This window comes from Citrus clementina, unplaced genomic scaffold, assembly GCF_000493195.1.
Source record: "Citrus clementina cultivar Clemenules unplaced genomic scaffold, Citrus_clementina_v1.0 scaffold_2, whole genome shotgun sequence".
NCBI classification, from domain to species: Eukaryota; Viridiplantae; Streptophyta; class Magnoliopsida; order Sapindales; family Rutaceae; genus Citrus; species Citrus x clementina.
The window spans coordinates 15,320,501-15,381,448 of NW_006262688.1; the positions used below are offsets into that span (position 1 = coordinate 15,320,501).

The 60,948-nt window shown below is 33.9% G+C and overlaps 2 protein-coding genes and 2 long non-coding RNA genes across 4 annotated transcripts; 3 read left to right on the top strand and 1 right to left on the bottom strand.

Annotated features, from left to right (window-relative positions):
- The first annotated feature begins 36,307 nt into the window (after positions 1-36,307).
- On the top strand, positions 36,308-37,981 carry LOC112101122. Its single transcript, XR_002907207.1, has 3 exons — positions 36,308-36,517; positions 36,928-36,996; positions 37,878-37,981. It is a non-coding gene; the product is annotated as an uncharacterized LOC112101122 (long non-coding RNA).
- Positions 37,982-38,360: 379 nt separating this feature from the next.
- On the top strand, positions 38,361-39,736 carry LOC112100915. Its single transcript, XM_024190787.1, has 3 exons — positions 38,361-38,495; positions 38,580-39,570; positions 39,654-39,736. Exons 1-3 carry the CDS (start codon positions 38,361-38,363, stop codon positions 39,734-39,736), a joined length of 1,209 nt encoding a protein of 402 aa, XP_024046555.1.
- A 3,647-nt stretch (positions 39,737-43,383) lies between these two features.
- Positions 43,384-45,537, top strand: LOC112101109. The gene is made up of 3 exons (XR_002907174.1): positions 43,384-43,915; positions 44,326-44,394; positions 45,280-45,537. It is a non-coding gene; the product is annotated as an uncharacterized LOC112101109 (long non-coding RNA).
- Positions 45,538-47,162: 1,625 nt separating this feature from the next.
- Positions 47,163-47,924, bottom strand: LOC112101162 (skin secretory protein xP2-like). Its single transcript, XM_024191668.1, has one exon. It carries the CDS (start codon positions 47,716-47,718, stop codon positions 47,221-47,223), a length of 498 nt encoding a protein of 165 aa, XP_024047436.1. The 5' UTR covers positions 47,719-47,924; the 3' UTR covers positions 47,163-47,220.
- Positions 47,925-60,948: the final 13,024 nt, after the last annotated feature.

Here is a 60,948-nt window from a genome sequence, read left to right on the forward strand (position 1 = left end):
TTAATGGATGCTGTAACTAATGCTCCAATGGTGACGGCCGCTAAAGCTTTGCTTTACATATAAAAAGTTGAACCATTTGGTGGATTTTATCTTCTTCTTTTTTTTTAAGTGGTGCCCTGATCGAGTCTTCGACATATTGGATATTATGAACCTTGCTAAATATCTCACAAAGCCTCCACCAGATTCTGATTCTGAAAATTGTGAGGTGTTACTTAAAAGTTAGATTAAAATGAATAAGATATGTTAGAGTACCATAATAAGATATGTTAGAGTACCATTCTCATCACTCTTTTAAAGGAATTGTATGATGTTTATTCACAGCACTATTTTGCATTTGAAATTTGGGCTCAATTAAAGAAAAAAATACATCATTGAGCTAATTTTCTGGATTTTAAGATGATGGATGACAAGGAAGTAACATCTCATATTCAAGCTTTCCATATGCTTATTAATGATTTGAAAAATGAAAACATTAATCTTCCCTAGTCTTTAATGGTTGTTTACCTAATTGGGAAATTGCTTGACTCGTGGAAAGATTCTATAAGAAAAATAATAAGCATGAAAGGAAATATAAGAATTTAGAGGATGCTATTATCATATCCAAATTAAAGAAAAACATAGACCAATGGATCAAATGAAGAAAGCCAAGAAAATGACTTCTAACGCTAATTTGATCGAGAATGAGGCTCATCCAAACAAGAATCAAAAGCCCAAAAACAAAAGGTATTTTCAATAATAAAAAGACCACATTCAAGAAAAATGGCAATTTTTACGTCTGTGGCAAACTTGGATTGCTAACAATTCTGGTACCATAAAAGAGATCACAACCCTCCTAACGTCAATCTGGTCGACGGAGAAGAAATTATTGCTACTGTAGTAGTCAGTTAAGTGAACATGGTTCCTGCTAATTAAGGAAAAGAAAGAATGGGTGATAGACTCTAGCACTACTAAATATATTTGTCGTGATAGAAATTCTTTCTATGATTACATTCAAGTGAGTGATGAAGAAAAATAAATGTATCTTAGTGATTCCTACTTATGGGAAAAGGGAAAGTTCTTCTCAAATTTACTTCTAGAAAAATCCTCTAACCTAACAATGTACTCCATATTCTTAATAGTAGATATAATTTAATTTCTATTTTTGTACTTAGAAAAGTTGGTGTAAAAGTCTACTTTGAAAGAGATAAAATTGTAATAATTAAAAATAGTGTCTTTTTTAGGAAACGGTATTGCTCTGACCATTTATTCAAGATTAATATACTTGACATAATTATTAATAATAAAGTCTCTTCTTCTACTAATACTATTTACTCTATTCATTTATTGCATGATAGATTTAGCCAGGTGAATTTTTCTTACTTCAAGAAAATGAAAGATATTTGCTTACCATCTAATATTATTGTATTAAACATTGAAAAATGCAATCTATGTGGAGAGACTAAGTCTAAAAGAAGACAAGTAAATAAATTCTTACGAGAGAAACTGAATTACTCAGTTTAATTCATAGTGACCTTGGAAGCTTAAAAGAAGTCATGACTAAAATGGGTAAAGGATTCTATGAAACCTTTATTGATGAAAATAAAATCATTATCCCTTTAAAAAAAACTTGGGAAGAAAATAAAAATATTAGGAACTGACAAAAGAGGTGAGTATGAGTCTAACATTTTAAATTCTTTTTGTGAGTATAATGGCATTATTCATGAGGTGCCACCTCCTTATTTTCCTAAATTAAATGGGGTTGCTAAAAGGAAAAATAGAACTCTAAACAAACTTATGAATGCAATGCTTGTAAGTTTTGGGGCTCCAATGAATTTTTTTGGAAAGCTATTCTTACAACTTGTAGCCTACAAAATACAATTCTATACAAGAAAACTAAGACATTATGGTCATGTTTGGATGTTTGATAAAAGGTGGGATTAGACTAATTTAAAGGATAAAAAATTAGTTCAATCCAGAGTTATGTTTGGCTGTTAGGACTAATAAATTAGTCCAAATTTTAGTCCAACATTCATAGGACTATTAATCCTCATTTTCATATGGGTTTAGATAGGACTAGATATTTGATAGTTTAAATTTGTTACTAATGTCAAAAGTTTATTCAATAATTCATTTTTAACTTTTTTTAAAATTTAATATTAAATCAAAATTTTAATTTAATAGTTTATTTTAACTAGTATGTAATATATTAAACATAAAAAATTATTCAATTTATTTAATTCCAATAATATTAAAATCTGAATATTAAATTTAACAAATAGTAATATGATTTAAAAAATAATATATTATTTAAATAATTTTTTTAGTTTCATTAAATTAAATTTAACATAGTCATGTCCAACATTATACCAAACAAAAGACTATTATATAATCTAGTATAATCCAATCTAATCTAATCTCATGTCATCCTAAGAGTTAATCCAGTCCAATCCAATCTTCCAAACATAGCCTATAAGACTTATAGAGAGGTTTTCAGCCTAATTTATCATAACTCAAAGTGTTGGGCGCTTTGTGAAGGTCTTAATATTGATCCTAAAAGGAGCAAGACGGGACCCAAAACTGTTGATTTCATAGAATATGGTAAAAACAACTTTTCATACAGATTCTTGGTACTTAAAGACAAAAATAAAGTATTTAAAGTAAATACTATTATTCAATCGAAGAATGCTGAGTTCTTGAAATTCATTTTTCCTAGGAAAATCTATATGGAGAAGACATTATCTCAAGTTGAATTACAAAGTAATTTTCTTCAAAGTTTAGACATTGAATTAAGGAGAAGTAAGCAAATGAGAAAATCTACTAATTTTGGTAGTGATATTTTTGTCTTTTTAACTGAAAATGACCTCAAACATTTGAGGAGACTATGATTTCTCATGATGATCCTTTCTTAAGAAGGCTGTCAATAATGAAGTAGATTCAATTATGAGTAATCATGTGTGGGAAATTGTTGACCTACCTCCTAGCACCATATTAATTGGGTGCAAATGGATATTAAAAAAGAAGTTAAAAGCTAATGAGTCAATTGAGAAATGTAATGTAAAATTAGTTATTAAAGGATTTACTCAAAAGAAAAACACATTATTTTGATACAGACGCTTGTATAATGCGGATTGCATCTATTAGAGTTTTAATCGCATTAGCTACAATGCACAATTTGTATGTTTATTAAATGGATGTAAAATCACATTTTTAAATAAGGATTTCAATTAAGTATAAATGATACAACCTAAACATTGTACAACCTATAGAGAGCATAAGGTTTGCAAGCTTTTTAATTCATTATATGGTTTAAAACAGGCACAAAAAAATGGCATAAGAAATTTGATCATATGTTAGTTCAAATGGATATCGAATTAATGATTTAGATAAATGTTTATATTATACTAACTCATTTGTGACTATTGTTAACATGTATATGTTCATAATATTGATTTTGATGATAACAAACTTTAAATATTTTTGATTAAAATGTTGGACCTATTCATTAATAAACGAAAACCTTATAATCATTCCAATTTTATTCATAAAAGTTGGATAACTGTTAAACTTGAAATTGGAAAATGATTCTCTGCAATATTTGGCTAACATTGTGATTCTGGAAATAAACGGTGAACCGTTTGCCTTTTAACGGTTAAACGATTAAATCCAATGAGTAACGAATTGCTTAAGCTCTAACCGATTAACAAAAACGAAAAACACAAAATGCTGGGAAGGCTACTGGAATTAAACCGTGAAGCGTTTATTAAAACGGTTAACCGATAAAATCCAAAATGGAAAATTGTGCTCATCTTGTTACTGGAAACAAACGGCAAAAGTTTAACTGAAACAGATAAAGCTAACTTGTTATATAGGTTACTGGAAACAAACGGCGAACTGTTAATTACAAACGGCTAACTGATAAATTCTAGAAAGGTCATTTCGTGCAAATCTTTAACCGTTTACTGTAAATAGATAATTGAAGTTTATCTTGCAGGTCTCTGGAATTTAACAGCAAAAGGGTAAGCCTAAACGGCAAACCGTTTATTTGAAATTTGGCCCAACGGTAACTTTGACCAACCTAAACGGTTAACCGTTAATGGTTAACTGCAAACCGTTTTTGAGCAGATAGTCTATAACGGCTAGTTTTTCAGCTCCAACTATAAATAAACTCATTCAAATTCAAACAAGGTTGATCACAGCACGACTATTTAGCTTATATTTGAGAATACAATCTTCATAGAGCTTTAAAACACATTCTTGATTCATCTATTCACACATTGGGCATTAACTTGTAATCTTAAATATTGTGTGAGAGAAAAACAATTTGTAATCTTTTATTTTGAGTGATTATAAGTGTTAGAATACACTTGGGTTAAGAGATTGGGGAGTTGTATGTGATGGTTCGTGTTTTCCCTTAACTAAAAATGAAGTTGGGGAAGGTATTCCAAAACCTTCACGGGAATGGAATGAATTGGAAAAGAGAAAAGCTTCTCTAAATTCTAAAGTTATGAATGCTTTATTTTGTGCACTTGATAAGAAAGAATTTTATCGAGTATCTAGTTGTGAAAGTGCCAATGAAATTTGGCACAAACTTGAAGTTGTCTATGAAGGCACAAATCAAGTGAAAGAGTAAAAAATTAGTAGGTACACTCGACAATATGAGTTGTTCCAAATGGGACAAAATGAGAGTGTGTACTCTATGTATACTAGATTTACGGACATAGTAAACACCCTAGGAGCCCTAGGAAAGACCTTATCAAATAGCAAAAAAGTTAAAAAAATCATTAGGTCACTTTTAAAAGAATGGAGACCTAAAAGAACCGCTATTGAAGAGGCCAAAAATTTAAATACTTTACCTCTTGATGATTTAATTGGTTCTCTCATTTCATATGAAGAAGATTTGGCAGCAGAAAAAGGGCGTCAGGAGAAGAAGAAAAGCATTGCTCTCAAAGCTTCAAAATATGAGAGTGATGGGGAGAGTGAATCGGATGAAGAAGAGTTGGCCATGCTAGCAAGGAGGTTCAGAAAATTTTTCAAGAAAATCGAAGAGCGAAGAAAATTCAGAAACTTCAAGAACTAAAGGGAGAAGAAAGAGGTAATCACATGCTATGAATGCAAAAAGCCTGGCCATATAAGATCGGAGTGTCCACTTATCAACAAACTCAAGAAGAAAGCCATGGTTGCAACTTGGGATGATAGCAAGGAAGATTTACGTGATGAAAAAAAGTCGCAAGAAGTATCAAACCTAGTGCTTATGGCAATAGGAGATGATGATGATCTTAATGAGGTAAATGATCCTACCTATGATGAATTGTCTGATGCTTTTAAAGAATTGCATAATGAGTTGATGAAGATTGGTAAAAAGAATGTTTGTCTTAAAAAGGAAATGGCAAAACTTAAAAATGAAAATGAATCTCTAAATATAAAAATTACATGCCTACAAGTGGAGAACAAAACATTGCATGATAGAATTGCATTATCAAATGAGAAATCTAGCACCTCATATGAGCATTTAGAATCACACATAGATGATTTGAAAAATAAAAATGAAACTCTTAAGAAAAAGAGCAATGAGTTAAATGAGATTGTTTTAAAATTTACAAATGGGCAAAAGATGTTGGATAACATGCTCAATTCACAAAAATGTGTTTTTGACAAATGAGGTGTTGGTTATAAGCCAAACTTGAAACAAAAATATTATAAGAACTACTTTGTGAAGAGTACATCTAGTAACAATCAAGTTGTATGTCATTTTTGTAATCAAGATGGTCATATGAAAAATAGGTGTCCAGTAAAAAGAAATGCATATTATGGTATGAAATGCATTTGGGTTTCAAAAGGAATTATTGCTAACTCTCAAGGACCCAAAAAGGTTTGGGTACCTAAAACCTGAAATTTTCTCTGTAGGGTATGAAGAAAAAGAAAAATAAATGGTACTTGGACAGTGGTTGTTCAAGGCACATTACCGGAAACTATGCATGGTTCTCAAGGTTCACCAAAATTGAAAATGGTGGAGATGTATCTTTTGGAGACAACTCAAAAGGAAAAATTCTTGGAATTAGAAATGTTGGTAAAGTTTCCTCAACTCTAATTGAGAATGTACGTTTGGTTGAGAACTTGAAACACAACTTGATTAGTATTAGTCAATTATGTGACAAAGGTTATAAAATTGTCTTTGATAAATTTAGTTGTGTTATTGAGAATTCATGTGATGGTAAGATCTTATTTGTTGGAAATAGATGTGGTAATGTTTATATCATTGACGTACAATGTGCATCTACTCTTGATAAATGCTTTTCGGCATTACATGATGATAGTTGGTTATGGCATAGAAGGTTAGGACATGAAAGTATAGATTTGATTTCGAAAATTTCAAAAAATGATTTAGTTAAAGGTCTTCCAAATATTGGTCTTCAAAAAGATAAGATTTGTGAAGCTTGTCAATTTGGAAAAAAAATCAAAACATCTTTCAAAAATAAAAATCATATTTCTACTTCAAAACCACTTCAACTTCTTCACATAGATTTATTTGGGCCCTCTAGATATGCTAGTTTAAATGGCAAATATTATGTATTTATGATTGTGGATGATTATTCTAGATATACAAGGGTATTATTCTTAGCTAATAAGGATGATGCTCTTGATGCCTTTAAAGTGCTTTGTAAGAAAATTCACAATGAAAAAGGGTATGGTGTTGCATGCATTAGGAGTGATCATGGAGGAGAGTTTGAAAATCATGCATTTGAAACCTTTTGTAACAATTTGGGCATTGTGCATCAATTTTCATCACCTAGAACTCCACAACAAAACGGAGTTGTTGAGAGAAAGAATAGGTCAATTCAAGAAATGGTTAGGATTATGTTGAATGAAAATTCATTGCCTAAGTAGTTTTGGGCCGAGGCCGTCAACACCGCTTGTTATGTTTTAAATCGTGTGTTAATTACACCTAACCTTAACAAAACTCCATATGAGCTTTGGAAAGATAGAAAACCCAATATTGGTTATTTCAAAGATTTTGGATGCAAATGTTTTATTTTGAACACAAAAGATAATCTTGGCAAATTTGATCCAAAATCCGATGTGGGTATTTTTCTTGGATATTCAAACTCAAGCAAAGCTTATAGAGTTTATAACAAAAGAACTCTAGTTGTAGAAGAATATATACATGTTACATTTGATGAATCTAACCCCTCTTCTACGGAGAAAGTTGTTGTTGATAATGATGCAGATGAAGAATTACAAAAAGAGTAATCAAAAGATAACAAAAAGGATGCGTCTCATGGGAATCAAGATGAGTAACATGAAGAAACGAATGTAGAGCAAAATGAAGGTACTTCTCAAACACTCCCCAAGGAGTGGGGATGTATGTTTCTTCTCATCCTAAGGATGTAATTTTAGGAGATCCCTCACGAGGTGTTACAACTATATCATCACTTAGGAATACTTGTGAGTATAATGCATTTATTTCTCAAATTGAACCAAAATCTTTTGTAGATGCGGAAAATGATGAATCTTAGATTATGGCAATGCAAGAGGAATTAAATCAATTTGAGAGAAACAATGTGTGGGAATTAGTTCCTAAGCCGAAACATCAATCCATCATAGGTACTAAATGGGTATTTAGAAATAAGATGGATGAATCCGGTGTGGTTGTAAGGAATAAAGCTAGATTAGTGGCTCAAGGTTACAACCAAGAAGAAGGAATTGATTTTTATGAAACATTTGCACCCGTAGCTAGACTAGAATCAATTAGAATGTTGTTGGCATTTGCATGTCATAAAGATTTCATTTTATTTCAAATGGATGTGAAAAGTGTTTTCTTAAATGGTTATATTATGGAAGAAGTGTATGTAAAACAACCCCCTGATTTTGAAAATGAAAAATTTCCAAATCATATTTATAAGTTATTTAAAGTTTTGTATGGATTAAAACAAACACCTAGAGTATGATATGATAGACTTAAGAATTTGTTGTTAGAAAATGATTTTTCAATGGGTAAAGCGGATATTACTCTCTTTGTCAAACAAAAGAACAAATACATACTTGTTGTTCAAATTTATATTGATTATATTATTTTTGGTTCTACTAATGAATTATTGTGTAAAGAATTTTCATCTTGCATGAGTAATGAATTTGAAATGAGTATGATGGGTGAGTTGAAGTACTTCATTGGGCTGCAAATAAAACAAAATGAGGAAATAATTTTCATAAATCAAGTCAAGTATATAAAAGATCTACTCAAAAGATTCAGGGTTGATGACTCAAAGACCAAAAATACTCCGATGAGCACAACAACCAAGCTTGACAAAGATGGAAAAGGCAAAGAAATGGATATCAAAATGTATCGAGGTATGATCGGATCTTTACTTTATTTAACTGCAAGTAGACCCGATATCATGTTTAGTGTATGTTTGTGTGAAAGATTTCAATCATGTCCCAAGGAATCCCATTTACTTGCTGTAAAATGAATTTTCTGCTATTTAAGTGGAACTATAGATCTCGGCCTTTGGCATCCTAGGGAAACTCATATAGATTTAACATGCTATTCAGATGCAGACTTTGCTGGTTATAAAGTTGATAGGAAAAACATTAGTGGAACTTGCCATATTCTAGGTCACTCACTTGTTTCATGGTTTAGCAAGAAACAAAATTCGGTTGCACTTTCAACTACCGAGGCTGAATATATAGCTGTAGGAAGTTGTTGTGAACAAGCTCTTTGGATGAAACAAACATTTAGAGACTATGGTATTAACCTTGAACAAATTCCTATTAAGTGTGATAATATTAGTCCTATAAATCTTTCAAAGAATCCCATTCAACACTCTCGAACCAAGCATATAGAAATAAAACATCATTTCTTGAGAGATCATGTTCAAAAGGGAGATATCGTATTAGAGTTTATTTCTACGGAAAAACAACTTGTCGATATTTTTACAAAACCTCTTGCTGAAGAACACTTTTCAAAATTTCGGCATGAACTTGGGATGATAAAATTTTCGCATTAATATTTCTATTTATGATATAGGGTCTATTAACATTGATTGGTTAATGTTTTGATATCTATGAAATGTTTGTAAGTGATATGTTGGTGTTATTTTTTGGTTTATATATGTATATTGATTGTTTGACTCATATGCTAGTTGATAATTCATGCATTGAATTGGCCTTTAACATGTTTCAGATTCATGAGATGATCTTGGAACAGATTAATTGTTGGCCAAATATTGAAAATAAATGTACAAAATCAAAATACAATAAATGGATAACTGTTTTTCAATAAACGGTGTACCGTTTAATTCCAGAAACTAGGATATGCTTTATGGAAATTACTCTCTAACCGTTAAACAGATTAATCTTTCACTGTTTCCTATTAATTGCTCTCTGGAAGTTACTCCCGAACCGTTTAAATAAACTGTTAGCCATTTTTGTGAATATAAAACTGTTTAAAGGGTTTCTTCTCCATCTTCATTTGCCCTCTTACCGTTTCAGCCATTGTTGCGCAGTCGAAGCTTTCTCTATCCTCAAACCTCCATTTTTCTTGATTTCCTTGCCAAATCACACCTATAACATCATTTCCCATCATCTTTAGATCACTTTTACCGATTCAAATCTTCAAATCGAGCCTGAAATTGAAAAATCCCAAATTAAAACCTTAAGGGCTGCCGGTTAGGTTTTGTCATTTTTGACCTAATTCATGTCCTTTTTCAACCGCATTAAGCTTCCAAATTCCATCCTCCACTCTTTCTTGATCTTATAATCAGTTCTTTTTCGTCCAAACTCACTGTTCTCAAAATCCCTCATTCTCCCTGTTCTTCACCATGGCTGAGTCATCTTGGAGAACTCAAATGAGGAAAGATACGCCTCAAAGGAATCCCATACCACCACAGTCAGTCTCTGAATTCGAAAGAATTCATTTTCCCATACCCTCATTGGCCAAGCATTTCGAGGACCGTTTCAATGGAAGAAAGGTACTTGATTCGTTTTATGTTGACATAGAAGACTTTAGAACCTTAATTGTGTGTGGTAGAAGTGTTAGAAATATGCTTCAACCTTGGGAGTTCGCCATTGATTTTGATGACCGAGTATATCCAAATTTAGTGCGAGTTTTCTATTCGAACATGGAAATCTCCGCAACTCGCCTAGATCAGATAGTTACTCAGGTTAGCGGTGTTCATATTGAATTTGATTATGAGGACCTTAATGGCTTTTTAGGTATCTCTAGTGATGGTTATAAAATTTATACATCTAGGAAAACTCTTTCCTTTGACGGTTTTAGTCATGCTGATGGAGTTCGTAATATTTGTCGACGTCGAGACCTGAGTTATGAAACTTGTAACTTACCTTTTTGGTCTCAACTTTTACCTTTACAAGTTCGCATCCTTCACACAATTTTACAGCACATTGTGACACCCAGGAAGGGTCACTCGGATGAGGTTACGAGATTAGACATTGGCTTATTAGATAACCTCATTTCAGGTAAACCCATTCACCTTGGCTATATTATTGTAAGGCACATGTTGAGTACTCCCGCGGTTAACCACCGCTTTCTTCCATATGGTAGTATCATTACTAAGATACTGCGACACTTTGAGGTGCCTCTTCTAGATGCCGGTTATACAGAGACTAGACGGATTGGTCCAGAGGCCATGACTAGTATCATTTTTTCTAGAAAGAATGGCCAGTGGATAAAGACTAAAAACTCTAAAAATCGGGATACCTTGATTGCTCCAGAGGACGATCGGATGCTCAATGATGTTTATCCTCTCGATCAGCTTCCAGATTTTCGATTAGGAGCTCATCTACCTCCTCCGTGTCGCCGTTCTGTCCCCCAGCTTCCAGCGGACTCTGACTCTGAGGAGCGTGAGATGGTGTTGGTGTATAAATACTAATGCTATTGGTGTCAATGTGCAAGTGTACACAACAAGTAATAAAGTGATGAGTATTCAAGATCGTCTCCACAGGGATTGATGTTATTAGACTTGCTACAACAATCTTAACAGTGCAGATTTTGTTTCTAAATTAAGATAAACAATTGATGAAACTAATTTACTAATTAAAATAAAAACACAATAAATAAAATGCAACAAAGTAAATTATCACGTCAATCTCAAGGATAAAATCAATGGGAATATATAGTAGTTGAGTGAATAAACTCTCCTAATGATCTTGACTATTTTCTAATGGTTGGCTCGGTTGCTACAGTATTTGCTACAACACTGGACAAAATCCTTATGTATCCTCAGCCGTCGCATGTTGGATATCTTATATCTATATGCAACCTAACAATGATCAGTTGCTATGCCAACATAAGATATAGCATTACACACTTAGGTTCTATTTACCCTACAAGGTGAATCCTTATGTCTAGTTTATCACTAATCTTAAATCAAGCATGGCCCTTTTGGGACTCAAGTAAAACTCAATCTGGGAAACTTAATTTAAGATCAAGTATTATTCTGATATGTTCCACTAAGATAGGCCCTTTTGCGGCTATCTTCTAACTTGTATCATTAAATGGATGATCAACCGAAATAATGAATAAACATAAATACTATCAAAACAAACTGCTACAACAAACATGCAGGAACACATATATTCAGTCAATAAACCATCAAGATTGTTTATCACTCAACCACAAGTAAATTTAGTTCATGGTTTGCAAAAGAAAAATAAAGAACAAAGTTTCAGCCATGAAACATATCCCAATGAATAAATAGAAAACGAGAAAGCAAGAGAAGAATAAGAATGATTGAGCTCCCAATTAATTTCTGCAAATTCTCCTCTTGTGCAGCCCTTAATCTCTCTCTTGAATCTTGTTTTTCTTTTGTTTCTTTGTGTTTTTTTCCTTGGGTGACAGCCCCCTCTTTTCCTTACGATGTGTGCTTCTTTTATAGTTGAAAATTAGGGTAAACGGAACCCTAGGGCGCGCATAAGTCAGATTAGGAAACTACAGATCGCAATTTTGCAGTTATCTCGCGCAGAATTTTCTCTGTCGTTGTTCCAAGATTGCTACAGCAATGGTTGCTACAGCTATAGCTACAGCAACTGCACTGTTCCAGATTTGTTTCAACTCTTTTGTAGCCATGTTCTTTCCTTATTTTCGCAAGCCTATTGCATAGCATTCCTTCCATGAATTATAAGCTTCTGGAAACCTACAATTATGCACACAATTTGAGCACAAACTACTTTAAATCGAGCAAAGCTTATTAAGACTGACTAAAATGATTATTTATACAAAATGCAACAAAAATGCAATAGAAACACATAATTTACTCTCCAAGTAGTATTGATTTAAGTCTAAAAGTGCTATGATAACTCTCATTTCATAGAGTTATCAGATGGATGCTGATATTCCATCCTCTTTGATGCCACCTCCAGCTCCAGCACAGCCTTCCGCTCCCAAGCCATCTGTTGTTCTTGATAAACTCTCCGTTTCTGAGCCACCTCCAGCTCCCGAGCAGGCTCCTGCTTCAGTTCAGCCCTCTGCTTCGGACGCTTTACAGCAGTTGGCGGACGATGTTCGCAGGATTTCAGAAAGGCAGCAACTGATTATCGATAGGTTGGACACTTTCTCCTATGACCATCAGCAGCTTCGTTCTGAGTTTCAGACCTTTTAGTAGCAGAGCATCGATCAGCAGCTTGAGCTTATAGCTGGACAGCACACTCTTTTTCGTTATTTCGGTTATGATCCGGGGAGCACATCTTCACCACCGTCTTAGTTTCTAAGTCTCATCTTCGCACATACATTTCATATTCTGTTTGTTTGTGTGTTGCTATTTATATTTTGGTATACATTGCTACTTCTCTATGATTTTGATGATAGATTGTTTTTGTGATGTTCTTGATGTTGGATAATTTGATATTGGCTGATTTGATATTGGATGATGTAGTTGTTGGTATGTTGGATGCTGGAATTGTTGTTAATATATTTGGAAGTGTTTTTAATCTCATTTTGTATTAGCGGATTTGTTCATTTTTAAAGGGTAACTCTGCCAAAATTTTTGCTCGCCAAAACTAGGTAACTTCTTTCTCACCTCTATGCTTTATGGATTTCTTTTCTCTCTTTTCTTTTTGATGATGAAGGGGGAGATTTGAAATGAATTTTGTTTTTAAATGCTTTTTTAAATGAATTTTTTAAAAAATATTTCCTTGAGCAAAAATATGTTTCTTGGATATATTTTTAAATTGGCCATCCATTTAGGGGGAGCATATATTAAGGGGGAGCAAAATATTGAATGAAGTTTGTCATCATAAAAAAAGAGGAGAATGTTAACATGTATATGTTCATAATATTGATTTTGATGATAATAAACTTTAAATATTTTTTATTAAAATGTTGGAGCTATTCATTAATTAACAAAAACCTTATAATCATTCCAATTTTATTCATAAAAGTTGGATAACTGTTAAACTTGAAATTAGAAAATGATTCTCTGCAATATCTGGCTAACACTGTGATTCTGAAAATAAACGGTGAACCGTTTTCCTTTTAACGGTTAACCGATTAAATCCAGTGAGTAACGAATTGCTTAAGCTCTAACCGATTAACAAAAACGGAAAACACAAAATGCTGGGAAGGCTACTGGAATTAAACCGTGAACTGTTTATTGAAACGGTTAACCGATAAAATCCAGAATGGAAAATTGTGCTCATCTTGTTACTGGAAACAAACGGCAAAAGTTTAACTGAAACGGATAAGGCTAACTTGTTCTACAGGTTACTGGAAACAAACGACCAACCGTTAATTACAAACGGCTAACCGATAAATTCCAGAAAGGTCATTTTGTGCAAATCTTTAAACGTTTAATGTAAACAGATAACTGAAGTTTATCTTGCAGGTCTCTAGAATTTAACGGCAAACCGTTTATTTGAAATTTGGACCAACGGTAACTTTGACAAACCTAAACAGTTAACCGTTAATGGTTAATGGCGAACCGTTTTCAAGCAGACAGTCTATAACGGCTAGTTTTTCAGCTCCAACTATCAATAAGCTCATTCAAATTCAAACAAGGTTGATCACAACACGACTATTGAGCTTATATTCGAGAAAACAATCTTCATAGAGCTTTAAAACACATTCTTGTTTCATCTATTTACACATTGGGCATTAACTTGTAATCTTAAATATTGTGTGAGAGAAAAAAAATTTGTAATCTTTTATTTTGAGTGATTGTAAGTGTTGGGATACACTTGGGTTAAGAGATTGGGGATAATCTTTTGTTGTAAAAGTTCATTGACACCTTGGAAGTCAAGTGTAAGTATTTGAAGTCTTGGAAGCTTGCTTAGTGAAATCCTCAAGCCCGGAAAGCTTGGAGACGTGGACGTAGGCGGGGTTGGCCGAACCACATAAAAATCTTCATGTTTGAATCTCTCTTCCCTTATCTTTTTATATTGTAATTGATTTAATTGTTATTGCTTTAAATTCATTTTAGATTTGCATGTTAATTTGTTTTAGAATCAAATAATTTTTTAGAATTCCAATTCACCCCCTCTTGGGTTGCACACTTATATTTCAACTATTTGCTTATAAATACTAACAAGGATCACTTGGTTGCCTTGGATAGAATTTCAAGATATTTCAAAGGCACAATGAATTTTAGGCTTACATATGGTGCATCTCTTCCAAATTTAAATTATAGTGATACAAATTGGATATATGAATCTAATGAAATTAATACATATTTACTTTTGATAAAGGTCTAGTGTCTTGAAAATCAATCACGTGTTGCTTGTTCTACCATAGAGTCTAAGCTAATTGTCTTAGAGAAGGCATGTACTGCAGTTGAAGGGCTAAGAAGTATTTTACCAGATCTTCCCATTAACTCTCACCCTCCTACTTCAATATCAATTCATTGTGATCGTCAGGCTGCAATAGATAGAGTAAATAGTGAAATATATATAAGAGAAAAGTAGACATATCTGTCTAAGACTCAATAAATAAAGCAATTGCTAGAATCTTAAGTAGTGAGCTAAGATTTAATAAGGGGTTAATTACCTTTGGGTGACACATATTTTGAAAAATTTTAAAAAGGTGACACATGTTTTAAAAATATTCGAGTGGATGACAAATCGTTAACTTTATTGTGAACAGTAAATTAATTATAAAATGACATTTTCCCCCTAGAATGAATTATAAAATAACATTTATGCCCTATAATAGCTACAAAATGACATTTTTATCCTTACAATTAGTTATAAAATATGTTTTTGCCCCTACTCAATTATTTTTATTTTTTAAATAGAAACTTACATCTGAGTGTAATTAATGGGCTTTTTTTATAGTTAAATCATACAATTTTTTTAAAAAAAATTATCTTGTTGAATCAAACAAAATTTTCTTATTAAATTTAACGGCAAAGTTTGATTCAACAAGAAATTTTTTTAAAAGATTTGTTTGATTTAACCCAAAAAAAGTCCACTAATTACACTTAAATGAAATTTTTTATAATTTTTTCCATTTAAAAAATAAAAATTTGATGACCATTATTTTATAAAAAGTTCTTCTTAGCAACCATCATTAGAAGAATTTGATGACCATTATTTTATAAATGATCATAATATCTAACACTTACGATTATGATTCTATAATGTAAGTCATTAAATATCAAACTAAAATGCAGTCTTAATTTTAATGATAATTTTTAAATTAAAACCATCATTAAAAGTACAAAATGGTCAGTGTATTAATAATGGTCAAAGTATGTCCACCTAAAATATATTCTTCATATTAATAAACCATCATTGGAAGTAAAAATTGTTAATACCCTTTTTTAAATAAAAGGATCATTATATGATTATGATGTATGAATGACGGTTATTAAAGAACCTTCATTGAAGGTAAAATATAACAATGACCATTTTTAGAATCAACGATCCTTATATGCAATATATATATATATATATATATATATATATATATATATATATATATATATATATATAGTAGTTTTTTGGTCAGGAATTTTAAAGTGTGGGAAAGTCAAGGAAAACTTTAAAATCATACGGCTTTAAAGGCTTACAATTTTAAGCCTTTAAAACCATGCGGTTTTAAAGGTTTTCCGCACTTTTCCGTACTTTAAAATTCATGACTGGAACACTTATATATATAGGATCGAAGGATGGATGTGCTTTCGGTCGAAATCAATTATTAAGAAAATTGATACAATTATTATGATCGGGACGGCTTTATCAAATTTTAGTAGTCAAATTTTAGATATTTGAAGTACGTGACTTGTTTGAAATATAAGTGTGCAACCCAAGAGGGGGGATGAATTAGAAATTTAAAAATAAACCTAGCAAATCCACACAACAAGCAATCTAATGCCTTAATAAAAATTGAAAGCAATAAGTTTAATAAAGGCATAATAATTAAAGAGTAAGGGAGAAGAGAAACAAACACACGAATTTTTACGTGGTTCGGCAATCCCCGCCTACGTCCACGCCTTCAAGCAATCCAAACTTGAGGATTTCACTATCCAAGCCTTTCCGAGGCTTCAACCAATTACAATTGACTTTGAGGTGTCAATAAACCTTTACAACAAAGAGATTATCTCCCAATCTCTTCACTCAAGCGTCTCACACACTCAAACTCTTACAAATGAAATGAATAAATGAAAGTTACAATCAAACTCACTCAATGAGTAGATATTCAAAGATGAAGAACAATGAATGATTCAATGATTTGTGTTTTGCAAGTTGTAAGCTCAAGATATCACGTGTGCTTTTTGTTTTTGCTTGTTGGAGAGATTCAAAATGAGTTGGATTTGAGTTCTTATAGTTTGAGCTCGAAAACTAGCCGTTACTCACATTCTGGGCTATCCGGTTTGCCGTTTCATGGAATCCGGTAAGCCGGATTTATGTTACCGTTAAGGAAAAATTCAAAATTTTGCCTAATCGGTTTGCCGGATTCAGGAATCCGGTAAGGCGTTTTCCTTCTGGATGCTTACTGCCCCGAATCTGGATTTTCGATTTTCTGAATCCGGTAAGCCGCTTGCTACAGTAACCGGCTACAGTGAAAATTTTCTAATATTTTTAATTTGACCCCAAAACTTTATAAAACTGTTGTATGGCCCAAAATGTTATAAACGTTTGCAAATAGGTCCAATTTCAGAATTTTAGATAATGCTTTCTCAATCCCACAACTTTCTGAAATTATGACTTCGCCCAAACTTTGTGAAATTATAGAATGACCTAAAAACATTTAAATAGTTTCAAATAGGTCCAAATCCGAAATTTAAAATAATATCAAAGATTTTAAAATTACTTTCATTTTAGTTCAAAAAGCTTTAATTCCATAACATCATTTTTTTATTATAAAAGCACAATTCATAAATCTTTACTTGATAAATACATGTGGTTTGTTATCATCAAAATCAATATTTATAGCCATATAGGCTAACAATCTCCCCCTTTTTGATGATGACAAAGCACATTCAAAACTTTAATCTTGTTATGAAAACACTCCCCCTTAATCAATGCAAGTTAAAAAATGATTTGAAAATAGTTTAACAAAAAATCCCCCTGCATACATGCTCCCCCTAGATACATATATATTTTCATAACACATATGAAATCATTCTCCCCCTTCATCATCAAAAAGAATAAAAGGCTCCCCCTATCAATCATCAAAATCGCAACATAAGCACATTAGTAAAAAAAATATCCATAAGCATAAGAAAATCCATATAATCCATAATAATCACTCAAAAACAAATCCATAACATCCAACATAAATAGTCACAACAAGTCCATATCATCCAAAACAAATACATAAACCGAAAAGCACAATAACCATCCATAGAGTCGAAAATAAAAGAACACACAATGCAGTAAATAAAATATAGATGTGTCCAAGTACAAGCACAAGATACTACTCAGGTGGTGAGGATGGAGGTGATGGAGGTGGAAACGGATATGGAATGCCGAAGTGCTCGAAGAGGAGGCGCTGTCCATGAATGAGTTGCTGCTGCAGCTGCCGTTGTTGCTGTTGCTCCTGCTAAAACTCAGTCTGCCGCACCGAAAGTGTCCGCACCTCATCCATAAGCTGCTGAAGAGTAACATCTCCAGAGGTAGGAGGTCGCGGAGGTGATGAAGCGGATGCAAATGCACTAGGAGCTGAAGCAACCGTGGAAGAAACTCGGCGTCTACGCTGCCCTCGAAATGAGAGTGAGAATACTGGAAGCTGATCAGCGGAAATCACGGCATTAAGTGGCCGATCATCACTTGGGGCTAGAAAGGTAAACTTGTTATCGCTGTATTTGACCCAAGTACCATCCTTCCACTCAAAGCCTAACCCAACAATAACCTCTTCCCCAATACCCTTGGATGGCCTACAAGAAGGTTCTAGAATCGGCACTTCAAAGAATTTAAGAATTCGGGTAATGAAGTGACCATAAGGAAGAGAGCGGGTAATCAAGGCTGGAATGCTCAACATGGTGCGAACAATGGAATACCCCAAGTCAACTGGGCGGCCTCTAAGAATACAGTCAATCATGGCGACATCCATGTGAGACACCTCATCCAAATGTCCTAATCTAGGAAGTACAATGGACTGGATGATACGAAGCAAAAAATGAGTTTGAAGACAAAGACACTGAGTACGGAAATAAATGGTACAGTCTTCAACAGAAAGATCATTACGCCGACAAATATTACGAACAGTATCAACATGAACGTAATCATCAATTTCAGGAGGTTTCCTAAGAGAAAAAATGTCCAAGCCATCATCGGAAGATCCTAGGATGTTGTCCAAGTCCGAATCATCAAACTCAATCAAAACTCCTCCAACTGTGGTGATTACTCGATTCTCTTTCTCCACTGAACAATCCATATTCGAGTAAAATACTTTCACCAAGTCGGGATACACATTCTCCTCAATCAATAATGCATCAATCCAACCAACATCTTCCAACAATTGAAATAAAGTTTTATGACTAATCTGGAGAGAATGTAAAACATCCGGTAAAACAAAGAAAGTGTTGAGTACCTCACGAGTCCGAAAGTTTTGATGGAACCTTTTGATCAAGTGTTGCTTGTTCTGAAATGAATGGACTCAAAGGTGGATTGATTGGAGGTGCCCCTTGCTTTCTGTGGCCGTGTGGATGTTTGAACCGGTTCCTTGCCTTTTCTACGAACCGGCCGAGAGCTTGACATATTGATTTTGATAGATTTGAAGAGAAAATCACCAAAGAGAGTGAAGATGATGAAGATTGGAAGTGATTTGGTGAAACAAATTGGATCAAAAACGGCTTGAGAGTGAGAAATCTAGAGAGAGAAAATTCAGCTCAAAACCTAGGTTGAAATCCGGATCTAGAGTTTTGGATTTTGAAAATGGAGGTTAGAGATGGTTTTGAGTGAATAAAGTGATGGGGAATGATTTTCTTGACTCAATTTGATGTGAAAATGGAAGAAAATGATGGATTTTGGAGTGAAATCAAGAGAGGAGAAAACGGCTTCTAGTGAGAGAACAAGAAACGGTTTGCCGAATGAGGAGAAGATGATGAACAGTAAAGATAATCCGCGAATCCGGCTTGCCGGATTTACTAATTGGCTTGCCGGTTAATGGGCAGCAAGTCACCATGTCACAAATGGCTTGCCGGTTTTGGAGAACTGGTAGGCCGGATGTGAACCCGAGAGCCATAACACGAAAACGGCTTGCCGGTTTTGGAGAACCGGTTTGCCGGATGTGAACCCGAGAGCCATAACGCGAAAACGGTTTGCCGGTTTTGGAGAACCGGTAGGCCGGTTGTGAGGCACAGATGAAGCAAAGCAAAACCGGTTTATCGGATTGAAAATTAGGTTATCCGAATGTTGTCCCGAGAGCACCCAAAGCTAATCCGGTTATCCGGAATTTGTTCCGAGAGAAATCAATAAGAAATAATGTTTTTCCGGATGAATAGAAAGGGAATGTTTGCTAGCTCCTATGCTTGTACTACTCACACCATTTTATTTATGGCTTTAAAATTTGATTAATTTTAAATCATTTTGAGATTTAAAACTTTTCAATAAGCCATTTAATGCATGAAACACAAAATCGTAGAATCATAAATTCACAAGCATATCAAGTTATCTAATTCATGTAGCATAAAACCATATGATAACAAGCATATCAAGCCATGTAGTAAAACATGAATTAAGATTCAACATTCATCATTCCAAGGTCATGCCTTATCTTTATAAAATGCTCTTCACTAAGAGGTTTTGTAAAGATATCCGCAAGTTGATTTTCAGTGGAAACAAATTTAATTACAACATCCCCTTTTTGAACATGATCTCTAAGGAAATGATGTCTAATTTCTATATGCTTAGTCCTAGAATGTTGAATGGGATTCTTGGAAAGATTTATAGCACTAGTATTGTCACATAAGATAGGAATTTGATCAAGCTTAATACCATAGTCTCTAAGGGTTTGTTTCATCCATAGAATTTGTGCACAACAACTACCTACGGCAATATATTCTGCCTCGGTGGTTGAAAGTGCAACCGAGTTTTGTTTCTTACTAAACCAAGAGACAAGTGAATAGCCTAGGAAGTGACACGTTCCACTAGTACTTTTTCTATCAACCTTATAACCAGCAAAATCGGCATCCGAATAACAAGTTAAATCAATATGAGTTCCTCTAGGATACCAAAGGCCAAGATTAATAATGCCAATTAAATATCAAAAAATGCGTTTGACAGCAAGCATGTGAGACTCTTTAGGACAAGATTGAAATCTAGCACACAAGCAAACACTAAACATAATATCAGACCTACTAGCAGTCAAGTAGAGTAAGGATCCGATCATACCTCGATAAGTCTTGATATCAACTTCCTTACCTTTCTCATCTTTGTCCAGCTTGATGGTAGTACTCATAGGAGTGCTTTTTGCCGTTCCATTATCATAGCCAAATCTTTTGAGTAGATCTTTCATGTACTTGGCTTGGTTTATGAAAATTCCTTCCTCGTTTTGTTTGATTTGAAGTCCAAGGAAGTACTTCAACTCTCCCATCATGCTCATCTCAAACTCTTGGCTCATACATGATGAAAAATCTTTACACAATAACTCATTAGTAGAACCAAAAATAATATCATCAACATATATTTGAACGATAAGTATGTCTTGGTTCTTATGCTTAACAAAAAGAGTTGTGTCCGCTTTTCCCATTGAAAAATCGTTATCCAACAAGAAATTTTTAAGCCTATCATACCAAGCTCTAGGTGCTTGTTTTAAACCATACAAAGCCTTGGATAACTTATACACATGATCTGGAAATTTTTCATTTTCAAAACCAGGAGGTTGTTTCACATAAACTTCCTCCATAATGTATCCATTTAAGAAAGCACTCTTGACATCCATTTGATACAAAATAAAATCCTTATGACATGCATATGCTAACAACATCCTAATGGATTCTAGCCTTGCTACAGGTGCAAAAGTTTCATCAAAATCAATTCCTTCTTCTTGGTTGTAACCTTGAGCCACTAATCTAGCTTTATTTCTTACAATCACACCGGATTCATCCATTTTGTTTCTAAATACCCATTTAGTACCTATAATGGATTGATGTTCCGGATTAGGAACTAACTCCCACACATTATTTCTCTCAAATTGATTCAACTCCTCTTGCATTGCCATAATCCAAGATTCATCATTTTCCGCATCCGCAAAGGATTTTGGTTCAATTTGAGAAATAAATGCAGCATGCTCACATGTGTTCCTAAGAGATGATCTAGTGGTAACACCTCGTGAGGGATCTCCTAAAATTACATCCTTAGGGTGAGAGGATACATACCTCCACTCCTTGGGGAGTGTTTGTGAAGTACCTTCATTTTGCTCTGCATTTGGTTCTTCATGATGTTCCTCTTGAATTCCAGGTGGTGCGTCTTCTTGATTGTCATTTGATGCTTCTTCTTGTTGTTCTTCTTCTGCATTATCATCAACAATGACTTTCTCCGTAGAGGAGGGGTTAGTCTCATCAAATGTAACATGCATAGATTCTTCCACAACTAAAGTTCTTTTATTATAAACTCTATAAGCTTTGCTTGAATTTGAATAACCAAGAAAGATACCAACATCAGATTTTGGATCAAATTTACCAAGATTATCTTTTGTGTTCAAAATAAAACATTTGCATCCAAAAACTTTAAAATAATCAATGTTGGGTTTTCTATCTTTCCAAAGCTCATATGGAGTTTTATTAAGATTAGGTCTAATCAACACCCGATTTAAAACATAACAAGCGGTGTTGACGGCTTCGGCCCAAAAATACTTAGGCAAAGAGTTTTCATTCAACATGGTCTTAGCTATTTCTTGAATAGACCTATTCTTTCTCTCTACTACTCCATTTTGTTGTGGAGTCCTAGGTGATGAAAATTGATGTTCAATGCCAAAGTCATTACAAAAATTTTCAAATGCATGATTTTCAAATTCTCCACCATGATCACTTCTAATACAAGCAATAGAATAACCTTTTTCATTTTGAACCTTTTTATAGAAAATTTGAAATGCATCAATGGCATCATCCTTATTCGCTAAGAACAATACCCATGTGTATCTAGAATAATCATCCACAATTACAAATGCATAATATTTGCCACTTAAACTAGCATATCTAGAAGGTCCAAACAAATCTATATGAAGCAATTGAAGTGGTTTTGAAGTAGAGACAAGATTCTTGCTTTTGAAGGAAGTTTTTATTTGTTTTCCAAATTGGCATGCTTCACAAATTCTATCTTTTTTAAAACTGATTTTTGGAAGACCTTTAACTAAATCATTTTTCATGATTTTTTAAATCAAATCCATGCTTGCATGACCTAATCTTCTATGCCATAACCAACCATCATCATGCAATGCGGAGAGACATTTTTCATATATAGATGCACAATCTATATTAATGGTATAGACATTAACACATCTATTTCCTACAAACAAGACTTTCCCATCACATGCATTCTCAATAACACATTTTGATTCATCAAAGATAACTCTATATCCTTTATCACATAATTGACTAATACTAAGCAAATTATGTTTCAAGTTTTCAACCAAACACACATTCTCAATAAGAGTAGAGGATACATTACCGACATTTCCAATTCCAATGATTTTTCCTTTTGAATTATCTCCAAACGATACATCTCCACCATTTTCGATCTTGGTAAAGCTTGAAAACCAAGAATAATTCCCTGTCATGTGTCTTGAACAACCGCTGTCCAAGTACCACTTATTCTTCTTCTTCTTTGAGGCCTGTAGAAAAAATCTCAAGTTTTAGGTACCCAAACCTTTTTGGGTCCTTGAGAGTTAGCAATGGTTCCTTTCGGAACCCAAACACATTTCATACCATAATATGCATTTCTCTTCACTGCACATCTATTTTTCATATGGCCATCTTGATTGCAATAATGACATACAATTTTATTGTTAATAGATGTATTCTTCACAAAATAACTCTTGTAAAATTTTTGTTTCAAATTCGGTTTATAACCTATGCCACTTTTGTCAAATACACATTTTTGTGAGTTTAGCAAATTGTCCAACATCTTTTGCCCATTTGTGAATTTTAGCACAATTTTATTTAGTTCATTGCGCTTCTTTCTAAGCATTTCATTCTCATTTTTCAAGTCATTCATGTGTGACTCTAAGTGCTCATGTGAAGTGCTAGAATTCTCAAATAATGCAATATTATCATGCAATGTTTTATTTTCTAATTCAAGGCATGTAATCTTTGCACTAAATGAATCATTTTCATTCTTAAGCTCTATCATCTTCTTTTTAAGACAAATATTCTTTTTACCAATCTTCATTAGCTCATCATGCAAATCATTAAAAGCATCATGCAATTCATCATATGTAGGAAGAACACTTACCTCATCAAGTTCATCACATGATTCTTCCTCTATGGCCATGAGAGCTAAATTTGTCATTTCTTGTTGCTTATCATCATCACTTGTTTCCTCATCGCTATCATCCCATGTGGCCACCATAGCCTTCTTCTTGAATTTGTTGAGAAGAGGACATTCCGGTCGTATGTGTCCGGGCTTCTTGCATTCATAACAAGTGATTGGCTCCTTCTTCTCCTTCTTATTCTTGTAGCCTCTAAACTTTCTCTGCTCATTATTCTTCTTATAAAATTTTCTGAATCTTCTAGCCAACATAGCCAGCTCCTCATCATCCATTTCGCTTTCCTCATCACTCTCACGTTTTGAAGCCTTGAGAGCAATGTTCTTCTTCTTTTCCTCATGCCCTTTTTCAGCTGCCAAATCTTCTTCATATGAAATAAGAGAGCCAATTAAATCATCAATAGGTAACACATTTAAATCCTTGGCTTCCTCAATGGCAGTTCTTTTTGGTCTCCATTTCTTAGGTAGAGACCTAATGATTTTCTTGACTTTTTCGCTATTTGAAAAAGTCTTTCCTAGGGCTCCTAGAGTGTTCACTATGTCCGTGAATCTAGTATACATAGAGTACACATTTTCATTTTGTTCCATTTGGAACAATTCGTATTATCGAGTATACCTACTTATTTTAGATTCTTTAACTTGGTTCGTGCCTTCATAGACAACCTCAAGTTTGTGCCAAATCTCATTAGCACTTTTGCAACTAGACACTCTATGAAACTCTTTCTTATCTAAAGCAAAAAACAAGGCATTCATGACCTTGGTATTTAGAGAAGCTTTTCTCTTTTCGAAATCATTCCAATCCCGTGAAGGTTTTGGAATATCTTATCCTACTTCATTTTTAGTCAAATGCATGAAAGGACCATCATTAACGATTTCCCAAATCTCATAATCTAAGGCTTGCAAGTAAATTCTCATCCTAGTTTTCCAATATGGGTAATCGTTTCCATCAAAGTAAGGTGGTCTAGTGGTGGACTGCCCTTCCCTAAATGTAGAATCATTTTGAGTTGCCATTGATCTTTAACTCTAGATGTTTAAATCTAAATAAGAGCACCTTGCTCTGATACCAAATGAAATATAAGTGTGCAACCCAAGAGGGGGGGTGAATTGGAAATTTAAAAATAAACCTAGCAAATCCACACAACAAGCAATCTAATGCCTTAATAAAAATTGAAAGCAATAAGTTTAATAAAGGCACAATAATTAAAGAGTAATGGAGAAGAGAAACAAACATATGAATTTTTACGTGGTTCGGCAATCCCCGCCTACGTCCAAGCAATCCAAGCTTGAGGATTTCACTATCCAAGCCTTTCCGAGGCTTCAACCGATTACAATTGACTTCGAGGTGTCAATAAACCTTTACAACAAAGAGATTATCTCCCAATCTCTTCACTCAAGTGTCTCACACACTCAAACTCTTACAAATGAAATGAATAAATGAAAGTTACAATCAAACTCACTCAATGAGTAGATATGCAAAGATGAAGAACAATGAATGATTCAATGATTTGTGTTTTGCAAGTTGTAAGCTCAAGATATCACGTGTGCTTTTTGTTTTTGCTTGTTGGAGAGATTCAAAATGAGTTGGATTTGAGTTCTTATAGCTTGAGCTCGAAAACTAGCCGTTACTCACATTCTGGGCTATCCGGTTTGCCGTTTTATGGAATCCAGTAAGCCGGATTTATGTATAGTCGGTTTGCCGGATTCAGGAATCCGGTAAGTCATTTTCGTTCTGGATGCTTACTGCCCCGAATTCAGATTTCTGGTTTTCTGAATCCGATAAACCGCTTGCTACAGTAACCTGCTACAGTGAAAATTTTCTAATATTTTCAATTTGACCCCAAAACTTTATAAAACTGTAGTATGGCCTAAAACGTTATAAACGTTTGCAAATAGGTCCAATTTCAGAATTTTAGATAATGCTTTCTCAATCCCACAACTTTCTGAAATTATGACTTCACCCAAACTTTGTGAAATTACAGAATGACCTAAAAACATTTAAATAGTTTCAAATAGGTCCAAATCCGAAATTTAAAATACTATCAAAGATTTTAAAATTACTTTCATTTTAGTTCGAAAAGCTTTAATTCCATAACATCATTTTCTTATTATAAAAGCACAATTCATAAATCTTTACTTAATAAATACATGTGGTTTGTTATCATCAAAATCAATATTTATAGCCATATAGGCTAACATTATTTACCGACAGTGCAGACCAGACTAACGCCTATTCAGGATCGCCTCTGGAATTTACGTCGTCGGATTCATTCCTCTGGAAGATTGATATCTTTCCATTGGATTGGTTTTGGAATAACGGTATTGGCTTTAGAAAACTCAGTTTGTAAGAGAAGAGTCTCATCTCTTTTTTACTGGAATTTATGTTGCGTACTAAACACAGAGATCATGGCTTTATATGAAATTTTGAAGATTAAAGCAACTGGGACAGATCCCTTAATCATATTATAATTATGTGTTTTAATTTGTAAAATCATGCTTTTCAAAATGTTTTTATCTTTAAGAGAAATTTTTATGTTTGGATAACAATCAAAGGAAATCGGGCCTTTACAGAGACTGGATTTAATGCTACTTAGCAATGAATCATCAAAAGAAATGAATCGCCCATCTCTTAAGACAACGAGGATGGAAGTATCAAGGCCTTCTTTAGTCAAAGGTTTTATTCCAACTTGGATTAAACCAATGTGAATATAATTAAAATTCTTTTCTCTTAATTTCTTTAAAGACTTTTCTGAAAACAAATGAATTGTTTCAAATAGTTCTGAAAGAGTTATGTCACGTTCTTCGGTTTTTATAACATAATCATTCTTTAGAAAATCAAGCTTTTTTGTTTTGTAAATCTTTTCTTTAGAAATTTTTGGAAGTTCCCAACAATCAATTGCTTTATCAAAGTTCTCAATAATGAATTCTTCTGAACTCACAACATGCTTTGAATCACTAGTCTTCCAGGAAGAAGAGCTAGAAAAGGATGATGTTCTACAGAGTAAAGGATCCATGGGTAAAAACCTATGATCTATTTCTGGTCCTGTCAGTATGGCTACAGGTATGGTTTTACTGCCCTAAGCGGAAACCTTATCCTAAAACGGGACTTACTACCAGTAAGAAATTCACCACACAAACAAAATTTCAAAATAAAACACAAGTCTTTAAACACGAGATCTCTAAACTATATAACACTATCCTTCCCATGGCTCTGAAACCATAAAGTGAATTAGTTTAGAGATCCTCAGTTGTATTCTTCTTTTCTCCCTCATTCCAATCAGATCGCTATTTCTGGGATCCAGATCTAGTGATATCTTTGAGCCTTTAGATGTATGTTGTTGCTAGGCTTGCTTAAAGAACTTTAATACTTAAAGCTGGTAAAAATATTTGAGTATATCGACGGGAATCCGACGACGTAAATTCCAAAGGCGATCCTGAATAGGCATTAGTCTGGTCTGCACTGTCGGTAAACGAGCCACGTACTTCAAATATCTAAAATTTGACTACTAAAATTTGATAAAGCCGTCCCGATCATAATAATTGTATCAATTTTCTTAATAATTGATTTCGACCGAAAGCACATCCATCCTTCGATCCTATAGTTTAGAGATGGATGTGCTTTCGGATCGAAGGATGGGAACTTCCAAAAATTTCTAAAGAAAAGATTTACAAAACAAAAAAGCTTGATTTTCTAAAGAATGATTATGTTATAAAAACCGAAGAACGTGACATAACTCTTTCAGAACCATTTGAAACAATTCATTTGTTTTCAGAAAAGTCTTTAAAAAAATTAAGAGAAAAGAATTTTAATTATATTCACATTGGTTTAATCCAAGTTGGAATAAAACCTTTGACTAAAGAAGGCCTTGATATTTCCATCCTCGCTGTCTTAAGAGATGGGCGATTCATTTCTTTTGATGATTCATTGCTAAGTAGCATTGAATCCAGTCTCTGTAAAGGCCCGATTTCCTTTTATTGTTATCCAAGCATAACAATTTCTCTTAAAGATAAAAACATTTTGAAAAGCATGATTTTACAAATTAAAACACATAATTATAATACGATTAAGGGATCTGTCCCAGTTGCTTTAATCTTCAAAATTTCATATAAAGCCATGATCTCTGCATTTAGTACGCAACATAAATTCCAGTCAAAAAGAGATGAGACTCTTCTCTTACAGACTGACCTTTCTAAAGCCAATACCGTTATTCCAAAACCAATCCAATGGAAAGATGTCAATCTTCCAGAGAAATGGATTCTTGAGGAAGCCGCTCCACCAGCGATTCCGAAACAACTTGAGCCTAATACAGAGTTGCAAAATGTGACTCAATATTCTGATGGTAGAGTCAAACTGTCTTTTAGAAGACCTATTTCAAATAGATTTTCTGACAAAGAGGCGTGCCTAAGTATTCCTTCCTTAGAAAGAAAATTTAATAAAGTCCCATCAGTTATAAATCTTCCTTTTCAAACTATAAAAAGTCAACCTAGGTTTTCAACTTCAGATATACCTAGTACCTCTATTCGCTCGGTTGACTACACGACTAGTGTTCCATACCCAATTTACACTAGTAGTCAACATGAATAAAGACAAGAAGAGAAGGAACCTTCTCCTCCAACTTCTCCAACGTTTTCTGCTATCACAGAAAATGTTATTAATGTCGTTAAAAAAGATTTTGAATTAGATAAAAAATTTCTTCATAATGATTTTTATTCAGATAATAATAAAGAAAAAAGACTTTGATTTTTCAAACATTTTTTAAACTAAAGAAAAGAAATCCAGCAAATCTATTATGAATTTGTGAATCTTCATCAAGTTCATATATTGTTTTTTGATTGGTTCGAGATATATTCTTCTGAAAACAACATAAATTATTTCTTCAAAGAGTCAAATCCTATTATTATTAGGAAGAAAATTCCTGAATGGAAACTTTCTGATAGTGATAGAACTATAGATTCTGAGCATCCACCTCTCTGGAGTTTAACCGTTGAACACGGCGAACCTCCTGTCTAAATTAGAGCCTCACCTTATAAGATTCCTAAGCCAAATAATTCTGGTGCAAATTTAAGTAGTATTATTCAGCAGAATAATTTCTGTAATACTAACTTAAATACTATAGGAAAGCAGTTGACCAGAATAGAGAACCATTTCCAAAAGTCAACCATAGCCGTTTCTCCTATTCCATCAAAATCAGATTCTGACAAGAAGCTTAAAGAACCTATTTTCAAACCTTTCTAGGTTTCGAAAACTAGTCAAAAGCTTGTTCAATAGTCAAAATCAGATTTTGCTAAAGTCATTAGAGAACAACTAGATAGGATAGAAGCTGCTTCTTCCTCATCTAGCAAAGTTCTCCAAATAGCCCCTGATACTCCCCAATCTAGCAAGATTGGAGTATTGGAACAAGACCAAATGTCTATAGCCTCTTCTGATCTGGAAGCCTTTAAAGATGAGCCTTCTCTTAAAGCAAAAAAAATCCATTGGGAATTAGCCCTTCCTACTGTCAAGTCTCCACCTGATTTGGCCATAGACAATAGGCCTAGTGCATTAAACCAATCACGTTTTAATGCATCCTCTGTCTATGAGTGGAACATTGATGGTATGTCTGAATACAACATCTTAGGTTTGTTGCAACAGATGACCATAGCAGCCAATGCCTATAAAATGCAATCGGGAACTTCTGACAAAGTTATTGCAGAGATTCTTATTGCGGGTTTTACCGGTCAGCTTAAAGGTTGGTGGGATCATCTTATCACTAAACAGCAATAATTAGATGTCTTAAATTCTATCCAAGTAGACGAGAATGGAGCCCCCATTCTTGACGAGTTCAATAATCCTATTCAGGATGTCGTTGCCACCCTGATCCTGACAATATCTCTCCATTTTATAGGTGACCCTTCGCACCTTAGGGATAAGAACGCTGAGTTACTACACAATTTGAGGTACAGGAAACTTAGTGATTTCCAAAATTACAAAACCACATTCTTCACCAGACTCTTTCTTAGAGATGATGCAAATCATATAACTTGGAAAGAGAAATTCCTAGCGGTTTTACCTACTCTATTAGGTGAAAAGGTTAGAAATTCCATTAAAGCCTTACATGACAATCGTATCCCTTATGATGAGCTCACCTATGGTGAACTTGTCAGTTTTGTCAACAAAGAAGGTTTAAAGATCTGTCAAGATTTGAAATTGCAGAAATGACTTAAATGGGAGCTTAAGAGATCTAAGCAAGAATTAGGCAGTTTTTGTAAATAATTCAACTATGACCCCTTTAAAACTTCTACCTCAAAAGATTGTAATGGTAAGTGTTCTTCAAAACCTTACAAGAAACATTACAGATCTAAAAGCCATAGGAAACCCTTTCAAGATTTTAGAGAACTTTCTTATAAGAAACCTTCGAGGCCTTATAAGAAACCCAGTTTCTCTAAAAAGAAAGACTTTAAAACCAAACCAAAGACCCCTTTTAACTACAAAGAAGCCACATGTCATAAATGTGGAATAAAAGGCCATACTGCAAAATATTGCAGGATGAACAAGAAGCTTCATGAGCTTGGCCTTGATGAAGAAACCCTCTCCAAAGTTGCCTCTCTTCTTATAGAGTCCCCTGACTCTGAGTCTTCCATGTCTGGAGATAGTGACCCTCTTCAGGTCGATGAGTTAATTGACTCAGATACCTCTGCATCTAGCAGTAGTGATTCTGAATCAGAATTTTTTTAAAGAAAATCAATGTTTTGACTAAAGACCAAGAGATCTTTCTTGAACTTGTTAAACATATTTCTTATCCGAACCTTCAAAAGGAATACCTTGATAAACTTTTAAAAACCATGGACTCTACTAAAACTGAAACTACTAAAGTTCCAATTATTAAAAAGAATTCTTATGATCTCACTCAAATTTTGGATAAAAAGAAAACAAAGAAAACAACCCCCAATATCCAAGACCTTCAGAAAGAAATCAAAGAAATCAAACTTGAGATTAAAGAATTAAAAGAGAAACAAAAGAGTGATTCTGAAACTATTCAACTCCTACTACAAAAACAGTTAGAAGATAATTCAGATAAGGAAGTTGAATCAGATGGTAATAACGAACAAAATCTTGAAAACATTAAGTCTGTACCAAATGACTTTTTGTTTGTTTTAAAACAAATCACCACCAGAAAGTATTTGATTAAAATTACTTTAATATTTTCCAAAGATTTTGCAATTGACGCCATTGCCCTTTTTGACACTGGTGCTTATTTAAATTGCATTAGAGAAGATATTGTTCCAAAAAGATTTCATGAAAAAACCAATGAAAGACTTTCTGCAGCCAACAATTCAAAGCTTAAAGTTAACTCTAAAGTTGAAGCTTCAATTCATAACGATGGTTTTGAATTTAGAACTTCTTTTATTCTTACAAATGATATCCACCATGCTGTCATTTTAGGAACCCCTTTTATAAACCTCATAACTCCCTATACAGTCAGTTATGATGGTATATCATTTAAAGCAAAATCCAACAAATTTATTTTTCCTTTTATTGAAAAGCCCAAAACAAGAAATTTAAACATCGTTAAAGCATGTCCTGTTTATCAAAACCAAATCAATTCACTTCTCAAATAAAAACAAAGCGACCTAATGTTTTTACAAAAGGATTTGAGTTTACAAAGGATCAAAAGCCAACTACAAAGTGAATTCATAAAAGCAAAAATATCTGGTTTTAAAACTCTCATCGAAAATGAAATTTGTGCTGATCTTCCATCTGCTTTTTGGAAAAGAAAACAACATTTGGTTGACCTACCCTATGAAAATTCTTTCGATGAAAGACAAATACCCACAAAAGCTCGTCCTATTCAAATGAACATTGAATTGGAACAGCATTGTAGAAATGAGATAAAAGACTTAGAATCTAAAGGTTTGATTACAAAATCAAGATCCCCATGGTCTTGTGCCGCTTTTTATGTTAATAAAAATTCTGAAATTGAAAGAGGCACCCCAAGACTGGTCATAAACTACAAACCCCTTAATAAAGCATTAAAATGGATTAGGTACCCTATACCTAATAAAAAAGATTTGCTCCAAAAACTGCATTCTGCTTTCATATTTTCAAAATTTGACATGAAATCTGGTTTTTGGCAAATACAAATTCACCCTAATGATTGTTATAAAACCGCTTTTACTGTTCCATTCGGACAATACGAATGGACGGTCATGCCGTTTGATTTGAAAAATGCACCCTCGGAATTTCAAAGAATCATGAATGACATTTATAACCCTTTTTCCGAATTTTGCATTGTTTATATAGATGATGTGTTGATTTTTTCTCAAATGATAGATCAACATTTTAAACATTTAAAGACCTTTTATCTTGCCACTAGAAAAGCTGGTCTAGTAATTTCTAGTTCTAAAGTCTATTTGTTCCAAACAAAGATCAAGTTCCTAGGTCACAATATTTCCAAAGGAACCATTACTCCTATTGACCGTTCTCTTGCCTTTGCAGATAAATTCCCAGACAAAATCCTAGATAAAACCCAATTATAGAGATTTCTAGGAAGCCTAAATTATATTCTTGATTTCTGTCCCAATATCAATAAGATGTCCAAACCTTTACATGACAGACTTAAGAAAAATCCTGTTGCATGGACTGATGAACATACCAAACTTGTCAAGCTCATCAAAACCTCTGTAAAAAGCATTCCATGTTTATTTCTTGCTAATCCTACATTACCTAAAATAGTTGAAACTGATGCATCTGACATAGGTTATGGAGGAATATTAAAGCAAAAAGACAATGATAAAGAGCAAATAGTACAATATGTTTCTGCACATTGGAATGAATGCCAGAAAAATTATTCTACTATCAAAAAAGAAATTCTTTCTATTATTTTATGCATCTCTAAATTCCAAAGTGACCTATTAAATCAAAAGTTTTTACTTAGAATTGATTGCAAAGCTGCAAAACATGTTTTAGAAAAGGATGTTCAAAACATTGCATCTAAACAAATTTTTGCACGATGACAAGCTATTTTAAGTATTTTTTATTTTGATATTGAATTTATCAAAGGAGATACAAATTCCATCCCTGACTTTCTAACCAGGGAATTTCTTCAAAACAGATAAATGCCGCCCAAAAGAAAAGACAAAGGGAAGGGGATCCTCAAAGACCCTATGCCCCAGACACTTTCCAAAGACTCCCAAACATCTCCACCTAAAGAAAAGCTACTCTCTTCTGCCATGCCAATCAAGTCTTGGATCGACATGATAGAAGATCAAGAAGCCCAGTCTAAAGCCCTTGCCTCGCATGAGCAGGTAAATGAATGGATGAAATCCATTACTAAATCCCCTGAGCTTATGCTCGGTTTACAAAGTTTTTCTCAAAGCCAAATTTCTCCAAAAGAAGAAATTGAAAAAGAAAAACAAATTTCTAAAGAAATTTCAAAACCCTCTTCTCAAATTGTTGTTCTCTCTGGTGAAAGTTCATCTTCTCAAATTGTTCTTTCCCAACCAACACCTTCAAAGAAATCTTTCGATTGGTATGATAAAACCCATTTCCAAAACATTTTAACTATGGAAGATGGTTTTTACCACACTGATCCTTTTCAAGCTATTTCAAAGTTTTTTCCCAAAGGCTGGTTTTTCAAACCATGGGATTTGACAAAATCTCAGTCTTATTACCAAAGCATTTTAGAAGCCACTGAGTCTGTAAAATTGAAACATTTCTTTCTCAGTGAAACCCATTGTCTAAACCTCTTCAAAGCCCATTATGTCCCTTCTGAATCAGAGAAAAGATTTCCTTATTTTCTTTGTTTATGTACAAATTTCTTCCTACCATGGGTATGGATGTGGAATTTCAGATATCATACCTAAGAAACCCAACTTATTATTCAAAGAACCTTCAAAATAAAATGGTGGTCAAAATTTGATGAACATGCCAAATTAACTGATACCCTTATCAGAAACTGGCTTTATTCCAAAGGCTTTCTACCACCAACCATAAAAGGTTCCAAAGCCCAACAAACCTTTCTTACCTAAAAATCCAAAGCCCAATCTCTTTTGGACAGTGCCAAAACTGAAGATGAATATTTCAAAGTTATGGAGCAGCTCCTCACCTCAAGATCAAAGTCCTCAGTAGCAGATTCCTCTGATGACGATGATGAAGATGAAGAGCCATATATTTCCCTTGGAGACGAGAATGAAGATGATTGTTTTGGAATATTCTCTCTCTAATAAAGCATTGTAAATAATTATCGTTTATATAAAAAAAAGAGTAATTATTCATTTCCATTGTAATTTCCAATCGTATTTTCTTTTTGAGTATATGTATGTATCTTCGGGTGGTCCCCTGGACACAAGTGAGAGTGCACATGTCTCTTCACCCGTATTATACTTGTATTTTAAAAGCCTGTATAATTTTGTTACAAAGATTACTGTTCGCTATAGCACCGCTACAGTCTACAGTAGAGAGTTCCAAAGATTACTGTATGCTACAGCGCCGCTACAGTCTACAGTTTAAAACTCATTTTGTATTTAATCTGGAGAAAGATTTAGACTCATAATTTTTTTCCAACTTCTCTCTCTCTCTGGGAATCAGGAATCCGAAGGTATCAAGGAAATTTCTCTGTTTACAGATTAGTTCTTTGTCTTCAGATTAATTTCCCATCTCTTCTATAATATTTTCAAAAACATCAGTACAAAGAAATTCACATGTAAGAATTGTAATCTTTCTTTTCAAAGCTTATAAGTTTAATTTTATGTATTTTAATTTTCCGCATTTAAATTTTCGCAATTTATTTTAAAGCACTTTCTGCAGACTGATCTGTATCAGATTTGCCTTACAACTATTACGTTCCTTTGAGGCAACGAGACCAGATCTCAATCCTCAGTTGTATTCTTCTTTTCTCCCTCATTCCAATCAGATCGCTATTTCTGGGATCCAAATCTAGTGATATCTTTGAGCCTTTAGATGTATGTTGTTGCTAGGCTTGCTTAAAGAACTTTAATACTTAAAGCTGGTAAAAATATTTGAGTATATCGACGGGAATCCAACCACGTAAATTACAGAGGCGATCCTGAATAGGCATTAGTCTGGTCTGCACTGTCGGTAAACGAGTCACGTACTTCAAATATCTAAAATTTGACTACTAAAATTTGATAAAGCCGTCCCGATCATAATAATTGTATCAATTTTCTTAATAATTGATTTCGACCAGAACTCAATCCTATATATATATATATATATAATTAATCACATGTCTATAATTGTAATTTATGTTATGGATATTTTAGTAACAATTTATTTATTAAAAGGTGGGTTTGATTAGTAATCTAGTAGGTTCAAATAGCCCCATTATGGCCATGATACTTACCATATTTACATGAAATAACAATGGCATTAATGTTGACTAATTATTGACTTAGGGCGGATAATTTTTGAGAAGATCAAAAGTGATTACAACAAATTTTGTAAGATATGAAATGAGTAGTATTTTAACGTCTGATTTCAAGAAACATATTTAAATCTAATTCAATTTCAGATATATTCTCACATAGATTATAAAAATAAAAAATTATGTTTATTTAAATAGGAAATAAAAGTATTAAATTTAAAGAAGATTATTGCTTTTACCAATTATACTGAGATAACAAATAAAAAATTATTTTAGTTGTCAATCATTATATATTCAAAATAAAAAAATTTATATATACATGTTTATAAATGTGTAAATAAATTTTATTTAGCATTATGCTTATTTTAGTCATTTATATTTTTATAGCATTTCAACAATAAAATTGACTAAATACATATGAATACTTTTAAAATTGACAACACTTTCAAAAATTAAATTTTATTAAATGTTTAGCTTATTCTCCAGCACAACTATTATTTTAAAACTTACGGCATTCCTGTAACATATGCACTCCGATTTTCTTAATTAAGTGAGTGATTTAATTTTCCTCTTCGCTATTAACTTTTTTTAATTTCATCACGACATTTTATCGAGAATAATTGAGCGCAATTACACGCGCCGATGGCCGGATTTTATTTTCATCACGGGTCCGAATTGAGCTTAATTTGTATTAAGCTTAAAAAAAAAAAAAAGGGCAGAATTGTATAACTGGAAAAGGGGGGAAACGGGTTTGTATTTTTTTGAGAGAGAATACCCGAGAGAGAGGGAGAGAGAGAGAGAGAGAGAGAGAGAGCTGGACTTGTTAACCCGAAAACCCGACCCGATTCTGCGATATTGACCCGACGAGTTCTCCCGTTTCCGGCCACCTTACCGGCCGTGCTTGGTACCGATCTGAAGCTTGGAAGCTGACCGTCGTATCCCCGTGGTCCTCGTCGCCGGAAACTGGCCAGAACGTCGGCGATTGGAGCTCGAAAGTCGCGGCCAACATCCTTTTCCGTCGCCGTTGATTCCGCCGGGTTTGTGACGCGCCACCACTTGGAACTGGTTCTTCACATCTTCAGCAACAATTTTCGACCAACCACGATCACCAGGGAGGCCGGAAAACCGCCGAACGATCACCGGAAACTTGCGGATCTTTGGAGCTTCGATCCGCCGCCGGTAGCGCGCGTGGCGACTCACGGCCACCACCATTGCACTCACCGAGGTCGGAACTAGCAGACCTAAGCTCCCCGTCATCGTTGACTGAAGTCCGGTCACCGTTGACCGGCAGGGGCAATTCGGTAAATTCATGAAACTTTGGGGTGAATTTGTAATTTTATGTAATCAGTGGACATTTTGGTAATTTTGAGTGAGAGCAGTGAAGTAATTTATGCTTTCGAGGGTAATTCGGTAATTTAAGACGTTAAGGACATTTCGGTAATTTTATGCCCTGAGGGTAATTTCGTAATTTCGGACAATGCGATTAATTTATGTAATCTGAATTGAGGACAATCTGGTAATTGACGAATATGAGGATAATTTGGTAAAATAATGAAGTTTGAGGATAAGTTGGTAAAATATTGGTGTTGGGGGTATTTTGGTAATTTTACTCATGTGGGAATAGTTTATCGTTAATAGGATTCGAGATTTATTATATTAAATTGGTTGTATTTCTATTTACAGAGAATAATTATAGTGTTTCCGTGATTAGGAGGATCCGCATCCGCGAACGAGAATCAACCCGCGGACGTTGTTGATACCGAGTCTAGACATCATCACTGTGAGTGGAATATACAAAACCTATTTTCATAGTATATGCTGATTTTATGATAAGTATTTAATGCTTCGATTAAATGATTTTCCGGTAAATTAATTTTTATCTATGTGTCGGTCTTTATTGTTATTGAGAATGAGTTTGATTAATGATTTTATTAGCGTTTTTTAGTAAAGGCATGATATTAGAATTGAGCAGATTTTGAGATATGTTGAATAGAAAGAAAATGAGATTTCATATGAGATTCTATGTTTATGTATATATTATTTTTGAAATCATTTGAAATCATTAGACAGTACCCTTCCCTCCAGATACAGAGAAACAGATAATATGAGATCAGAAAAGAGATACAGATAAGATGAGATAGAGGCCTTTGGGGCCCGTCGGGACACACATAGAGGCTTTGGGCCGTGTGTTCGGGCGCTTTTGCCTTTTGGGGGCTTATGCATGCACAGTACAGATATATGAGATATGAGATGAGATCGTCCCCATCTATCCGTTGTGGCTCCGAGGCGTGACGTTACCCAGATAGTACGTCATTGCCCGTCCGTCGAGGTCCGGATATGATCAGATTATTCCCTGGGTACTTGTTTGATGACAGTTTTTAGTATTCAGTATTTGATATGATGAGTATTATATGATTCCATCGATTTTATGCAAATATATGTATTATAGTGTTTCAATGAACTGATTTGCATTAAATGAGTTTGAGCAAGTTCTTATGATATTTTGAGAAATTGATTTATGAAATTGATTTGAGGAAGTGATTTGAGAAAGATTAAATGATTTTAAATAAATTTATTAAATTGTCAGCAACTACTATCCACTCACTGAGCTCACTGAGTTTTATACTCACCCCTCTTTTATTCTATTTCCCCCCCCCACAGGAGATTTACAGGTACATCAGTCAACCCAGTAGCGAACGTTAGTGTGATATTGTGGCCACGTGATGGTGCTAGGAGTCGTGGATTTAATTATTATTATATTTGAGATTTTTTGCAAGCTGTGTTTATTTATTATTTTATGTTATTAAGGATAATCGATGTATTTTGATATGAGGATGATTTGGATGATGTTTGATATATTGATTTGAGAATTGGTTATGGAGGATGGTTGGATATTAAATTATTTGGGAGTGTTGCTTTATAATTTGCAGGATTGGATATGTTTTATTTATAAGGGAGACTCTGCCGAAATTTTTATAGAATAGTTTCGATTTTACGAGTTTAGATAGACTCGCCCTGGGGAGTTGCGGGGCGGGTCGTTTCAGTTGGTATCAGAGCATGGTTTTAGATTCTGTAGACTTTACGGTCGTAAATAGAATAAGTTTTGATTATTAAAGTCGGATTTAATGTTTTGTAGGCACCATTATGATTCGTCGTAGCAGTCGACGTGGCCGTGGTCGTGGCCGTACTAGATTAGTAGCTGGGTTGACTTCAGGAGATGTACCTGCGGGGGAAAATGATCCCGTTGACGAGGGAATAGTTGAGTCTTCGACGCACGAGGTTGTGCAACAGGCACCAGGAAATGCTCCGAACATTGAGCAGTCCATTGATAGATTAGCTTAGATTGTGACTACAGTGGTTCAGAATCAGGCTCAGCCGCATGTCGGTCAAGTGAACACTGTCGAGCGTGTTCGAAGTTTAGGGGCAAAGAGTTTTAATGGTTCTGGTGATCCACCTGAGGCAGAGTCGTGGCTTATCAAGTTAGAACATATTTTTGATGTGATGAGATGCTCAGAGGAGGATAGACTTTCATTTGCCACTTTTCTGCTCAAGGATAGGGCTTATCATTGGTGGCAAACAGTAGAGCGAAGATACCAAGGGCATGCTGCGCTTACATGGGCTATATTTCGTAAGGAATTCTACGATCATTATTTTCCGGTTGTGTATCAGGATATTAAGCGGAGTGAATTCCTTCGATTGGTTCAAGGAGCTATGTCAGTGGAAGAGTATGAGAAGAAATTTTTGGATCTTTCTAGATTTGCCATTTCAGCAGTTGGTGATGAGAGGGAGAGATGTAAGCGTTTTGAAGAGGGTCTCCGATTTGAGATTCGTACGACTGTGACGGCATCATGGTACACTGAGTTCATTGAGGTAGTTGAGGCAGCTAAGAGAGTAGAGCACAGTATCTCTGAGGGACGTAGAGTTCAGACTCTGAAGCAGAAACGTAGCCAGAGTTGGACAGAGGGTGGCTCGAGCAGCAGGCCGCCGAAGAGAGGCGCGTATACAAATTACTCTGCTGGTGTGCAAAGGAATCAGAGTATGAGTAGCAGGGGAGATCAGAGACAATCCGCCAGTTACAGTTCGGCGCAGCCTTCAATGGGGAGTAATGTTAGGACTCAGGGGCAGTATGACAGGAATAGCGGAGGACCCCGTAGGAGTATACAACAGACTCCTTGCCCTACGTGTGGTAGGAACCATCAGGGCCAATGCCGTATCGGAGACAATGTGTGTTATTTATGTGGACAACCTGGACATATTAAGAGATTCTGCCCTACTTTATCTCAGGGTGACAGTTCTGCTCGAGGGGCAGCCCCACAGTATCAATCTCATGTTGGACCAGTTCAGGGTCAGAGGGGTATGCAGACAGGGGGTTCTATATCGAGGAGTCAGACCACTTTTCCAAGTCAGAGAGGTCAACCTGGTCGACCTCGTACTCAGGCTCGAGTTTTTGCCTCGACACAGCAGGAGGCTCATGCTACACCAGAAGTTATTATGGGTACATTATCTATCTTTGGTCATGATGCTCATATTCTTATTGATCCTGGATCCACGCATTCTTTTGTTTCTCACACATTTAGTATGCATCTAGAGAGAGAGCCTGAATTGCTGGATTATGGTTTAGTTGTTAGTACACCTACCGGAGGGTCATTACTTGCTGAAAAGGTGTATCGAGATAGCATGATTCGATTGGGCGAGCATGAATTTAAGGCGAATTTGATTATTCTAGACATTCAAGATTTTGATGCCATTTTGGGCATGGATTGGCTTGTGTCTCACCATGCTACAGTGGATTGTTTTAAAAAGGAAGTTGTGTTCAATAAACCAGGAGAAACTGAGGTGAAATTTTGTGGTGAGCGTAGAATTTTACCCTCATGTGTCATATCAGTCATTGATGCAAGACGCTTACTAAGGAAAGGTTGCTCAGCTTATCTGGCATACGTAATAGCCACTGGAGTTCGGGAGTTGAGATTGGAGGATATTCCAGTAGTCCAAGAGTTTTCAGATGTATTTCCAGATGAACTTCCGGGGATGCCACCTCATAGAGAGATTGAGTTTTCTATTGATTTAGTCCTTGGGACGGCTCCTATATCTATAGCACCGTATAGGATGGCTCCAGCTGAACTAAAGGAACTTAAGATTCAACTGCAAGAATTGGTGGATAAAGAGTTTATTAGACCTAGTGTATCTCCGTGGGGAGCTCCGGTGTTGTTTGTTAAGAAAAAGGATGGTACTCTTAGACTCTGCATTGACTATAGGCAGTTGAATAAAGTTACAGTGCGTAATAAATATCCACTTCCACGCATCGATGACTTGTTTGATCAACTTCAGGGAGCAAAGGTGTTTTCTAAGATCGATTTGCGCTCGGGATATCATCAGCTTAGAATTAAAGAGGCCGATGTTCCTAAAACAGCATTCAGAACTCGTTATGGACATTATGAGTTTTTAGTGATGCCATTTGGGTTGACTAATGCCCCAGCGGCTTTCATGGACCTTATGAATAGGGTATTTCGCCATTATCTGGATCGATTTGTGATTGTGTTTATCGACGATATTTTGGTGTATTCTCGAAGTCAGGAGGAACATGAGGAGCACTTGCGGACTGTTTTGCAGACTTTAAGACAAAAGCAATTGTACACTAAGTTCAGCAAGTGTGAGTTCTGGTTAGATAAAGTAGTATTTCTAGGCCATGTGATATCAGCTGAAGGAATTTATGTTGATCCTCAAAAGATCGAAGCAGTTGTAAATTGGGAACGACCTACAAATGTGACTGAAGTTCGAAGTTTTCTTGGATTAGCTGGCTATTATCGGAGATTTGTGGAAGGATTCTCCAAGATTGCTATTCCTCTGACAAGGTTAACCAGAAAGAATGCTAAGTTCCAGTGGAATGATGATTGTGAAAAGGGTTTTCAAGAACTCAAGGCATGCCTTACTTCAGCACCAGTTCTTACACTTCCATCGGGTAATGAAGGGTTTGTAGTATACAGTGATGCATCCAGGCAAGGATTGGGTTGTGTGCTAATGCAGTATGGGAAAGTAGTGGCTTATGCTTCAAGACAACTTAAGAAGCATGAACAAAATTACCCAACTCATGATTTAGAGCTAGCAGCAGTGGTGTTTGCACTCAAGATATGGAGGCATTACTTGTATGGAGCAACATGTCAGATTTTTACTGATCACAAGAGCTTGAAGTATTTGTTTACTCAGAAGGAGTTGAATTTGAGACAGAGGAGATGGATTGAGCTGATTAAAGACTATGATTGTACCATTTATTTTCATCCGGGCAAAGCGAATGTGGTAGCTGATGCGCTAAGCAGGAAGTCTTTTAGCTCTATAGCTCACTTGCGAGGGACATACATGCCGTTATTGATTGAGTTGAGATCTTTGGGAGTTGAATTGGAAGTTGATAATTGCAGAGCTTTAATAGCTAATTTTCGAGTGAGGCCGACTTTGATTGACAAAGTTCATCAGATGCAAGATCAGGATTTGCAGTTACTGAAGTTGAAAGAGGATGTGCAAAAAGGCTTACGAACTAATTTTGCAGTGAGAGATGATGGAGTTTTAGTTATGGATAATCGACTTTGCGTACCCGACATTAAGGAGTTGAAAAAGGAGATCATGGAAGAAGCTCATTGTTCAGCTTATGCTATGCATCCTGGTAGTACGAAGATGTACCGTACCTTGAGAGATCATTACTGGTGGCAAGGTATGAAGAGAGAGATAGCTGAATTTGTATCTCGGTGTTTAGTTTGTCAGCAGATTAAAGCTGAACATCAGAGACCTGCAGGGTTTTCTCAACCGCTTCCTATCCCTGAGTGGAAATGGGAGCACATCACCATGGATTTTGTAACAGGACTTCCACGTACTCAGAGTGGTCATGATAGTGTATGGGTAGTTGTTGATCGACTTACCAAATCTACTCACTTTTTACCGTTCAAGACCACTTATTCGATGGACAAGTTGGGGAATATTTTTGTGGCTGAGATAGTTCGACTTCACGGAGCACCTGTGTCTATTGTTTCAGATAGAGATTCCCGATTTACTTCTAAGTTCTGGACAAGTTTGCAAAAGGCTTTAGGCACCAAGTTGAACTTCAGTACAGTTTTTCACCCACAGACTGATGGTCAGTCAGAGCGTACTATTCAAACCCTGGAGGATATGTTACGAGCTTGTATTTTGGAGTTTAGGGGTAGTTGGGACATTTATTTACCCTTGATGGAGTTTGCTTATAATAATAGTTATCAAGCTAGTATCGAGATGGCACCTTATGAGGCCTTGTATGGCAGGAAATGCAGAACTCCCGTATGTTGGGATGAGGTTGGAGAGCGGAAACTTTTTGGTCCCGAATTGGTTCAAAATACTAGTGAGAAGATACAGCTTATTCGGGAAAGATTAAAGGCAGCCCAGAGCAGACAAAAGAGCTATGCAGATAAGCGTAGGCGGGAACTTGAGTTTGAAGTAGGTGATAAGGTTTTCATACGGATATCTCCTTGGAAAGGGGTACTTCGATTTGGTAAGCGCGGGAAGTTGAGTCCACGTTACATTGGACCATATGAGATTGTGGAGCGTATTGGTCCGTTGGCATATCGATTAGCTCTACCACCTGAGTTATCCAGAATCCACGATGTCTTTCATGTTTCGATGCTCTGGAAGTATGTGTATGATCCTAGTCATGTGTTGTCGAGACAACCAATTGAGTTGAAAGAAGACTTGAGTTATGAAGAAGAGCCCGTGGAAATTCTAGAACAGAAGCACCAAGTTTTGCGTTCAAGAACCATTCCGCTAGTAAAAGTGTTGTGGAGGAATCACACAAGAGAAGAGGCTACTTGGGAACGTGAAGACTTAATGCGAGCTCAATACCCTCACTTATTCTCAACAGATGTGTAAATTTCGAGGACGAAATTTTTATAAGAGGGGAGGATTGTAACATATGCACTCCGATTTTCTTAATTAAGTGAGTGATTTCATTTTCCTCTTCGCTATCAATTTTTTTTAATTTCGTCACGACATTTTATCGAGAATAATTGAGCGCGATTACACGCGCCGATGGCCGGATTTTATTTTCATCACGGGTCCGAATTGAGCTTAATTTGTATTAAGCTTAAAAAAAAAAAAAAAGGGCAGAATTGTATAACTGGAAAAGGGGGGAAACAGGTTTGTATTTTTTTGAGAGAGAATACCCGAGAGAGAGGGAGAGAGAGAGAGAGAGAGAGAGCTGGACTTGTTAACCCGAAAACCCGACCCAATTCCGCGATATTGACCCGACGAGTTCTCCCGTTTCCGGCCACCTTACCGGCCGTGCTTGGTACCGATCTGAAGCTTGGAAGCTGACCGTCGTATCCCCGTGGTCCTCGTCGCCGGAAACTGGCCAGAACGTCGGCGATTGGAGCTCGAAAGTCGCGGCCAAGATCCTTTTCCGTCGCCGTTGATTCCGCCGGGTTTGTGACGCGCCACCACTTGGAACTGGTTCTTCACATCTTCAGCAACAATTTCCGACCAACCACGATCACCAGGGAGGCCAGAAAACCGCCGAACGATCACCGGAAACTTGCGGATCTTTGGAGCTTCGATCCGCCGCCGGTAGCGCGCGTGGCGACTCACGGCCACCACCATTGCACTCACCGAGGTCGGAACTAGCAGACCTAAGCTCCCCGTCATCGTTGACTGAAGTCCGGTCACCGTTGACCGGCAGGGGCAATTCGGTAAATTCATGAAACTTTGGGGTGAATTTGTAATTTTATGTAATCAGTGGACATTTTGGTAATTTTGAGTGAGAGCAGTGAAGTAATTTATGCTTTCGAGGGTAATTCGGTAATTTAAGACGTTAAGGACATTTCGGTAATTTTATGCCCTGAGGGTAATTTCATAATTTCGGACAATGCGATTAATTTATGTAATCTGAATTGAGGACAATCTGGTAATTGACGAATATGAGGATAATTTGGTAAAATAATGAAGTTTGAGGATAAGTTGGTAAAATATTGATGTTGGGGGTATTTTGGTAATTTTACTCATGTGGGAATAGTTTATCGTTAATAGGATTCGAGATTTATTATATTAAATTGGTTGTATTTCTATTTACAGAGAATAATTATAGTGTTTCCGTGATTAGGAGGATCCGCATCCGCGAACGAGAATCAACCCGCGGACGTTGTTGATACCGAGTCTAGACATCATCACTGTGAGTGGAATATACAAAACCTATTTTCATAGTATATGCTGATTTTATGATAAGTATTTAATGCTTCGATTAAATGATTTTCCGGTAAATTAATTTTTATCTATGTGTCGGTCTTTATTGTTATTGAGAATGAGTTTGATTAATGATTTTATTAGCGTTTTTTAGTAAAGGCATGATATTAGAATTGAGCAGATTTTGAGATATGTTGAATAGAAAGAAAATGAGATTTCATATGAGATTCTATGTTTATGTATATATTATTTTTGAAATCATTAGACAGTACCCTTCCCTCCAGATACAGAGAAACAGATAATATGAGATGAGAAAAGAGATACAGACAAGAGATACAGATAAGATGAGATAGAGGCCTTTGGGGCCCGTCGGGACACACATAGAGGCTTTGGGCCGTGTGTTCGGGCGCTTTTGCCTTTTGGGGGCTTATGCATGCACAGTACAGATATATGAGATATGAGATGAGATCGTCCCCATCTATCCGTTGTAGCTCCGGGGCGTGACGTTACCCAGATAGTACGTCATTGCCCGTCCGTCGAGATCCGGATATGATCAGATTATTCCCTGGGTACTTGTTTGATGACAGTTTTTAGTATTCAATATTTGATATGATGAGTATTATATGATTCCATCGATTTTATGCAAATATATGTATTATAGTGTTTCAATGAACTGATTTGCATTAAATGAGTTTGAGCAAGTTCTTATGATATTTTGAGAAATTGATTTATGAAATTGATTTGAGGAAGTGATTTGAGAAAGATTAAATGATTTTAAATAAATTTATTAAATTGTCAGCAACTACTATCCACTCACTGAGCTCACTGAGTTTTATACTCACCCCTCTTTTATTTTATTTCCCCCCCCCACAAGAGATTTACAGGTACATCAGTCAACCCAGTAGCGAACGTTAGTGTGATATTGTGGCCACGTGATGGTGCTAGGAGTCGTGGATTTAATTATTATTATATTTGAGATTTTTGCGAGCTGTGTTTATTTATTATTTTATGTTATTAAGGATAATCGATGTATTTTGATATGAGGATGATTTGGATGATGTTTGATATATTGATTTGAGAAGTTGGTTATGGAGGATGGTTGGATATTAAATTATTTGGGAGTGTTGCTTTATAATTTGCAGGATTGGATATGTTTTATTTATAAGGGAGACTCTGCCTAAATTTTTATAGAATAGTTTCGATTTTACGAGTTTAGATAGACTCGCCCTGGGGAGTTGCGGGGCGGGTCGTTTCAATTCCAAATTGGCCCTTTATTGAGAAGCTTCAAGATTATATGTTAAGATCCTAATGAGCGGCACCACCTAAATTGAGACCCGAATTCAGTGGTCAAAAAATAGCTTGTCAAAGACAACCAACTTCTTTTCTTGTCTAAACGAAACCGTGGCAAAATTAAATATAAGTGAATAGACAGATTCTAGCCACATATTCTAAAAGTTTCGATATATCATTAAATATGAGAAAAGAAAATCGGGCAAAGTTAAAATAAAGAGTGAAAAAAAATGATTTATCAAGATTTCAACCACAGTTGCTCATTAAGATTAGCTTAAAATTTTGAATTTTTAAAATTAAGTTATGCTGCTGACTCTTATCAGATAACTAGATGAGATTAAGTAACAGTCTATCAATTATTTATCGGTTATGTTAGCTTGTATTTAAGCAACGTCTCATACTGGTTTAATTATTGAAAATACAATTCTTCTTTTATCCATTTTTTTTTTAAATTTTAGAGGATCTAATAGGTATGATGTACTCTTGTGAATAATTCTAGAATACTTTTTAAATATTATCTAAGTCATATAACAAGTAAATGATATTATAATATGTGTACTTTATTTTGAAAAAACAGCAAAAGATAGTTATAAAAAATTTAACTACACATATTATACACGTATTAATTAGTTGTATTATTTTTAATGTATTCTAGAATTCTCCCACTTCAGAACTGCCCTCTCCGTAAATATAATGGACATAGCAATAATACTTGGAATAATTAACAAGAAATGGGAAGCAATGAAATACAGCAAGAGAGAATAACCCAATAAATTTAATGTGGTAATTAAAACAAGAGAATTTATTTTAATATCTCAAAATTGTTCCTTAATTAATCATTTTTACCTAATTTTTTTTTCTGACTGAGAAATCTATCTTGCATTGGTTTCATTGATAAATAAGGGAACAAAAAAAAAAAAAAAAAGAGAGAGAGAGAAGAGAATTATCAAGAAGAAAAAAGTTAAGATTTTGGGAACATTAAATTACTTATTAAAACAATTAACAATTATTAGAATAATTATGACCATTATATTCATTAATATATATAGATGAAATCGTTTAATCTGGAATTAAGATTTCAACATTGGAGCTAATTATTAATTATTAATTTGCTCTTATGGTAGCAATGTTTGATTTAAGGACTTCCAGAAATGAAGAACGCCTGTAGTTATAAATTAAAGAGTAATGATATTGTCACAAATTTTTGTATAAATTTATTTTGTACAAATTGATGTGACGTTAATTCATTGGTTGAATTAAATATCTTTTGGCTCATATGATTTATTTATATTATTTTATATTTTCATTCAACCAATGAATTAATGTCACATCAATTTGTACAAAATAAATTTGTACAAAAATTTGTGACTGTATCATCACTCTAAATTAAATGGCTTCTTCATATTATTTTCAACTAATTAAAATACACTTGACATAAAAAACATTCAATTGAAAATTAAAAAAGAAAAAAAAACACATACAGCGGCCAAATAATGAATTAATACGTTTTTGCATGCATTAAAGTTTAGAAGATGAAGAAGCCACCAACGGCAGCCAGAGCAGCGACCGCAGGGGCCTTTAGACTAGCAGCACCTCCTTGGGCTGGAGCTGGGCCGGGTGTAGCTGCGGTAGGGGTGGCGGCATCATCAGTGGTTTCAGGGACTGGGGGGGAGCTGTCTTCGGCCTTCGGTGCAGGAGAAGGAGTAGACTCGGAGTCGTCACTGTTTGATGATGATGATGGAGCCTTAGCGGGAGCCTTTGATGAGACCTTTGGAGAAGGGGCAGGTGCATCGGAATCTGGGGCCTCGGCCTGAGGGGGAGGGCTGGCCGGAGCCTTTGCCTTAGGGGGAGCCTTTGTGGGGGCTTGATCCGGAGCTTCAGCCTGTTGGGGTGGATTGGCCTCAGCCGGAGCTTTAGCTTCTTCGGGGGCTTCCGCGGCTTTACCGTTCTTCGGGGCCTGAGCTGAGATTGATGCAGCCACAGCCAAAAAAACTAGGGCAAATACAACAAGTTGACGTGCCATTTTAATTTTCTTTGATGAAAAAAATTTTAATGAGGGTGATGAGATAAATTAGTTTAAGGGATTAATTATTAATAATAAACAAGGGCAGTAGTTCTCTCTAAGATATGAAGAAATACTGCGATTGACAAGGGAGGAGATGGAAAGGAATTTATAGTGTTTGGGTGGGAGGAAAGTTAGGGAAAGCAAGAGAGGAAATGAAGGAAAGTTAGGTTTTTCTTTGTGTCTAAAGATGGTTTGTTAATGATTGGTTGTTAGCATTCGCTAATATTTGTCACCAAAAAATTAAAAAAAAAAGTGGGGTCAATAAGAAGATAGAAACTCAGTTTTGAGCACGTGACTTAATCGCCTTCTTTTATTTCTTTTACCATATTTTTTCCACTTTTAATGGACGGGTTTTGATATTTTTGGAGGGATTCTTGGATAGGTATAGTAATCGTGGGAGATAGAAATAATTTGATCAAGGAAGAGGAGTATTTTAATATAATTTAAAAAATGTTTGCAACGATAATAACTGTTAAAATTTCTAACTTTAGACGCATTGTAAAGACAAAAAAAAAATTAAAAAAGTGATTTTTAAAGTCATTTGTTTCTAAGTCTGAACTAATTTACATTGATTTTGTTTCAAAGATCCACGTAATTTTAACTTGTTTGTTTTACAATTAAATTACGAAGGATTTTTTTTAATACTGTATGAATTCTTACAATATTGATAATTACATTATTTTTGTTTTCTTGAATTAAAATATTTTAATCTTTCACATTAGTTTGATACCTAGTTTCATGAGTATAATTTAATTTTTGAGTAATTGATAAATATTTTTTAAATCACCAAAAATAAAAAAATAAATATGCAATATACATATTAAATTAGATGTATATACAATAAATACGAATTATTTAATCTTCAACGAGACATGTTAATAATGGTCTCTTTGTCACTTATAATTGAAGTAATACAAATTTTAGATTCTCATTTTTACTCATTGGTTAATATTGAGTTGACAAAGTAAGAATAAGATGAAAAACTAATATCTAGTTGTGTTAATTTAAAATACATATTTTTCGAAAGAAAAATGCATGAGTTTAGATAGAGAGTACTTGTCTTTTTATTATTTTATTTTTAAAAAGCCTTGTTTAATTGATTTGATAACCATTTAATTAAATTTTAAATAATTGAAATCAAAGTATTTTCTTAACTAAATTTAATTTTCATGAAATCCAGCAGACATTACTACAAAAATTAGTTACTATGACAAAGAATATTTGTCATCCGACCTCCTTTATAATAGAATTTCTATTTGTCATTGTAACCCCAATGATAAATCCATAACAATATTTAATCTATCACATATTCTTGTGATAGTTTATATCTATCACACAAGTGTCACGATCCAAATGATATCATTTTAAGATAGTATTTAGGGCAATATAATATTTTGGCGGTAAATTTATATTTTTTAAAATATATTGGTGGATGAATTCAATTTTAAGTTATGGCAAGTCATTACTTATCGTATGTTTATGATTTTAATATGGTGTCACAATGAGATTTTTTTAAAATAATAATATTATAAAAGTAATCTTTAATAATTTTAATATTATTTTTTTAAATTAAAAATTATTTTAATATTTTATAAATCCATTGAAATTTAAAAGTCAAAATATGTATAAAATCTAACACATTTAAATTATCGCAACAATATCATTAGAACATCATATGAAATAACTACAATATTATCAAAACATAGTCTATGATCAATTATCACAATAACATCATCACAATATTATCATTTGGATCAGTACCAGTCTACAATAATATCATAACACTATCTTCTAAATCACTACCAGTTTGATCAAAATCTTAGTTTTACAACAAAACAACGTCATTTTCCAATAAAAAGGAATTTGAAATTCCATAGAGACTCTATTAAATTCACTACCAATAAGAAATTCATAATACTACCATAATATCAGCAATAATTCGAAATTCATAAAACTAGATATCATCAACTCTACTGCTCGTACTATTAGTTCAGACACAAAGAAAGCTTATTCAAGACTAGGGATGGCAATGGGCACCATCTGTAGCGGGTTTATTATTACCAAACCTATATCCGCACAAAATTTTTCAATCATCAAACCCATCCGCAACCCCGTTGCGGGTTTTAATTTAAAAAAAAAAAACCACCCATTGCGGGTTTTGACAATCACCAAAACCGCAATGGTATCCAATAGATTTTTTGTGGGTTTTTCACATTTAAAATCTCAAAATTCATTATTTAAATTTATAATAATAACCTAAAATTTCACATGATGTACTCAATTCTAAATTTAACTAATATAAATGTAAAATTAAAATTTCAATATCAATCCAACACAATTTTCAATTTTAAGTATAAAATAGACAAATCCATAAAAACAAGTCACATACTAGTATCTAAACATAACAATTATCATTTCATATTATCATTCAATATAACCTCCAAGAGGTCTTCATTTCATTCACCACTACTAGCACCCATCCAACACAGTTCCTACAATAATGATTAAAATTAAAATTTTCTAAAGAATAATACTTTTTAGATACTAATCCGAAAAAAAATTATAACAATGAAATAATCCATGTATTAAATTAAACATAACAATTATCATTTCATATTATCATTCAACATAACCTCCAAGAGGTCTTCATTTCATTCACCACTATTAGCACCCATCCAACACAGTTCCTACAATAATGATTAAAATTAATATTTTGTAAAGAATAATACTTTTTAGATACTAATCCCAAAAAAAAATTATAACAATGAAATAATTCATGTATTAAGTTAAAGAAAATTCAATCAAAATTATAATAAGTATATAAGTATATTTTAGATTTAAATATTTTTCAATTAAAATTAAATTAAAAAATAATTAAAAAAGTTGTGGGTTGGCGAATACCTGTCAGATATTTGACTAATACTAAACCCATCTGCAACCTAGTGTGGGTTTCAATTTATAATTCCAAACCTGCTCACAACCCACAAAATTACCTGCGACGAATGGGTTTTGACAGACTGGTTTGGGCGAGTTTGTGGGTTTATGGGTACCATTACCATCCCTGCTCGAGACGAACTTCATCAAGCTCACTTTTAGAGTAATCACATTTCCCTTTAAATTGTCAAATGATAATCACATGTTAAACTAAAGTAAACTATATATAATTAAAGCACTAAGCGAAGTAATCCTAAAATGTATCTGACAAAATGTGTACTTACATCATGGAGAAATAAACTCGGGTCTGCAATTATATTTTTGATAAACCTCAGCACATGGTATCCACATGTAGTACATCCCAGTTGATTTGGAGAGTATATCATCAATAGAATAATCATTACTATATATGCATAAGAATTCTTTTAAGTGATTAAGTATTAACAAGTCGTGATTGTTTACCAAAACTTTTGTGATCTACGATTTCACCCCCTTTTTTAACTTGTTGTCGCAACATGCATTGAAATCCCATTGTATTACAATACATGCAATTAGTAAATAAACATGGTATATAAAATGATATTAGAAATACAATATCAACATACTTGATAACTTTGTTCCTAAGGTCACTATCATCATCTAAATTACTGTTCGTAGAATCCAAATAAAATGTTTGCTTTGTCATTGTATCAATTACAATCAACACTCAATGGAATGGAAACTATTACACAAAAGAAATTGAAATTACAATTCAATTTTATTAAATTATCATCAATAGAAAGTAAGGAGAACTATACCCAGGGTTATATGGCATGAAAATTATTTCCAGTTTGTTTGCTTTGTTCAACCATTCAGCAATAAATTGTGCCCTTTTTACCCTTCTAACAAAAGCATCCTAATCATGCGCTGATGATATAAGTCTTGTGTGTATGCACCCAAATGGTCTGGCCACTATATGTGCATGCAACATCTTGATGTAATTAATATAATAAAACAGTAACAATGTTGCCAACAAATAAAACCATAAAAAAATCACAGAAGGGAAGCAAGAATTATTTAAAAGTCAAGATAACAACATTTACTATAATTTTGTAGACTTACGCGATATATAGATGCATATGATTTACACCTAGCTATTCCTTGGAAATCAATGATTGACAATTATCGAGACTAATATATGCTTTAGTTGGATGCTTATATACCTCTTCATCCAACTGATAAAGTAGATAACTACCCATTTTAGGCAATTTTTTTTTCACAAAGATTACCAAACATTACAAGCCTAGGAACCTGGTTCATATGCACAACATGATAATTTCTTGTTCTTTGTTTTAGCAATGGTTCACTAGCAATATCTTTCATATTTGGTTTTTGCAGTGACTTCTTTTGAGGTGTCTTTTTTTTATGATTTCTTCTTTTTTGGATTGCTTGGTTTCTCTCTTGGAAAATTAAGAATAATTCTTGGTTTCTCTTGAGACTTCTTTGGTGATTCTTTCTTCTTTCTTGGTGATTGTCTTTTCTTTAGATTGCTTATTTTGTCTCTAGGACAATCAACACTCACTTTGAGTATATGTTTAGTGTTTCATGCTTCTTCTTTATGGGTGATCCATTCTTTTCATGCCGAAGATTATAAGTAGGTCCTAATTTAGGCTAAAATTGTCTAAAATCAACCATCTAAGTCATTTTTAATAACTTGAATGCGCCCAACGATCTGTATCATACCTTGTCCTCATTACGACAAGTATTTCTTCATCTTTTTCTTCAATTGTTTGCTCATCTGAATTGCTTTTTAATCTCCTTTTTAATATCACTAAACTCTGCTCTTACTTATCTAACCTTTCTATTATATTCAGTCTCTCTTGTCGAGTCAGAAATGAATTGTTTGGGTGTCAAAGTACATCTTATGCGATATAAATATTCCAACACCCTGCATATGTCCAGAGTTGCAAGCCTTCCAATTAAATGTGCAGGAATGTCAGGTATTGCATTAGCCTTAAATTCTCCTCTTTTAGCTTTCTCTTCTAGTGCATCCTAAAAGTACAATAATCATAATAATTAATGTCAAACTCTTTCTAATAGAAACCAATTGAAAGAAGACTTGCAAGTACTTACAATCTTCTTCACTAGTGATTCAACATTAGGGTGATATTCGCCCATTTTCATATTTTGAGCACGCTTACATGCTATACTCCAGTCAACATCAGTTTTGGCAAGTCCAATTTTCGAGCATTGTAGTCTAAGAAAATAATAATATTAGAACTGGTCATGCAAATAACAAAACTTTTTAAACCAACCATGAATTCTAAGCTCTAAATTAATTCTAAAGGGTTACCAGTTTATCATCATCAAACCAACCATCTCTATACCAATAGCTACGCAAGAATGGTCAAGTTAGTATCATATTACTTACAATTTCATCAAGCAATCCAATATATCATTTTCTACTTAAGATGATTCCACTTGTTCTTAACTCTTTTATTTTGCTATTGACCTCTAAGCCTCTACATAAAATAGTCCCCAATTAGATTTAAAAAATAGCATATAAGAGGCTTTAGTCTTTAATATTTTAAAGTATTTACCCAACTCAACATAAAGTCTACAATTCATAAATTCATCCCAAACCTTTTGAGGAATGTGGTTGTGCTGAAAAGATGGCCTTTTTAGCCTTTTACGATTGTGCTTGTGTGGTAGGATTTACTTTCTGGTGAGCAGTTACTTAAAGTTTCTAAATACACTACCAAGTGCTTGAAAAACTTGCTTGTTACCCTTTGGATGAAATAATAAAATGTTCCTAATAAAAATAAATAGCACAATAATCTAGTGATGGCAATGAAATGAGTTCGGGGTGGGATCATGATCCTCGAACCCGAACCCGAATCCAATTTTGAATCAATCCTCGAACTCGCCCCATACCTAAACCTTTTTTAATTGGGGATAGTTCGATATGTCCCTGAACATCCCTGAATTGAGCGGGGATTAAAATAGGGGCCTGATCCTCATTTAAGTTTTTTCAAAAAATTAATAATTCTTTAATATTTGTGTCCCCCCTTTTTTAAAAAATAATTATAAAAATCTAAAAATAAAACTATAAATAATCAAAATTTTAACAACCTCCAAATAAATGACAACATAATAATTATAAGCCTTCAACAAAATTATAAATGATCAAATTTTAAAAGACAAATCAAAATAATGGTATGCTTCAACATAAACTTGTAATAGCTTCTCAATAACAATCACCATTGATGCACATTCTAAGATTCTTCATAAACATATAACAAGGTAAACAGAGAAAATGAAAACATGTTTTAACAATTTTAACTTAACAAATACTTAATAGAATAATATAAATTAAAACTATATACCTCTACAGCCTTTGCATCGGTTTCAATCTCTAGTTCTTTATCAAGAATCTTAGCATATGCTGGAGAGGTAGATGCCACAACTAATTTATAAAAATACAAATGAAAACCAAAACCAAAATAGTTATTAGTTAATTTAAATAAATAAAAATAAAATAGTTAAAATGAAAACCATATACCTCCACAAAGAGCACGTATCCAACTTTGACTACATATCAAAGCCGTCAATGTGCTTGGAAGAAGTCTATTGTGATATGAGCTTACAAATTGACCATTAGCGCTGAAAGCTGATTTAAAAGCAACTGTGGTAACTAGAATTGTCAAAATATCTCTCGCAATTGGAGACAATATAGGATAGTTACTACCATTCATCTTCCACTAAATTAAAACATTAAAGTGCTGCTTAACATTAAATGGTACTAACTTTTCACCTAAAAAGTGTCTAGCTCATCCTTTACTTTCTCATTACCAGCATTAAAACAACTAGTAAACCATGAAATCCATTCAGTTGAACTCCCATGGGAACCTGAACTTGGCATAGAATGAGAACCATTGGAAGAAATATAACTATACCTAGGAGAACGAGCAGCTGACGCATATCTAGCATTGTACTCTTTCACTATACTTTGACAATCACCATGCATCATTTGGACACGAGATATAGCATCATCCCCCTAAATCATGGAATACTCAACCAACCAATTTTGAACCTAGGATCAAAGATACATGCTACTAATAATATCCCACCGATGTCATATCAATATTTATCAAACTTTTCAATTATTCATTGTGCTACAATTCTAAATTCATCATATTTGGGAGTTGAAACCCACTCATTTAGGCGCATTCTAATATCACACAAAAGGCACAAAATAGATTGGATGTTGGATAAATAGTACCAGAAAACAATGTTGTATAATTATAAAAACATTTCAAATCCTTTTCTAAGCCACTATGTTCTTCAATTGACCAAAAAACATTCCTATAATGTAATGCAGAACATATCATGAGATATGTGGACTTTCTTCTAGTTGGACAATCTTGTACTAGTTTTCTACCATAAGTAATGCCTAATTTACGTGCATTCTCATCAAATGTCAATTTTCTTTTAGTTGATCATGACCAAAAATAACACTCTCACATGTGTTTGCAATCAGATCACCAATCACACTTAAACCATACTTTACAATTAAATTTAAAATGTGGGCACAACAACGAACATGAAACTTTTGCCCACCCAAGATGGGCTCATTTTTAGCGAGTGCCAACAACATAAAATCAATAATATGATCATGAGATATGTGGACTTTCTTCTAGTTGGACAATCTTGTACTAGTTTTCTACCATAAGTAATGCCTAATTTACGTGCATTCTCATCAAATGTCAATTTTCTTTTAGTTGATCATGACCAAAAATAACACTCTCACATGTGTTTGCAATCAGATCACCAATCACACTTAAACCATACTTTACAATCAAATTTAAAATGTGGGCACAACAACGAACATGAAACTTTTGCCCACCCAAGATGGGCTCATTTTTAGCGAGTGCCAACAACATAAAATCAATAATATGATCATTAGTAGCAACATTGTCAATAGTGATGGAGGATAACTTATGCTCAATGTCAAGCTCCAACAACGAACCCATAAGCTTATTAAAAAGCACTGACCCGTGTGAGAACCAGGCACTTCTAAAAAACTAAAAAAAGAAATTAATAGTGGATTAATATATTAAAAAAATCAGATTGGTTATTAATAATTAAAAAATATTAATTAGGTTATGTTTCTGTATTAACAATAAAAAATTAATTTTTGAGTAATTTGACTTTTTTCTTTTTATTTTACAGCTATCAATAATTTAAAAAGAAAAAAACAAATCAAAGCTTAAACACAATTTATCTATTTTACTTAAAAAGAGAGAAATAAAGAATAGTAACAGCAAGGTATTAAAAAATAAATTATTTGAGGCATAAAAATATTTTACCTCAAAAGTATGCTTCGTAATGCCTAAGTCTGGTCAATAAAATGTGCAGTGAATGCCATATATGTTTTTGTTTGATTTTTTGTAGCCCACATATCCATTGTAATGGCGATTCTACCTTAAGTTTGCTCCAACACACTAATACACTTGGCCAACAAATCCATTAGTTTATTAAAAAGCACTGCCCGTGTGAGAACCAGGCACTTCTAAAAAACTAAAAAAAGAAATTAATAGTGGATTAATATATTAAAAAAATCAGATTGGTTATTAATAATTAAAAATATTAATTAGGTTATGTTTCTGTATTAACAATAAACAATTAATTTTTGAGTAATTTGACTTTTTTCTCTTTATTTTACAGCTATCAATAATTTAAAAAAAACAAATCAAAGCTTAAACACAATTTATCTATTTTACTTAAAAAGAGAGAAATAAAGAACAGTAACAAGGTATTAAAAAATAAAATATTTGAGGCATAAAAATATTTTACCTCCAAAGTATGCTTCGTAATGCCTAAGTCTGGTCAATAAAATGTGCAGTGATTGCGATATATGTTTTTGTTTGATTTTCTGTAGCCCACATATCCATTGTGATGGCGATTCTACCTTAAGTTTGCTCCAACACACTAATACGCTAAGCCAGCGAACCCATCAGCTTATTAAAAAGCACTAGCCTGCGTGAGAACCAGGCACTTCTAAAAAACTTTAAAAAAAATGAAATTAATAGTGGATTAATATATTTTAAAAAATGAGATTGGTTATTAATAATGAAAAATACTAATTAGGTTGTGTTTCTGTATTAATAAAAAATGATTAATTTTTTAGTAATTTGACTTTTTATTTTTGTTTTATTGCTATAAATAATTAAAAAATCAAAGCTTAAACCCAATTTTTCTATTTTACTTAAAAAGAAAGAAATAAAGAACAAGAACAGTAAGGTATAAAAAAATAAAATATTTGAGGCATAAAAATATTTTACCTCAAAAGTATGCTTCGTAATGCCTAAGTATCATCAATAAAATGTGCAGTGATTGCCATATATGCTTTTGTTTGATTTTCCATAGCCCACATAGCCATTGTAATGGCGATTTTACCTTGAGTTTGCTCCAACACACTAAAGCACTTGGCCTTTTCACACTCATACATGTCCATAATCTCTTTGTTGATAGTATTTTTCCACAAACTACTAGAAAAACAAGCTGTCATGACAAACTATTTGTGATATATGTTAAAAGATTAGTCATTTATCACAAGAATATGATAGACACGTGATTGTATTTTTATATATCATAAAGGCATGATAGATTTGTGGTAGTTTATTTATCTATCACACACACGTGATAGCATATTACTATTTAATGAAACTGTAAGTTTAGGATGAGCCAAATTGGACATGGAACGGCACCGTGTCCTTAAACCCCCAAAAAAAATTTGAGTTTTGGACTTTCCGTTGACTTCCCATGGAAAACCCTAATTTTAAATCACACTTCACACACAAATAAGAATAACACTGTCGACAACAAATGTGGTTCTCTATAGCTCTTCGTTTTCTTTTTCATCCATGCTGCCTAGCTTGTTGGCTATCTCGATTTCCCTTTATTTCTCAACTTAATAGTTGTTGCCACTAGCCTGCTACCTTCTTCAACTTTGAGCTACCATTAATGTCTTTTTTAATTTAGATATTTAAGTTTGAGCAGATGATTTTCTTCAAGTTCAAGCTCTTGTTGCTACTTCATCTCGTTTTCGATGTATATTGACATGTGGCCTTCAGGGATTAGCTTCAACTTCACAAATTGGTGTGCCAACTATGCCTTGAGAGTGTAGAATGACTATGGGCAATGCTAGCAGCGACATGCTACTTGCATGGAGTCGGACTGAAGATTGTACTGTAAGGAGTCACTAACGCGAGAAAAATGAAAAATTAGCAGGTTCATCTTCAAGTTTTTGGTGGAATTTATTTGATTAAAAAAGAATGAAAGTTATAGCTAAGAAATTAATATTTCTCAATAGATCCCTATTGAGTACTGGAGAATGCATATTTATAAAGGGTAAAATTATCATTTGTGCTCCAAGTCTTACTAACATTTCTACTTTTATGTGTTTAAATCCTCTTAGTTTTTATTATGTGTGTTTTATTATAATTTAACTATTTTATGTATTTCAGGAATATTTCACAACTAACAATAAGTCAGACAGCAAAATAGATGATATTTTTAAACTCAAAACGATTAAAAATCTTAGGAGTAGTATAAAAGAGTATTCGGAACTGTTCACGTATATGGCACTATTCATATATACAGTACTATTCACAAGTACATCACTGTTCATAAATACGGTACGATGACGTGACATTGACAGATGATGTGGCAGCATCTTATTAGACCAATGATGTGGCATTGATTGATTATGTGGCGTTGAATGATAATGTGACGTTGATCGATGATGTGGCAGGATGCTATTAGAACAAAATACCGATGTGACGTTGACTGATGATGTGGCAGCATCTTATTGGAGCGAAATGTTAATGTGGTGTTGACTGATGATGCGTTTCAACCAATCACAACTTGCAACGTGGTGCAATCCTGAGCGTTCAAATTATTTTCATCTGATAGATATGGTTTACCCATTGTATCTATAAATGGAGGGCTCTTCCCTAATTCAACACTCCTAAATTCATTTTTAGCTCTATTTTCTGTAATTCTCTCTCTATCTTGTATTTTCTATTTATTTGAATAAAATTACCATTTTACTCATAGTTCAATTATAAATGGCTAGTTTAGTTTTAAATTTGGGTTGAAGGCGAAGCCTCAACATGATCCATGGGCTTAATTAGGTAAGTTTATTTTCTTTTCATCTCTGATTTATGTGATTGTTTTTTGACTCATTGTCAACAGACACTGTATCTTGTCAGATTTTGCACGATATACCAGCTCCTTAGTGAGAGATCGTTACTGTCTGGCAAAAATGAGCACTTAGTACCATATTAATTAAAGAGAAAATGTTCCTCTAGTATTTTGTGGGTCATCACTTAATGTCGACATAGAGTGTATTTAAGCAATTTAGTGAATGATCTTGCCACATTGTCGACAGAAGAATTATTATTGTTTGGCATAACGTATTCTTAACACCACACTTAGTGGAAGATCATTGTCTTTAGCACACTGAGTGCTTGTTATAAAATTTATTAGAGTGAGGATTATAAGGAGTGGAAATACCCCATTCATAAATTAATTAGAACTAAAAAGGAAATACTAAGCTCATGGTGAATGTTGAGTGTGAATCCAGAGACTCAAGCGTTTCATTTGCATTTTTTTCATCTTTAATTCATTCCCGCCATTTTATTTTAAATTTTAAGATAAAAAAATTCACTTCCAACCAACTCACACATACGCCTAGAAAATTAACCCTACACTTGATTAAATCTATCTTTTCGTGGGATCGACACTCGTTACCATAAAATCTATTCTACTATAGATTTGTGCGCTTACGAGTACAATAAAATATGCACAACAATCCCATGTGTGTAGCTGTTACTGTTGCTACTGCAGCTGTGATTACATCTATTTGTGTTGCAGTTGTTGTTGGTGCTATTGTAACTATTACTGTTGGCTTAGTATTTGTGGTTTAACTTGTATTCTTTATATTTTGATATTTGATTGAAATAATTAAATGTGTTTGTAGGGCATAATGGGCTGCATTAAATGCAAACACAAGCTACAAGTCGCAATCTCTGTAGGTGATGTAAGTTATTTTACAAACTATTTTATACTTCAATGTTATCATATGGTCTATAGTTATAGAAATGAAATTTGTGTTTAATATATACATGTAGTGCCAAACATGGCAGCTCAGAAAAATCTAAATAGAGTATGACTTACTTCTATGTTTGTGCACTTGCAAAATTTTGTATTTTATTTGCTTAGAATGATCATATAAAGTAAAACAATACTCAAGCTTGCCAGTATGTAGGAGTTCCATAAAAATATTTCCATAGTACCTCAAAATATTACCTATAATCTACCAAAAATAAATCTCATTCTCCTATAACCATCTACATAGATGTTGGACATGGTAGACAGGCTTGTTGTGTTATTAAGTCTCTAACACACCAAATAATCTATGGTAGAAATTTCCTACAAAGTTTAGATATTTGTGACACTGCTAAAAGAGTTGTACTTAGTCCCACTAGTTTTTTTTTTTCTCTAAAAGTTGATTGATACAATTTGTGATCCTTTTCTTTTTTTTTCTTTTTTTTGCGGATCATGGAACCTCGATGTAAATCCTACAATGTACTGAGAAAGATAGATTACCCATACAAGGTCAATTTCAGATATGTTTCAATGAATTTTAATTATAGCAATAGTTTCAAATCTTTCATTCTTATAAAGATTTAAAAGGCTTTATTGCTTTGTATCTTGAATTCATCTACTAATGGAAGCTCTAGTTTGTAATTATCAAAATAATGGAGGCTCTTTTAATTTTTTTTCAAACGTCCTTGTTCTTTGCAATATTCTAATTTTCATGGGAAAACTTTTTGTAATTTGCTAATATTTTTGCATCATTCTAGTTGATGACCTTTCCTCATATTGTGGGTGGATTTGACTTTGATAATGAAGTCAAGCAAAAAATTTGGTGGCAATAGAAGGTTTCAAAATGATTTTTCTTTCTTGCACTAGCATTATTTGGTTGTTATTTATTTTGCAATTTGACATCCTCTCTCTGTCTTTTTTTGTTTCTCTTTCTCTCCCAATACTTGATGTAGCTTGCAAATTTTGTTTTTTTCAAAGTAAAGATTTTGCCACTGTGATAATAAAATAAGTCATTGCATGCATAAATTTTTATAAAATTGTTCATTTTTTTAAGCTTTATTTGATAAAGGGAAATTATCAGCCATATACCCTTAAATGACA

Coding starts and splice junctions, on each gene's coding strand:
- LOC112100915 (XM_024190787.1), top strand. CDS start 38,361: ATGATTCGTCGTAGCAGTCGACGTGGCCGTGGTCGTGGCCGTACTAGA. Junction 38,496..38,579: donor TTGAGTCTTCGACGCACGAG/GTTGTGCAACAG, acceptor ACAGTGGTTCAG/AATCAGGCTCAGCCGCATGT. Junction 39,571..39,653: donor ACCAGTTCAGGGTCAGAGGG/GTATGCAGACAG, acceptor CCTCGTACTCAG/GCTCGAGTTTTTGCCTCGAC.
- LOC112101162 (XM_024191668.1), bottom strand. CDS start 47,718: ATGGCACGTCAACTTGTTGTATTTGCCCTAGTTTTTTTGGCTGTGGCT.